This window comes from Notamacropus eugenii, chromosome 3 (assembly GCF_028372415.1).
Source record: "Notamacropus eugenii isolate mMacEug1 chromosome 3, mMacEug1.pri_v2, whole genome shotgun sequence".
Taxonomy (NCBI): Eukaryota; Metazoa; Chordata; class Mammalia; order Diprotodontia; family Macropodidae; genus Notamacropus; species Notamacropus eugenii.
The window spans coordinates 275,987,443-276,059,531 of record NC_092874.1 but is presented as its reverse complement, the minus strand read 5'-3'; the positions used below and the strand labels follow the sequence as shown (position 1 = coordinate 276,059,531).

Sequence of the window (72,089 nt, the reverse complement as noted above, 5' to 3'; positions counted from 1 at the left end):
TTGCTTGATATTGACAATCAAAGGATTATTGAACTAAGTTATCTCCATGAATGCATCCATCAAGAATGAATCTCAATGTATACATGGAGACACATTTTGGGGTGAATTGTATAAGGTTGTATTTTTGTCCTAACAAGTATTATGTTTAAAATCAGCAAAGTATAAACATAATGGTTGCTTATCTCCTCTTTACCTTTCAGTCAATTGTATGAACTTCACCATCAATGGGGTGTCTGCCAGTAACCAGGAAAAGGCAAGTTTGTATGCTATCAAAGAGTTCATCTGGTCCAAAGAAATTCATACCTTTTCAGGAGACATAGAGGGGAAAATGAGGTTTGGCATAAGGAACACCTTCCTAGTAATTTGGCCTGGAATAGAGTGCCTTGGCAGATGAGGAGTTCCCTTTTGCAGCAACAATAAGGATCTCCAACTTCATGATGAAGTCCATGGCTAGTCCATACAATTAAGCTTGGGCTTGACTTTTCAAAGGAATTCCCCATATTTGAAGACTGGACTAAGAAGTGAGACAGAGAGAAGAGACTTAGCTCTGCAGAGAATCCCAAGCAGCCATTAACCATGAGTTCCAAACATACCCATAGTACAGCGCAATAGCGGAATGATAGAGGACTCCTGCCCTTAGGCAACAACCTGGATTAGCTTGAAGCCAGAAGATTTGTGACAAGGAAAAGCAAACCTAGACCTTAACCATTCATGACCACCATGAATCATGTGAATTGCTGAATTCCTTGGCAACCTCTAATTCTGTCCCTTTCCTAGAGGAGCCCCTCCCAGAATCATACTGAGATTCTAGATGGCTCTGTAGGACTGTGGGAACATAGTGGCCCATATTAGTCAGAACAGGGTTTCCTTGATTCTGCATAAACTGGTGCAAGTCTTTTGAGGGTTTTTTAAAATAGATTAAATAATAACTGTTCTTCACTTGATGTTTTATTAGCCTAGATGCTTACATATATGAAATTCTAATTTTCCTAAAGGAAATCCTGAGTGGGGTCACAAATCAGAAAAATCTTCCAAGACAGAAATTTGGTAAGGGCAAAATGAGCTTTAGTGAGTAATTAGTCATTCTTGGAAGCCTCCAAGATACAAACCAGAGTCTGTGTAAGTCCAGAGTTGCTTTGGGACATAGGCTACAAAGCTATCTACGTGAAGTATTTTTGTAACCCTTAAAAGAATTACATAATGTCAGCTCTTATCATCGAAAACACCCCCTTAAAATGTATCTACTTAAAATTTTAAAATAAAATAAAAATGTATCTACTTATCAGATAGAAGGAACCTTGTTTGATCAAACTGTTAATCTGCTGACATTTTCAATTCACACTCTACTTCCAATTAATTGTGTGGTCTTGGCATAGTCCTGGAAATGCCAGGGATTTTCATTTCTTCATCTCTAATCGGCAACAAGAGAGGATTGATTATGTGTGGCATTATCTAAGGTCCCTTTTAACTCCATGAATCTCTGATGCAGTGATCTTTAAACAAAGACTTGACTTTGTGTGTGTGTGTGTGTGTGTGTGTGTGTGTGTGTGTGTGTGTGTGTGTGTGTGTGTGTGTGCGCGCGCGCGTTTGGCAGCTTTAATTTCACCATTAAGAGCAGTGAGTAAGTACAAAGCAAGGCTTTGTTAAATTAGCCTTGGACGAGACCCCGCCCTCCTGGTTTGCAGCCTCAGAGGGAAGCTATTGATGCAGACCTGCCCAAAGAACTGGGCAAACACAGGAATCAAAGCAAAGGTCTGGCATTATGGGTAGACAGCTTTCTGGGAGTACTGACTGGAGGGTAAATCCCGGGATTACATTCAGCCCAAGTACGTTAAGCCGTTCCCCCTAGAATTCTCCCCCAACCTTGCCCTTCTGAAAAGAAAAAAAGGGAGCACAGATTTGTGAGATTAACAAGCATTTATTAAGTGCCACTTGTGTGCCAGCCTCTGGGAATGCAAAGAAAAAAAGAAATGGAAAACAAGCCCCTGGCCTCAAGGAATATACATTCAAGTAGGGGAAACAACATCCAATCAGTCAGTCAAGAAGCATTTATAAAGTCTCTTCTGCATGCTAGGAACTGAGCTAGGTGCTAGGGGATACAAAGACAGAAAAAGAAACAAGTTTCTGCCCAAAAGGAGCATACATTTTATTAGGGGAAAATCAATCCACAAACATTTATTAAGCACTTACTATGTGCTAGGGATAAAAAGACCAAAAAAAAAAAAATGTAAAAAGTTCCCTGTTACATATATACATTCTACTGGAGGGAAATCAGCAATCCACAAACATTTATTAAGTACCTACTATGTGCAAGACTCTGAGGTGGTAGGTGCTAGAGATACAAAGATAAATATGAACCTGTTCCTTTACACGGATATTCACAGAGACATAAATGCTCGGTCATTTCAGAGGCAGAGCAGTGACAACTGGGGAAAATCAGGAATCACTTTTTGGAGAGAGCACTTGAACTGAAAAGATTGAAGAGGGCAGGAGGTCATTCAGTCCAACTCTCATTCTAGAGATGAGGAGCCTGAGGTCCAGAATGTGCCTATGTCACTCAGTTCAAGCTGAGATTTGAATCCAGGTTCCCTGACACCTACCTCTAGGAACTCATTCTGCTCCACTCTCCTCCCTTTGTTTTGGCAATAGTTCCCAGAGCAGAATGCAGCAGGCTTCTTAGAGGGCCCCCAAAAAGGGTTTCTAGGTTAAACTCTTAGAGAAAAAAGAAAACTTTAAAATGTTTTTTCAATGAACAAAAATCCATTTTCTCTCTCTCCTTCATCCCAAAGGAAATAACAAAAGCTAAATCTTTGTAACAAACATGCATTGCTAGGCAAAGTAAATTGCTACATATTGGCCATGTCCAAAAATAAAAATCTATTGAAGACTTCCAATCTCAGTTCTTCATCAGGCAGAAGCTTGGTGATTGTTGTGATTTATAAGGTCTTTTCCCATGGTGTCTCATGAAAGTGTGGAGGGCTTTTCATCTAAGACAGGATTGAATAATGTCAGCACTTTCCCTAACCAGATTTATCTTTGTCAACACAAAGTATGTCTGGAATTTGTGACCCTAGAGAAAAAGCTAAGCTCTTCCTCTGTCAGACTTTGTTCCCTAAAAATTCAGGCATGTGGATGAAGATTGGCACCATCTGGCTTCCACATGCCTCACCCTCTCTGAAGGTAAACCACAGTCAGGCGACTGTCACTAGAAATTTTACCATCATGGAAGGTGCTGACAAGAGATGATATGATACCTTAATGAGGGACACCAGCCCAGGAATCTTGGATAAAGACAGAGAGCATAGTTATCCAATCTGCAGGTTCCCCTTCATAGGGAGGGATAGCAAACTTACTGCAAGATAGAGTTAAGATCCAAAAAGATCTCCAGAGGTGGAAGAATTGGGCTGAATCATTCAGCAGGAAAGGATGTGGAGTCTTACACCTGGGATCAAAAAATAAACCAGAAGTATTGGGATGGAGGAGGTATGGGGAGAAATCAGTTGTGGGGAAATACCTAGATGTTTTAGTGCACTTTTGCATCAGCCCCCTTCTTTCTCCTCTCACAGCTACTACCCCGGGTTAGTTCTTCAGCAGCTGGATTGTTCCCCCTACACACCAAGCCTCTCCCCACACCAGTTTATCTTCCACAGAGGTGCTACGGTGATTTTCCTAAAGCACAGGACTCACCTGGGCAATCCCCTATTCAGTAATTGAGCAGTTGGGTGGTACAGTGGACAGAACACTGAGCCCTAGCCTCAGGAAGATCTGAATCAAATCTAAGCCTCAGACACTTTCTAGTTATGTGACCCGAGGCAAGTCATTTACCCGCTGCCTGCCTCAGTTTCCTCAACTGTAAAATGGGGATAATAATAGTATCTCTCTCCCATAGGGTTGTTCGGAGGATCAAATGAGATAATATAAAGTACTTAGCATAGTATCTGGCATTTAATAAATTCATCTTCCTTCTCTCAAAACCCCCAATGGATCATTTTTTCATACCCTGGTCTGAACCCACCATTCCTGCCTCATTCTACATTATCTCCCCTCATGTGTACTAAGGACCAGCCAAACTGGCCTTTGGTCTATTTTTCACACATGTTACTCTATCTCCCATCTCCATGTCTTAGTATTGGTTATTGTGCATGCTTATAATTCACTCCCTTCTCATCTCTTGGAATTGCTTGTTTTCTTCAACACTTACCCCAAGGTTCACCTTTACACAAAGCATTTCTTAACCTTCCCCTCACTTCCTGTTAGCTGCTGGTGCCCTCATCCTCCAAATACCTTTTTATTTATTTTACATAAGTTCAGTATCTGAAAGACAGTATGACATAAGGCATAGAAAGCTGGTCTCCAAGCCAGGAGGATCCGAGTTCAAGTTTAACCTCTGACACCTACTGGCTATGGGGCCCAAGTCACTCTGAACCTCATTTTCCTAATCTGTGAAAGGGAAATAATAATAGAATGACAGATTTGTAGCTGGAAGGTTCTTAGAGGTTACATAATTCCACCTCCTCATTTCACAGATGAGAAATTAGAGACCCATTGTGGAAATTTGTTTTCCTTGATTATGCATATTTGTTATAAGAGTTTTGTTTTTCTTTTCCTTTTTTTTTTTTTCCAATGTGAGGGGAAGAAGGAGAGTTGGGTGGGAGAAGAGAGTTTGGCATAAGGTAGTCTCTTCTCAGGCTTCCTCTCCCTTTCGTAAAAAAACGTAGAACAAAAAGATGGCTATAAGGAATCACAAACAACCAGGAGAACTTTGAAAGTCACATATTAAAATTTATTATATACTGCAAAATAAAAGCACATTCTACAAGATAGATTTATAGTTTTGTGTGCAATTCCTCCTTTTCTGCTCCACAATATACTATATATGAAAATAATCATTTGATTTGGGGTATGTTAAATTCATAATAAAAATTTAACAATCAGAGGCCAATGGAAATGGATGTATCCAAGGTCATAGTGCTCAATGAATGGCAAAGCCAAGGTTCCAATCAGATCCTTCCTCTGGGACTTGAAATTCAGAGCTCTTTCCATAGCCTCATGCTGTTGGAATCTTATGAAGATCAAAGGGGATACTAAAAAATTTAAAAGGTATTGTATTATCATCACTATTATTAACACAAGCCTCAGAGACACATAGGACTAGAGGTAGACTTCTGATTTCATTGGCATGAAGTCCTACCTTCTCAGCAATTTGATTAAACCTAGGGCTTTCAACTTCAAGGTATGCCAATTTGCCTCTCCTATAAAGCTATACTTCTATTAATGCAACCAAAGATTGCAGGTGTGTGTGTGTGTGTGTGTGTGTGTGTGTGTGTGTGTGTGTGTGTGTGAAGTCTTTTAAGTAGCCCTGTCACATGCTTGGTTCCTATTTTGCTTGTGATCAACTTAGATCCTCAGGTCTTTATCCACATGAACGCCTACCTAACCACATCTGCCCCATCCTGTACTTACACAATTGATTTGTTTGAGCTCAAGTTCAGGACCTTACTTTTCTCTCTGACATATTCACACAGTCCCAGAAGAGAGATCTAATCTCAGGCAAAGAAACAAGTACCATTTTTCTGGTAGAGAAATTCCCTGCCCTAGTGTTGCCAGTTATTCAAAGACTTGCAAAAATTTTTACTCACCCCTTTAAAAAAACTCCACTTCTATTGAAAAGAGACTACACAGTCTTCCCATAAATTGGAGGGAAGACTATTTTTTTAAATGGACCTATTTCATGAAATCATATATTTGCTGAAAAGTCACCTGGGGTGCTCCCCCAGGGCTCAGCTCTAGAATTTCCTGATGAGCTGGACCCAAATAAAAAAATTTAAAGGGAAGCTACTTGGTGTAATTGATAGAAGGCAGGAATGAAGGCAAATCTGCATTCAAGTCCCACCTTGGAGGCTTACTGCCTGATAGACCTTGGAAAAGTCACTTAAACTCCCTGAGTTTCTGTTTCCTGATCTGCAAAAGGTGAGCGAAGGACTAGATGGATGACCTGAGGTCCCCGCTGGATCCAGAGCTGGATCAAGCTCTATGAGTTCTTACCACGTTAGCTTTGTAGCCACCAATAAGAGTTCTGAGCTGCAGACAACTTCCTGAGCCTTATTTACTAAGGTAGAGATAGGTCGTAGTCTATGGGTAGCAGGGTTTCTGACTCTAATAAGCTCTTAGATCCCAGCCTGACTGATCAAGCTAAAATAGACACTTTTCTAATCTACTCCTAATGAATGAGCTAATGGCCAAATAGAAGGACTAGGATTAGGGACAATTTGAAATATAATAGAATTTGAGAGATAAAAGGAACTTTTTGTTGTTGTGTCATTTTGGTCTTTGGTCAACTCTTCATGACTCCATATTGGGGTTTTCTTGGCAGAGATACTGGAGCCCTTTGCCGTTTTCCTTTTCCAGTTCATTTTACAAGTGAAGAAACTGAGGCAGACAGGATTAAGTTGCCCATGGTTCCACAACTTCTAAATATCTGAAGCTGGATTTGAACTCAGGAAGCTGAGTCTTGCAGGTTCCAAGCCCAGTGCTCTATCTACTCAGTTCCACGCCCTTGGTCAAAACTAGAAACTAGATAGACTAGATTTCAGGGGTGGGAAACTTGTGACCTCAAGACCACAGGTCTTGGTCCTCTAGGTCCTCAAGTGCTGCCCTTTCACTGAATCCAAACTTCACAAAACAAATCCCCTTAACAAAAGAATTTGTTCTATAAAACTTGGACTCAGTCAAAAGGCTGCACCCAAGGACTTAGAATGCCACATGTAGCAAGTTCCCCACCCCTGGACTAGATAAATAGGGTCCTCAAAGGAAGGCCTCTTTACCTATGAGGAAACTCAGGTACCAGAAGTCGGAGTCAAGGAGCATTTGTTAGGAGTCTACTAAAAGTCAAGCCTTGTGCTAATGAAGGAGACAGGCAGATAACTGGGTACATAAAAGATACTAAGTGACTCGTCCTGGGTTACACAAATACTGAACTTCAAATGTGGGATCTGAACTCATGGCCCTGTAAAGATCAGAGGAACTAGAGTCAAAAGGGATCTCAGAAGTCATTTAGTCCAATACTCTCATTGTATAGAAGAGGAAATTGTTGTGACTGGGTCATATTAAGCCAAGCAGTAGATGTCAAATTTGAGCCCACATCTCTGACTCAATAGACTTGCCACTTTCTCCAAAGAAATTGAGACCCCCCCTCCAAGACTAAATACTTTACCCAACCTCTCACTGGTAGTTAAAAGAAGATCTAGGATTAGAACTTGGTTGTTAGGGCTCTTTCTACTACAGCCTGCTACCATATATAAATATAGACATCCCTTGTCTTTAAGCTAAGTAGTCAACATCAGATTACTAGCTGTGTGGCCATAGGCAATCCACCGAATCTCTCTGGAACTCAGTCACTCCTTCAGTAAAATGGAGATAAGAATGCCCCCATTCGCTATCTAAATGGGTTATTGTGAAGCCCAAATGAGATAACCAACCTGAAGCCCTTTGCCAACCTTATAAATGCCAGCTATTAGTGAGAGTATTCCATGTACTACTTCTGTGCCATGAGTGGCTATCCCTGGCTTGCCTCATGCCATATGTTCTATTTATTTCAAACATCCAACAGCTCCAGTGAAATCTGAGTAGGTGACCATCTACGTATTTTGGACTCGCCTCCCCACCCTGCCCCCTTCCACCCACCAGAACAATCTTCTTGGCATGAATTTCATGCTGGGGCTATTGTGCCCTATTCTGCATCATTTGGAGGAATGAGTAGCTAACAATAATAATAATATTTTCACAAATTATTATTTGTGAAAGAATTCACTATTAATTTCACAATGATCCATTTGTGGAAAACTAGAAGCTAGAAAGCCAGGTCCTCAGAAAGGGATCTGGGCCAAAATTCAGCAATCCAAGGGCAAGTCACAGAGCAGGAGACAGTCAAGTGGAACCTTCCATTGTTTCTGGAACTCCAGACCCACAGAAGAGGGGAGATATCTTGTTGTTTTTATTTGGGGAAAGCTCTTCCAAGGAGTTTCCCTACCCTCCTTCCCTTTATCAGGCCACAGACTCTTCTAGAAAATGGTAATAATACCGTGTCCAAGACTGATTGAATTTGTGGGATACAATGGAAAGAGCATTGAAACTGGAATCAGAAACTATGGGATCAAGTCTAGGCTCTGCCACCCACTAATTTTGAGACTACAGGTAATCAGGGCAGCTAGGTGGTACAGTGATTAGAGTGCTGGATCTGGAGTCAGGAAGTCTCATCTTCCTGAGTTCAAATCCAGCCTCAGACACCTACTAGCTGTGTGACTCTGGGTGAGTCACTTAACCCTGTTTGACTCAGTTTCCTCATCTGTATAATGAGCTGGAGAAGGCAATGGAAAACCACTCCAGTATCTCTGCCAAGGGGTTAAATACAAGGTAATTTAGTGAGGGAGGCCCTGACTTTTGAAGGGATCAGGAGAGGTTTCATGCAGAAGATGAAGCCTTAGCTGTGTCTTGAAGGAAGAGAAGAATTTTATGAGGAAGAGGTAAGGAGGAAGTGCATTTAAGACTTGGGGATCACCCAAGCAAAGACATGGAGATGGGAGATGGAGAGTCTCATATGAGGAACAAGAAAGGTGGTTTGTCTGGATTGCAGAGCTGGGGATGGGAGGAGGCAGAGGGGAGCAATAATATATAATGATGCTAGAAAAATAGCCTGGAGCCAAATTGTATAGGGATTTGAAAGCTAAACAGAGAGGTTTCAATTTTATCGTAAAGGCAGACAGCAAAGTTTATTTGAGTAGGGGAGGAACATAGATCTTTGCTTAGGGAAAATCACTTTAGCAGCTCTCTGGAGGACTGAATGGGGAGAAACTTGGGGCTAGGAGGTAAACCACTTAACCACTGTGGGTCTCAGTTTCCTCATCTGTAAAATGAGCAAGGCAGTTTCTATGATTTTTAAGATTCTTTCCCCACTCTAAATCTGTGATCCAAAGGCAGTGGTGGGCCAGGGAAGGGGGAAAGGTGGACTGGGTCAAGATGAGCTCTAGCAAATTCTGGGGGGACATCTGTACTTTAGCTAAAGGACAGAACACATAATAAATAGATAGTCATTGAAGCTTTATGAGTAAGAGAGTGCCATGGTCAGACCTTTTCTATTTCACAAGCATCCATCCCTCTCCCTTTAGATTTGCTGATTTTTTTTCATAACTGTATCAAAACTACTTCTGTGATAGCCAAAGAAAAATGTCATGCTTCTATTACATAAAAAACAAGAAGAGTCCAAACTATCTTATTAACTACTGAGCGGATATTAAGCAAGGCTGTCAAAATTTTATTTCAGTTTGTGTTGGTTTAGATCAGAAATTCTTAATCTGGGATCCCTAGTACATATACGAACATGGATGGGAAAAATTATCTTTATTTTTCCTCAAATTTAGCACTTCCTCCAATTATTAAAAAAATATTATTCTTAGAAAGGGTCTGTGGGTTTTACCAGACCACCAAAGGGGCCCAAAGGTTAAGAAAGAAAGGGTAATAAAAGGTTATGAATCCCTGGTTTAGATGAATATGTTAAAAGGATAAATCTAGGGTTGCCAGAAAGCTACAAGATAATGAAGCTTTTCTACTCTCAAACAAGGAGATGTCCTGAGAACATGAATCTGCTGGGGAAACAAGGAGAGTTGTGTATTCCAAAAGGAAAGAGAGAAGGAGCAAAAATAAAAGGAAGGTGACCTCAGTCCAAGAGATCAGAAACAGTATGAGGAAACCAGACTTGGGGAGAGGATCTTGGTGTCTGTGATCAAATGGCCTCCAGCGAAGAAGATTTAGGGTAACAGATCTGAGTTCAAATTTGACCTGAAACACTCACCAGCTGTGTGATTCTGGCAAACCATTTAACTTCTGTCTCCCTCAGTTTCCTCATCCGAAAAATGGGCATTGTAAAGATCAAATGAGATAATACTTATCAAATGCTTAATACAGGACCTGGCACATAAGTGTTGTTCTGTCATTTCAGTCATGTTTGACTATTTCTGACCCCATTTGGGGTTTTCTGGGCAGAGATACTGGACTGGTTTGTCATTTCCTTCCCCAGTTCATTTTACAGAAGAGGAAACTGAGGCAAACAGGGTTAAGTAACTTGACCAGGGGCACACAGCTGGCAAGCATCCAAGGCCAAATTTGAACTCAGGTCTGCCTAACTCCAGGGCTGGTGCTCTATCCACTTAGTAGCCCACATGAGAAGCAGGTACTTAATAAGTGCCTTTCCATCCCCCTTCCTAAGGTATCACCCTGTTCACAGGATCCATGATTCACAAGCCAACTTCAACCACATAAGCAAACTTCACTGTGAAAGGCTGACTTCAAGTACATTTGCTTCAGGCAAACCAACAAGGTCAGAGAGAACAAATCAGGGAAATCTCCAGTGAGGTGAGGGATCTCAATGCACAAGTCTTTCCAGTAAGTTAGATAAGGAAGTGTGTAGATAAGCTGCCTAACAAATGCTGGTTCAATTGGTGTTTGGTCGAATTGTCGAGTCTTTTTCTTGCGGGGGATCCAGGACTCTCTACTTCTGATGAACGCAGTCTAAGATTACATTGGCTTTTCTGGCTGCCACATTAATTACATTTTTGACTCCTGGCATTTACTCCTGCAGTCTTCTGAACCCTCCCCTGCAGGCCTTATTTACCTAAATTGCAACCTAGAGCATGTTTCTTTTAACCTGTAATTCAGCTGTTGGCTTTTGGAAATGAAGCAAAGTATTTTCTATTTGCTTCCACTAAATTTATCTGTGTTTGATATGGCTCATTGTTTCAGCCTATGGAGGTCTTGACATATTCCAATTCTGTCATCCAACAAGTTGGCTACCTCTCTTAAGCTTTGTGTCATCTACAAATTTCACCCATCCATTCCTATGCCACAGACTGGCCAATGTGCCCTCTAGTCTCGGGGCTCTCCCCTCCCGGCCTTCTCCACCATCTGCCCTATATCTGAACCATTTTACATGTGACATCTCTCCTTATTAGAGCTAATCAATTGTTATGCACTGGAAAGAATGCTGAATTTGGAGTCAGAGAAGCAGGGTTAAATTATCAGCTCTTCCTCTTACCACCAGCATAACCTTGGGCAAGAAATGTAATCCCTCTGGCCTTCAGCTCAGCTCATCACTGAAATGAGAGGGTTAAAGTCAGTGACCTCTAAGGCTCCTTCCAGCTGAGGTCTAGGATCCAATAAAATTACTGGAGCAGAGGCCAATGATGATAATTATCCTCAGGGTAGTGGATTTATGCTGAAGAGTCAGTTTCTGACTCTCTGCCAATGTCTAACCCAAAAGAATGTTGCTAGAGAAGAGGCTGCTTCTTCACATACAAAATCTGTTCTTGTCTGTCACTCAAGCATTCAATCATCAAGCATTTATTAAGTGCCTTGTGTGTACTTGACATTATACTAAGCTCTGGGGATACAGCAAAAGGCAAAGGCACAGTCCCTGCCCTTAAGAAGCTCCCATTCTAATGGGGGAGACGACATGCAAACAATTTTGTACATAACAGATGGGTGTAGGGCAACTAATATACACTGGCCGTGGAGTGATGTGGGGGATACCCAGAAAGGCCTCTTGTCAAAGCTGGGATTTAAATAGAGTCTTCAAGGAAGCAGAGGTATGAGGGTGAGCCTTCCAGGCATAGGGAACAGCCAGGGAAAATGCCCAGAGTTGGGGACGGCAAGAAATCTAGGGTACCTGCTCATAGGGGACATAGAAGGCTATAAAGTGTAGGAAGATTGGAGGGATGAAGTAGGAAGGGGCAATATTATAAAGGACTTTCAAGGATACTGCATAAAACCTTCATAGTTCTTTGGCTCCACTTGCCACCTAACTATATTTATTATACCCTTTCCCATCAGAAGATCATTTTCCATAACAGGAAAGACCAAAATAGAAATTAAGAAATTAAGATGTTCTGCTCTCTCTCTCTCTCTCTCTCTCTCTCTCTCTCTCTCCCCCCCCCCACTCCTATAAATATGACTTTGTCTACCCCCAAGCAATGAATTTGTCCTTTCCTTGTTCTTGACTTGAACATAACCTTACTTTTAAGAGATTCCTTATTATTGATCTTAATAGTTTTTGCAAACTTTGACCTTCAACCTTCCTGATATTATTCTTAGAGATTTGTCACGTGAGGTATGCCAGAGCCAACATTGACAGCTTGAGTCAATTGGTAAAATTTCAGGGCGAACGTTTACACCTCAGAAATTGGCAAATGCTACATATCAGAGCTTGGTTTATTGTTTCATTGGTTTTCTAGACTTAAGAAAGTGATGGACAAAAAGTTGATAATGCAGACTCCACTTAAAAGTGTGTCATACTGAGAGAACCAGTGGTTAAACATCTGTCAGAACACCTGTCTGTACCACTTTTACGAGCTCCTGCTTCCCTCTTTCCAGCAGTGTCTGATAAAGCCTTGCTAACTTCATCTCTCGGAAGGCAGAGGAGGCAATGGAAGGAATTGGTGCTTTAAAAATTATTGATGCCATTTTGTTCCTGTAACATTCATTTCAGAATATACACTTTGCCTTTAACAGAGTTTAAAAAATCAAGCAAAATGGAAGAACTATGATTCTGAACTGAATTCTGTTTTATAAAATTAAATTTTATTTATTTGTTTTTAGTTTTCAACATTTGCTGCTGTAAGATTTTGGGTTCTAAATTGTCTCCCGCTCCCTAAGATGACCTACAATCTGATATAGGCTATACATGTACAATCATATTAAACATTAAGCTTTTATTCATAGGAGATCCCTAACAGATATGACCCTATGATCCTAAGTAATTGCCCCATTATTACCATGTCACTCTCCAGGCAATGGGGAGAGTGTTGGATTTGGAATCAGAAAGCCCTGAGTTCAAATATGACTTCACACTAGCTGTGTGACCCTGGGCAAGTCACTTACCCTCTTCCTTAGTTTCCTTTAGTGTAAAATGTTGATAATAATAGCACTTACCTCGAAGGGTTGTTGGGGAGAAACAAATGAGATCATGTTTGTATGGTGCTTTGTAAACCTTAAAGTGCTACATAAATGCCATTACTACTACTATTACTACTACTACTACTCCTACTCCTACTCCTACTCCTACTACTACTACTACTATTACTACTACTACTACTACTACTACTACTACTACATCTTCCCCATGTCAGATTTGTGACCTGAATCCCTTGACTCATCACCCACTTCCTCCATTTGGTGGGATAGTCCACAACATGATGCCACAATGATGACATTCTGTTTCTCTTTCTTTTCTCACCCAAATGGTCTCCTTGGTCCTTCCCCCACTGGTTCTGTGTGTTTCCACCTAGGTGTAATTCTTCACTACCTCCTCCTCTTGTTCCCCGCCTCTGAGATAGTATAACAAAGATAAGGTCAAAACAGCGTGTCCCAGAACAGTCTTCCTCTCTAGATCCTGCCTGCTTTTAAAAGTAAAATCACCAAGACACAGAGTGAGTCATACATGTATGGACACAGTCAACTTGGGGATTTGTTTTGCTTGGCTACGCTTATTTGTTACAAGGGTTTCCTTTTTCTTTTTCTTCTTTCCCAGTCAAAGGAGAGGAGGAAATAAATGCTTATTGATTAAAAAATAAAAAGGAAAGCTTTCAAAGAAAAAAAAGTCATTCCAAGAACCATTCCCCAATGGTCCAAGGACAAGAACAGTTTTCAAAAGAACTGTAACTCGAAAGACTGTTCCCAATCATCAAAGATGAGAGAAATGCAAATGAAAACAATTCTGAGGCATCACTTTACCTCCAGCAAATGGCTAACAATGAAAAAAAGTTAGAAATAATCAATGAGTTTTGAGAAGTCAGATGCACTAATGTGAGGCTGGGAGGAAGGGGAGCTTTGAATTAATCTAATCTTTCTTGAAAATAATTTATCCATAGACATCTTAAAGTTAACATGTTCAAAACTCAACTCATCATCTTTTCCCCAAGATCTTACTGTCTTTCTAATTTCCCTATTTTTGTTGAGGACACCACCATCCTCCCAGTCACCCAAGCTCACAGCTTTGACTCCTCACTCTGCTCCCCCTCTCCTATTAACAATCAATTATCAAATCCTATGGATGTCTCTTGAATACAGCCTCTTCTCTCTTCTGACACTGCCACCATCTTGGGACTTGAATTATAGTTAAAACATTTTTGGTTGGTCTCCCTGCCTCAAGCCTCTTTCTACTCCAGTCCATCCTCCACTCAGCTGTCAAATTGATCTTCCAAAAAACACAAGTCTGACTATAACACACCCCCCCATTCGAAAAACTCCAGTGGCTCTTTATTACCTTTCAGGATAAAACAGAAAGTCCTGTCTTTGATTTTTAAAGCATTTCATAGCCTGTCCTCTTCCTATTTTTCCAGTTTTCTTACATCTTACTCTCCTACAGGGGCAGCTAGGTAGCTCAGTGCATAGAGCCCCGACCTTGGAATCAGGAAGACATGAGTTCAAATGCAGCCTCAGATACTAGCTAGCTGTGTGACTCTGGGCAAGTCACTTAACTTTGCCTCAGTTTCCTCATCTGGAAAATGAGCTGGAGAAGGAAGTGGCAAACCATTCCAGTATCTTTGCCAAGAAAACTCTAAATGAGGTCACACAGAGTCAGACAGGACTGAAAAAAACTGAGTAACAACTCTCCTGCACGTACTCTGTAATCCAGTGACAGCGGTGGCCTCCTTGCTGTTCCTCATACATGACACACCCCCTCCCAGCTCTGAGTGTTTTCACTGGCTGTCTCCCAGGTCTGGAATGCTTTCTCCCTTCTCCTTTCCACCTCTTGGTTTCCATAGCTTCCTTTAAGTTTCACCTTTCCCGGTCCTCCTTAATCTTACTTCCACCCCTCTGTGAATACCCCCCAATGTATACTGTCTATCTTGTTATACATAATTATTTTCCTCTTGTTTCTCCCATCAGACTGTGATCTCCTTGAGAATAAGGACTGTTTTTGACTTTCTTTATATCCTCAGTATAGTGTGGACACTTAACAAACACTAGGGGAAGGTGTCTGACAAGGAGTATGGAATGAAATTAGAAAAGAGGAAACTGAGGCCGAGAGAGTCTGTCTGTCCCCTGTGTTGGAATGCTGTCCCTCCTCTCCTCTAGTCTAGTTCCACTGACCTCCTTCAAGATTCAGCTCCACTTCTACCTTCTTCAGATGTCTTTCTTAGGGCCTCCCTGATTGTCTCTGCTCTCTCTATATTCCATACATACTTCTTTATAGGTTGCCTCATTAGAACGTGAGCTCCTCAGTTTGAAACTACACCCAAAGGGCTAGAAAATTGTGCTTACTCTTTGATTCAGCAAGACCACTACTAGGTCTGTATCCCAAAGAGATCATAGAAATAGGAAAAGGACCCACATGTACAAAAATATTTATAAGCAGCTCTTTTTGTGGTGGCCAAGAATTGGAAACTGAGGGGATGCCCATCAACTGGGAAATGGCTGAGCAAGTTTTGGTATAGGAATGTAATGCAATACTATTATGCTATAAGAAATGATGAGCAGGTGAACTTCAGAAAAACCTGGAAAGACTTGTGTGAACTGATGCTGAGTGAAGTGAGCAGAACCAGGAGAACATACACAGTAACAGCAACTTGTTCGATGACTGGCTTTGATAGACTTAGCTCTTCTCAGCAATGCAATGATCTAAGACAATTCCAAAAGACTCATGATGAAAAATGCTGTCACATCAAGAGAAAGAACCGTGAAGTCTGAATGCAGATCGAAGCAGACCATTTTCTTTTTGTTTGTTTGTTTGTTTTCTCTTTCTCTTGATTTTTCCTTTTTGTTCTGATTCTTCTTTCACGACATGACTAATGTGGAAATATGTTTAATATTATTGTACATGCAAAAGCTATGTCAGATTGCTTGCTGTCTTGGGGAAAGGAGGGAGGTAGGGAGAAAAAATTGGAACTCAAAATCTTATAGAAATGAATGCTGAAAACTAAAAATAAATTTTAAATATATATATTTAAAAAAGAATGTGAGCACCTGGAGGGCAGGGGTCACATTTTTCTCTTTCTTTGTATCCCGAGTGCTGGAAGTAAGTTCTGAATAAATGTTTATGGACTGACTTGTTAATCAATACAACAGTAAGTAGCAAAGCCCATATTTTAACCCAAGTCCTCCATTTCCAAATCTAGCACTGATAAAATTTTATATCGATGCTAAGCTCTTCTGCAAGCTGTCAGTTAACTCAGACAGGAGTTGGTGGCCTCAGGTCTTGGGTTACTCTGGGAAACTAGTAGGTAATATGGCAGCAGTTGTGTGTTGGACTTAAAATTGGGAGACCTGAGATTGAAATTTGGCTATCACTATACTATTACAATGATCTTGGATAAGTTCTTTTGTGGTTGTTGTCCAGTCATTTTAGTCCAGTCCTACTCTTTGTGACCCCATTTGGGGTTTTCTCTGCAGAGATACTGAAGTGGTTTGCCATGTCCTTCTCCAGCTCATTTTACAGATGAGGAAACTGAAGCAAAAAGGTTAAGTGACTTGCCCAGGGTCACACAGCTTTCATGTGTCTGAGGCCAGATTTAAACTCACATCTTCCTGATTCCAGGCCCAGCACTCCATCCACTGAACCACCTAGCTGCCCCAGGTAACTTGATCCCCTTTTATTCCTCCAATTTCTCATTTATATAATAAAAGATCTAGATTAGAAGACTTCTAATGTCTATCTTAGCTCTGAATCTATGATCTTATGAAAACAGAAAATGATGAGAACAGCACAGCTTACGAAACTGGTGACTGATTCAGAAAGATAAAGAGACTGGATAAGAGGAGTTGGCATCAGGTACCTCCAGAGACAGTCACTTACAAATAACCTGCCCAGTTACCTGTGGGGCTCAATCCAGGAAAGAAAGCTATCCATATTATAAATACCGGTGCCCCAGATGGTGCCAACAAAGACTGGTCAACCCTTGGTATACTCTGTTTGGTTGAAGGCCAACATGGCTCAAACATTTGAGTTTCCAGAAAGGTTGGTCCAGTTATTTTTGCCAGCAACGAACTGCCTAAAAATAGGAAGTAATGTTTACTCCTGCTGCCTTAGGGAATGGCTCTGACTTGGGACTCAACCAACAAAAGGCTGCTTGATCAACAGCATCTAAGTCCCCTCATTTCTAGATACTGTTTTGATCCTATCCCAGCCATGGAAAGGGTTGAATAATCTCTGTGAAGCAGGATTAGGAAATCTTCTTGATCCCCAGCCATATGGCAGAGTTTCATCAAATTAAAGACTCATAAATTTCGAACTGAAGTGAATCCAGAAGTTAGCTAGGCCAATTCCCTCATTTTGTGGATGAAGTCTCAGCGGTAGTGACATGCCCAAGGACATACAGAGTAGTACGGTATAGCAATGATTTGAATCCAAGTCTTTGGACTCTCTGGATTTTCTGACTCCAAATGTAGGACTCTTTTTTTGCTATGTTGTCTTCCAAGGATGGCAAGCAAGAGCGTGTTGGAGCCCACTCCTAGGGCCTTGAAAGAATCAATTGTTAAATTTTCAGTGCCAGCATTTACACCTTGGAAACTGGCAAATGCTACAAATTAGGGTTTGATTTATTGTTGTGTTGATGTCTAGACTTAAGAAAGTGATGGGGAAAATGGCAATAATATAGATGAATTTTAGAAGTGGAAGGGATCGAGTTGTTAAATGTTTACCAGCACATCATAGAGTGGGTGTCTTTTTCCAACCCATTTTGCCACAGAAAGGCAGCCCTGGGAAGCATGCCTAGCCAGTTAGATTCACACAGAAGCCTTCCAGTTCAGAAAGGCTGGGGCTGGGCACTGCAGTTGTGTTTTGAGGTAGGGATCATGACCCACAGGGAAGCATGCAGTTGGGTCATTGTGACCCAGCAGAGTTTTCCAGTCAGGAACAGGACTGTGACCTAAAACCATGTACTATGGCAGGAAATAGTGATTACTGGCAAGCCTGCAATTCTGCTGGACTCTACAGAATCTGCCAAGGTGCCAACAGGGTCTAGGACCAGCAGCAATCTACTGAAGCTCTGACCAAGACTGAGCCTCTAACGATGTTGTTCAAACCTCAGACCAGGAACCTGAAAAGCTCAGACCAAGAAGACAGAAATCAAACTCTGTCTTAGATCAGATCCCTATTGGTCACTTAAAGTTTGTAGCCTACTGATCTGAGCCAATCCGACGTTCCTTGAAGAACAAAGTGCTTCATACCTAGATTAAGTACTGATTGCACCCCCAGATAAAACAAACCAATACCAGAGTCCCAGTGTTTCCTTTTTACCCTGTTTCTTCATCTTTATTTTTTAATTTTCTAATAAAAAATTTGTTTAGTATTTTATTTTCCCCAAATTACATGTAAAAACAATTTTTAACATTTGTTTTTAAAACTTTCAGTTCCAAATTTGCTCCCTTCCTCCCTCCTCACCTCCCTTATTGAGAAGGCAAGCTATTCAATGAAGGTTATACATGTGTAGTCATGCAAAACATATTTCCATATTAGTCATGTTGTGAAAGAAAACATTAAAAAAACTCAAGAAAAATAAATAAAGCTAAAAAAAAGTATGCTTCAAACTGTATTCAGACACCATCAGTTCTTTGCCTGGGGATAGATAGCTTTTTCTTCATTAGTCCTTCAAAGTTGTCTTGGATCATTGTTGTGCTGAGAACAGTTAAGTCATTCACAGATGTATCTTACAATATTGCTGTTACTTTGTACATGGTACATTTCACTTTGCATCAGTTCATGTAAATCTTTCCAGGTTTTTCTGAGAGCATCCTGGTCATCATTTCTTACAAGTACAAGAGTATTCCATCATAATCACATACCATAACTTATTCAGCCAATCCTCAGTTGATGGGCATCCCCTCAATTTCTAATTATTCACCCCAAAAAAGGGCTGCTATAAATATTTTTGTACATAATTGGTCCTTTACTTTTTGGTTTTTTATCTCTTTTGGGATGCAGATCTAGTAGTAGTATTGCTAGGTCAAAAGGTATACATGATTTTATAGCCCTTTGGACATAGTTCCAAATTGTTCTACAGAATGGTTGAATCAGTTCACAACTCCACCAACAGTGCATTAATGTCTCATTTTTCTCACATCCCCTCCAATATTGGTCATTTTCCTTTTCTGTCCTATTAGGCAATCCAATAGGTATGCAGTGGTACCTCAGAATTGTTTTAATTTGCACTTCTCCAATCAGTAGTGCGTTAGAATATTTTTTCATGTGACTACAGATAGCTTTGATTACTTCATCTGAAAACTGATCATCTCTTTTGATAATTTATCATTTGGGGAATGGCTCTCATTTATATAAATTTGACTCAGTTCTGTATACATTTGAGAAATGAGACCTTTATCAGTGAAACTTGTTTCAAAATTTTTTCCACAGTTACAATTACTAAATATATTTCCCTCCATTCTATCCTCCTCTCCTGTTAATTCTGTTCTCTCTTTCTTTTCACCCTTCTTCAAAAGCATTTTCCTTCTGATTACCACCTCCCCCAATCTGCCTTCCCTTCTATCACCACCACCCCCTTTGTCTTATCCCCTTCCACCCTTACTTTCCTGTGGGGTAAGACAGTGTTCTACACCCAACTGAGTGTTTATATTGTTCCCTCTTTGAGACAATTCTGATGAGAATAAGGTTCACTCACTCCCCACCCCATCTCTCTCATCTTCATCTTCACTACAAAAACTTTTTCTTGCCTCTTACAGATGAGATAATTTACCCCACTTTACCTCTCCCTTTCCCTTTCTCCCAAGATATTCCTCTCTCACTCTTTAATTTTATCTTTTTAGATATCATCCCTTCAAAAGCCACATCTGTGCCCTCTGTCTATATATACTCCTAACTTCCCTAATAATGAGAAAGTTCTTAGGAGTTACAAGTGTCATCATCCTATGTAGGAATGTAAACAGTTTAAACTTATTAAGTCCCTTCTGATTTCCCTTTAATATTTCCCCTTTTATTCTTTTCTTGAATCTTATATTTGAAGGTCAAATTTTTTATTCAGCTCTGGTCTTTTCATCAAGAATGCTTAAAAGTTCTTTACGTCATTGAATGTCCATTCTTACCCCTGATGGATTATACTTAGTTTTGATGAGTTGGTGATTCTTGGTTGTAATCCTAATTTCTTTTCCCTTCAGAATATCATATTCAAAACCATCCAGTTCTTTAATGTAGAAACTGCTAAATCTTGTGTTATCCTGACTGTGGCTCCACAATACTTGAATTGTTTCTTTCTAGTTGCTTGTAATATTCTCTCCTTGACCTAGGAACTCTGGAATCTGACTATAATATTCCTGGGAGTTGTCATTTTAGGATCTCTTTCAAGAAATGATGAGTGGATTCTTTTAATTTCTATTTTACCCTCTGGTTCTAGAATATCAGAACAATTTTCCTTAATAATTTCTTGAAAGATGATGTCTAGGCCCTTTTTTTTGATCATGGCTTTCAGGTAGTCCAATAATTTTTTAATTATCTCTCCTGGATCTATTTTCCAGGTCAGTTGTTTTTCCAGTGAGATACTTCATGCTGTCTTCTATTTTTTATCCTTCTGGTTTTGTTTTATTGTTTCTTGATTTCTTATAAAGTCATTAGCTTCCATTTGCTCAATTTTAATTTTTAAGGAATTATTTTCTTCAGTGAGCTTTTGTACCTCTCTTTTCATTTCATCAATTCTTCTTTTCAAGGTATTCTTATCCTTATTGACTTTTTGTACCTCTTTAATTGTTTGGCCTTTGTCTGTTTTTTAAGGTGTCATTTTCTTCCAGATTTTTTGGTGTCTCCTTTACCAAGCTGTTGATTCATTTTTCATGATTTTCTTGTATCACTCTCATTTCTTTCCTCAATTTTTCCTCTACTTCTTTTATTTGATTTTCAAAATCTTTCTTGATCTCTTCCATGACCTGAGACCAATTCATATTTTTCTTGGAGGCTTTGGATGGAGGAGCTTTGACCTTGTTGTCTTCTGAGTGTGAGTTTTGATCTTCCTTATCACTAAAGTAGCTTTCCAGGGTAAGGATTTTTTTCTGTTGTTGCTCATTTTTCCAGTCTATTTATTAACTTTTAACTCTTTGTTAAAGTGGGGCTCTTCTTCCAAGGTGGAGGGAGAACTGTCCCAAGCTTCAGAAGTTTTGTGCAGCTGTTTTTAGAGATTCTTCTAGGCATCTATAAGTTTTTAGTTCTTCCAAGGTGGTATGAGCTAACAAGAGGTATATTTGCTACTCTCCTACCCTGTGCTGTGGTCTTTGAGTGACCATAAGCATTCTTTCCTGCCCAGGAACTGTGATGAGGGTTCCTGCTCCACTGTGGCTATAAGCTCTGGTGTGCTAGTGCTCCTCCTCAACCTGTGAGGTTGTGACACCCTGTGACAACCTGTGACACCCAGGACTGCAACCCAGGTCTGACTATGGGCAAAGTAATAGAGTTTTGCTCCCTGTGCCAGAAAAAAGACCCCTTTAATCTCCTTCTGATCAGTTGTTCAGCCCCTTTACCATCTGTGGGCTGAGAGCTCTGGAAGCAGCTGTTGCCATGACTGATTCATTGGCTCCCAAGGCCTGCCCTTGATTTGCTGGGTCTGGGGCTGTGCTAGTGTGGCACTGCACTGGACTGTGCTCCTCTCTCACTCAGGCATGATAAACCTTTTGCTGACCTTCTAAGTTGTCTTTGGCTGGAAAATTATTTCACTATATCCTTTTATGGGTTCTGCCTCTTCAGGAATTGTTTTATGGCCTTATTTAAAAGTGTTTGGAGGGATTGTGGAGAAAGCTCAGGCAAGTCACTACCTTTTCTCCACCATCTAAGCTCTTCCTCTAGTCCTAATATTTCCTTCAGAATTATGAAGGGCCTAGTCCTGACACAAAATCCCAGTTCAACAAATAAAGGTGGAAAAAATAGCAAACAAAAAAGACACCACTGATAAAGTAATATTATGAATATAGGAATGGAATATAGGAATTAGGAATATAGGAATGCCCAAGACACAAAGCCATAAGAAGTATCCACAATCCATAAGCATCTACAAGCAAAGCCTCAAACAAAAACATAGCCTGGATGCAAGGTCAATTAGAATTCTTAGAAGAAATTAAACAAGAGCTTAAAAGTAAAATGAGAGCTCCAGAAGAAGGACTTGGAAGGGAAATAAAGAGTCTGGTAAAGAAGCTGCAGAACCTTACCCAAGTAATAGACTCTGTGGAAATTAAAATGTACCAAACAGTAATCAGTGACTCCATGAGATAGCAAAAAATACTGGAACAAAATCAAGAGACCAAAAAAACACAAAAACCTGGAATTAAAATGTTAGGTATTTTCTATCAAAATTAATTGACCTGGAAAACTAACCAAGGAGGGGGGAAAGGAATCTAAGAATCATCAGGCTATTGGAAAGTTACAGTCACAAAATAAATTTTAAAAATCCTGGATATCATATTTCAAGAAATTATGAATGAGAAGCTACATTACAAGCTTTCCTAATAAATACAAGAATAAAGGAAGGATACCCACTCTCCCTACTACCTTTTTATATAGGTCTAGAAATTTTGGCAATAGCAGCAAGACAAGAGAAAGAAATTAAAGGTGTAGAAGAAGGCAAAGAGGAGATAAATCTATCCCTATTTGATGATGGTACGATTTCTTACTTAGAAAATTCTAGGGAATCAGCAAAGAAAATAATTAAAATATTATCTTCAGCAAAGTTGGAGGTCACAAAAATTAATAGCATTTCCATAAAATAACAGCAAAAACCAAGAGACAATAAACAGAAAGGGAAAGTTCTATTCAGACATAATTATAAAATACAAAAAATATTTGGAGATCAGTCTATCAAAGCACACAAAGTACTTGTATAGATTCAACTATAAAGTGTTCCTTTTTTTAAAAAAAAAGTACAATTTAAATAGCTAGAGGAATAGTCAATGCTCATAACTGGGTCATGCCAATATAATAAATGTGACAATACTACCAAAATTAATTTACAGTTTTAATGACCTACAAAAAGGATACTTTGCAGAGGTAAATAACGATAAAAAAAAAATTCATTTGGAAGAACAAAGGATCTAGAATATCAAGGGAAATAATGGGAAAAGGTAGGAATGAAAGGGAAATAGCACTTCCATACCTCAAACCATATTATTAAGTAGCAGTCATTAAAAAAATGGAATTGGTCAAAAAATAGCAAACTAGGTCAATGGAACAGACTAGACAAAAGACAATCAGAAATTAGGGAACTCAAAAACCAGTGTTCAATAAAACCCTCTATTAGGAAAGAATACTATTTGATAAGAACTGCCAGGAAAACTGGAAAACAGTCTGGTGGAAATTAGGCTTAGACAAACAACAGCACATAATAAATACAAAATGAATTCAAGATCTGAATATTAAAGATAATGCTGTAAAAATTATAAAACAAGATCATATACACTTCATAGATACGTGTAGGAGAATAATTCTTTTAACCAAAGGATAGAAGCAATTAAAGCAGATAAAATAATTTTGATTGCATGAAATTGAACATCTTTTGCACAAACAAAATTAATTCATCTAGATTAAGAAGGGAAGCATTTGACTAGGAACACATATTTGCATCAAAAGAACTTGATATCCAAGAAACACAGACATTTAACAGAAATGTATATAAGACCAAATGCCATCCTTAACAGATCTGTGATCAAAGGAGATGAATAGTTTTCAAAAGAAAAATTGTAACTATTAATAACCTTAGGAAATAATGCTCCAAGTCACAGACAGTAAGAGAAATGACCATCAAAACAACCTAATACTAGAGACGAGGAAACATCTAGGTGGTTAGAAACATCTAGGTAACTAGATGACTCAGTGGATAGAGCACTGGACCTGGAGTCAGGAAGATCTGAATTCAAATCCAGCCTCAGACATTCACTAACTGTGTGACCCCGAGCAAGTCACTTAACCCTGTTTGGCTCAATTTCCTTACCTGTAAAATGAGCTGGAGAAGGAAATGGCAAACTACTCCAGCATCTTTGGATGGGGATTAGAGTGATTTCATGAGTATAGAAAACTCTACTAATACAGATCCACAGAGCTGCCTGGAGCATTGAGAAATTAAGTGACTTGCTCAGGGTCACACATCTAGTAATAGTCAGATGCAGGATTTGAACTCAGATCTTTCTGGCTCCTAGTAGAACTCTTCATCTACCATGCCACTCTGCCTAGTGCAATAGAATGAAGACTAGCCTTGGAGCCAGAGTTTGAGTTGTGGCCATTCTCCTTGACTAGCTGGGTGACATTAAATAAGTCACCATCTCTCTGCTCCTGTTTTTCATCTGTGAAATGGGGCTATAGATACTTCCCTACCTCCAGATGTTTTTGCAAAGATACAAGAGGGTGCAAAAGGACTCTGACGCCACCAAGTATTATGTTAAATGTGAGCTATTATTATTATCATTCAACTCAGTCACATAAAAGAAACAGAAACTACATTCCTAAACCCTCATATTGTCACTGTGACTCTTCTTTCAAGAGATCATCTCTGAGTCCCTTGTAGGATGTCTTCTGTTTGTCTTATTAAAAAAAACTAAAAGCTCTTAGGGAATGCTTTCAGAGGCCACAAGTCAGAGGAGTCTACTGGGATCACAGCAGGGAACAGTGGAAAAAGAGTTAGATATGGAACCCGAGTGCTGAGTTCAAATCTCACATCCTCTTCCACTTACTACCTGTAAATGGTAAAACCTGAAGCAGGACAATTTTACCTCTTGGGACCTCAGTTTCCTTATATGTAAAGTAAAAGGATTCGGCTACATGGCCCCTAATGTTCTTTCTACCTCTGAATCCTTGCCTCAATATCTCCAGTGCATACCTAAACACAGAGATACAGAAGGAACACCCACTTCTGGCAGAATATAACCCCTGCTGAGTCTGTCTCCTAGGGACCAGGACTTAATATTGAGAAAGCAACTTGGGTTAAGCCACTGAGTCACAAGAGAAAACACTCTTCCGTTTGAGATGACATGCCCCCAAAGAGAACAGTACTTGCAAGGAGATGATCCATATCTACTTTCCAAACCATCAGGAAGCTTTACCATTATTTTCTTTTTCATAATTGCCAGGTAATCTTTCCAATCAACCTGGTTAACAAACACTCTAGCAAAAATCTTATGTGCTTGTGTAGATGCACAGTGGGAAAATGACTGGACCTAGAGTTAGACACCTGAGTCAAATTCCACTTTATGATCCTAGGACAGTCACTTAATCTCTGTGTCCCAGAGAACCCCTTATAATTTGCAAAGATGGTTGTTGAACTGCATTTATAAAGGTAGTTTCCTCACCAGGAATTCCCTACAATAATGAAATCATAGGTCTGGAACTAAAAACTCTGAGTATCAATCAATCAGTATCAGTCATTAGACATTTATTAAGAATCTACTACATGCCAGATGAGCAGCTAGGTAGCACACTAGATAGAGAGCCAGGTGTGGGTGTCAGGAAGACTCATTTTTCTGAGTTAAAAACTGGTCCCACACTCTGTGTGACCCTGGGCAAGTCACTTAATCTGTTTACCTCAGTTTCTTCATCTGTAAAATGAGCTGGAGAAGGAAATGGCAAATCACTTCAGCATCTTTGCCAAGAAAACCCCAAATGGTGTTGTGGAGAGTCAAACATGACTGAAATAGCTCAACGACAAATATATCAGGCACTGTGCTAAGTGATGGGGGATTCAGGGGAAATGAGGGAAACTCCCTTCTTCAACTGGTTGATAGTCCTGGGGACAGAGTAAGAAGTTTTCAAGGCTCAGTTTTCAAGACTTTTTGATCCCTGAAATCCTGGGCCAACTGGACATGAGGATTTTTTTCAGATTACTGGACCTCATTTTCTTCATCTGTAAAATAAGAATTATAATAATTCATAGACCCCCAGGACCGTAGGTTTGGATTTGGAAGGGACCTTAAGTCAACTCTGATTCCAAAGCCACCATCAAGAGAGGGTGGGCAGTATCAAGTGATCTAAGCTGACTCCAAAACCCAAAGCCAGAGATGTCCACATCACTCATTCCCAAAGTCCACTGAAATGTCCACAGACATTTTCAATGGCTGGATTGGCAGGCCAGTACCACGGAAGGACCACTGCCTTTGATCTCGGAATCTTACTAGCTTCATGACGTTGGGTAAATCACAGAAACCCCTTAGGCTTCAGCTTCCTCACTTGTAAAAGGAGGAAGTTGGATTAGTCTCTAGATAACAATGATAATTATAGCTAGTGTCAACATAGCATTCTACCATTTGCAAAATGCTTTGCATGTATTATCTCATTTGATGCCCACCTCAGTCTTGAGAAGGAGGTACTATTATTACTGTCATTGTACAGACAGGGAAACTGAGGCCAAGGGAGATTGTGACTTGCCCATACTTGCCATAATATCAAGCTCCTTGAGGGTTAGAATAGTTTCCTTCTTTTGTCTTTTTTACTCCCACTGCCTGAAAGAGTGTCTTGTACATAGTAGGTACTTCATCTGTTTGACTTGAATTAACTCTTATCCAGATTCTTCAATCAATTATTTGCCTGTATCATCAAGCATGGTTTTTAGAAGTTTCTTGGACTCAACAATTATCAAGAAACACAGACATTTCAACATGAGGAGGAGGTGAAGGAGGAGGAAGAGGAGAAAAAGAATTAGGCAGAATATTTTTCAAAGGAAGTTTGTGAGTTCAGCTCCCCTACATTGGAGCTAAAGGGAAAATGTCATGTGGTAAGTTCTGCCTGTCAGGTGGTCATTATCAGCCTCATACATACAAATTTGGTACAGTATCATCCTACAGAATAGCAGGTCTTTGCTTATTCTGGTAGATTTCATCAGTGTTCAAAAGTGACCAGTCAGGAAAAAAACAGTCTATTTATTTTACTTGCTAAGCAGAAATTTGAAAGTGGCTCTCTGTAGAGAGGTGGTATGTATAATGGTTAGAACACTGGCTTCAAAGTGAGTCAGATCTCAGTTCGAGTCTGACATTGACTGCCTGTGTAACCATGGACAAGTCACCTCTTGGGGCTCTAAGTTTATGAGCTGAAGAGAAGATGCTGACTGGCATTGGTTTGAGGGAGTTGCCTCCCCTGGGAATATAAGGTCTTTGAGAGCAGAGACTGATTTTTTGGCTTGTATTCGTATCCTTGGCACTTAGTGTCCTTGGCACAGTGCCTACAAAATATTAACTATTTCATAAATATTCTCTCTCTCTCTCTCTCTCTCTCTCTCTCTCTCTCTCTCTCTCTCTCTCTCGCTCTCTCTCTCTCTCCCTCCCTCCCTCCCTCCCTCCTCTCCTCTATCTATCTATCTATCTATCTATCTATCTATCTATCTATCTATCTATCTATCTATCTATCTATCTAATCTATCCATCCATCTATCCATCCATCTCTCTATCTACCTATCTGTGTCTCTGTCTCGCTCTGGGAGTTTCTTATGCCTATGACATCACAAATCCAGTTCCCATTCCTCTCCTGGAGGGAGGTCTAGTCTTTAGAATTCTTTTCTTTTACCAAAGTGGTGTTGTTGTTTAGTCTTTGTTCTTGAAGAGAATGAATGACATCCTGAGGGTGGATTTAAGTGAGACAGAGCTGCTCAAAGTCATCAGCTTCACTCTCTTCCTGAGTCCTTGTCCAGTGACAAAAGTCAAAACTACTGACAAAAGCACAGGATGCAGTGGGTGACCTTGGCCTTTCTTAATTAAGGTTTCTCCTAGGTCTCAGTTTTTCCAAGGTAACGCCCATTCAATAACTTAGGGCTACGTAAGAGTGGAGATAAATACACCAGTGGTGATGGGGGGGATAGACTCATCGACTACGGTCCTTAAAATTCTGGCTCCCAAAGAAGCCAGGCATACTCTATGATCAGTATTTCTGATTATAAGGATTTTTTAATGTGAAATAGATACCAATGGGATCCCAGATTTGCTACTATGGAGACAGATTTTGAATCATTGAAGGTTATATGCGCTTAATTTTTAAATTTACATTTACTATTTAATTTCCTAACCCCTAAGTGGTAGAATGATATCAGGAAGAACCAAGTTCAAATCTCCCCTCTGACATTTTGCTGGCCATGTGACCATGGGCAAGTCATAATCATTTAATTTCTCTGGGCCTTATTTTCTTCATCTGTAAATAAGGATTATAATAATTATAGCTCATATAATGTATATTAAGTGAGGTTTGCAAACTTGAAAACACTATAAAAATGTCAGCAATTTCTGTAAGACGTGAATTTCAGGTAAAATGTGTAAGAGAAAGCAATAAGTTATAAAAGTATGATTTATTATAAGTATAATTTGAGAAACCAGGATGTTGCTAGCATGCTCAGGAGCATCAGAGTAACTCACTGGTATATTGGGAAATTTTTCATAAACAGGAAGATTTGGAAAAGATTATTTTATAGGGTCTTGAGGAAGATAAAAAGCTAAAAGAAAAACTTCCAAGGGTACAGAGGCTCTCATTTCTAGGAAATATTTTTGTTTTGCTTTGACACATTTTAAGAGAATTTTTTTAATTCTAAGAAGGATAAGACTATAATCTGTGAAATTTTAATCATATTTAGACTGATCAAGGAAAAGAAATTGAATAATTTTTGCTATAAATCAAAATATGAATAAATCGTGTCACTGTTCATAAAAATGTCTGTAATATGTGAAAAAGTAGAAAGGATTTGGATTTTGGAAACAAACATATTTTCTTTCCCTCTCCCCCCAGCTTTTCCCTCTTCTTCAAAATTCTTTTATTTCAAATTGCATAAAATTAAATAAGGCTCCCAGGTGCTTCCTGAGACATTTCCAAAGCATTCCAGTCTAGAGACAAGGTAGAATAAGCTACATTTCCCATCCTTTTCCCTTGCTGCTCCCAACTCTCATGGGGAACACTAGTTTGAACTCAAGAAGGTCAGTTTAGTATGTCTGGACTCTCCTGTTAATTTCCTTTCTTAAGGCATAAACCTCCATGTGGTCGTGATGTTCCCCAGAGAATCATCCTGCAGATGGAAAACAAAACAGTCAGGGTAAATGAATTTGAAAACTTGGCACTCAGATACTTTTTTGATGCTGCTGTCTCTTTTCCTTTCTTCGAAATAAAAATGTTGAAAGGTGGTAGATTTGACTCCTTTACCACTGGCAAGGGAAGGTGGATGGGAAGGGAGGCTGTATAAACTGATACATCACCTCTCTCAAACAGCAGTTTTTTTGTAACATGAAGTATCTGTTTCATCCATACCACTCTTAACAGCTTTCTGAAATTGCTCCAAAAAAGAAGCTCAAGATTTTTTTATGTTAAATCAACAGGAAATTTAAAAATTTCAGCAGGTATTGATGCCTTAAAGCTGCTACTGCTATTTAAAGTCTTGAGTTGATCAGATATCTCCTCTTGGGGCAGATTCAGGATAAATCTTAGCTATTTTATCCTTTTCCCACTTTCCTCCTTCGTTATGCTCCCAAATCTTATCCAAGGTTGTAGGAAGGAGACGTAGATGATCATTCTTGCCAATAACCCACTGTGGTGGGGGAGTGGTTGAGAGGTGTAATTAATAATCATTATAACCAGAATTTATATGTGTGTGTGTATGTGTGTGTGTATTAAAGTTTGCAAAGTACTCTACACCCATTGTCTTGAGATTCCCAACAAACGTGTGAGGTTATCACTACTGTTATTATTAATCTCTTTTTTACAAGTCATCAATAAACATTCGTTAAGTGCCTACTATTGGCCAGGCACCATACTAAGTGCTGGGGATAGAAAGTAAGTCTAATGTGGGAGATGATAGGGAAACCACTATGAACAAACAAGATATAGACAGGATAAGTTAGAGATCATCCATACAGAAAAGGCTCTAACACAAGGGGAGAATCAGGAAAGGTTTCCTCCAGAAGGTAGGATTTTAGCTGGAACTTGAAGGAAGCCAGGACTTACCCAGGGACACATAGGTAAGAAGTGGTAGAAGCAGGATTTGAACCCAGGTCCTGTAGGCTCAGAAGCAAAACTCTAACCCAGGTTTACCAGACTCCAAGTCTAACATTCTATCCATTCTGCCATGCTTCTGTTCCAAGAACAGTAGCCGCATGTCTAACCTCATTTTCTTTATCTGTAAAATGAGGGTCTGACCAGATGTTAAGGGCCAACATTTACCCAAGACTTCAAGGTCTACAAAACACTTCACGCTCATGAAACAATTTGGAGTTGGAAGGTCATCCAACTTTAAAGGTCATCTAGTTCCACCCTTTTTGCATTGAGACCCAAGGAAATAAATGACCTGCCCAGGGTCACAAAGGTAGTAAACATCAGAGGTGGGATTTGAACCCAATGCCTCTGACAACAGTCAGTGCTTTTCATCTTTGCACAGTCGAAGCATCTATAGATTAGAGGTCAGGTAAGGTCAGCTGTTATGGCTACAAATTAGAACTGGTGGGTGACTTACTATGGAATCCTTTGAACCCAGGTCCTTGGATACCACTGCCTTCCCTCGGTTACTTGAATAACTAAGTGCCTTGTTCAAGGCATCATGTTGAGTAACCAACAAGGATCAGATCTAGAGGTGGAAGGAACTTCAAAGGCTATGATGTTCAACACTCCCCCATTTTACAGATGAGGAAGCTGAGGCCCAGAGAGGGTGTAATGACTTTCCCAAAGTCAGACAGGACTGTAAGTTTAAAGCCCTTAGGGCAGCTTGGTGGTGCAGTGAATAGGGCACTGGGCCTTGAGTCAGGAAGACCTGAGTTCAAATATGGCCTGAAACACTAGCTGCGTGACCCTGGGCAAATTTCTGTAAAATGAACTGGAAAAGGAAATCACAAAACCATTTCAGTATCTTTGCCAAGAAAAACCCAAACAGCATCAGTCAGACCAACTGAAACGACCAAAAGCAACATTCAAAGCCCCTTTCACTGTATCAATCTATCTTTTTCTACGGTCTCTTCTGCTTTACATCCTGTGATTATACATTGTAACTGTCTGTGGTTGGGAGGGGATGAGGGTGGGAAATTTTTGGCTCAGGAACCTCCTTATTTTGCCCGAGGGGTCGTAAGGCAGAACTTCTTAACAAAAAAACAATGCCACAGCTGTCATTCCACATGCCCCACGCATCCTGGCTGGCACTTCTGGGGGCCCCCTCCCCACCTGCAGTGGAATTCTAGACTGCTTCTAAAGGATTCAACTTGAGTTTCTACTCTATTATTGTCCCACTTCTTAGATCTCAGTGACAACGATGCAATTTTATAGGATGAGGTTTTTCTGAGAGAAAAAAGTCACATTTGACACATAGCTCCCTGGAGCTCTTTTTGGCAGGTATCTTTTGATGCCACCAAAGGGAAATAGCATCCAGGTCCCACAGGTCCCAAGAATAGCAGGCGGGCTCTTCTGAGGCACCACGTGGAAACCATATGGCCGTGTCCTTTTTTCCTTTACACCGAGACAAATAATGTGACGTAAACAGCAGCTAGCATGTTAGACATTTTACTAAATGTAAAACACAGCTGTTTATTATAAATACCAAACCCATCTGATGTGTTTCCAAGATTAAACATTTTGGCATCCATTCGTTTAACTTTTTAACATTCTCTTTTCAGCATATGCTACATTACATAATGTCAGGAGAACAGGCAGCTGGGCAGATTCTAGAAAACATTTGGGTGGGGTTCTCTAGGAGCTATCAATCCTGGTAGAAATCTCTTCCTAGGGTGCCTTCCAATCTAAAATTCAGTTACATTTTTTTAGTTTAGTTTTTTTCCCTGCATCACCAAGTTTTCCAAGACTGGATGGTATTTAAATGACATGATTTTAAACTACATGGTGTCTGTATAGATAATTAGATCTTAATGCTGAGGAAACTCCATTTTCAAGCAGTAAGTAGAACTGACATTAACCAGATGTTCACATGCCTGCCTCCCTAGACCCTAATGGTTTTCTACAACCTGAGTTTTTCCCTTAATTAGTCTCTAGAAATATTCATAAAGTTATTTTATGTCAGGCCCAGAATGAGTGAATGATGGTTCTTCTTTCTTTCAGTCTCCTCAAATTCATTTTTTTTTTTAATTTACTTTATTTATGAAGGAGAGGGCATATGAGAGCTGGCCTCAGAACCAGGAACATGTAGGTTTATAGACCTGCCTCTGACCCTGGTTGTGTGACTCTGAGTAAGTCTTTTCTAGGCCATTGGCTCTCAAACTATGGTCTAATGTCTCTCAGACCCTTTCTAAGGATCAAAACTATTTTCATAATGATTGCTGTTTTTGTGCCCAAATCTTTGTGACCCCATTTGGGGTTTTCTTAACAAAGATACTAAAGTAGTTTGCCATTTCCTTCTCCAGTTCATTTTACAGATGAGGAAATTGTGGTAAACAGGGTTAAGTGACTTGCCCAGGATCACACATCTTGTAAGAGTTTGAGGCTGGATTTGAACTTAGGAAGAGGTGTCTTCCCAACTCCAGGCTCAGCACTCTATCCTCTGTACCACCTAGCTGCCCCCTTCATAATGATACTAATGCATTCACTTCTAACATGATAAATATCAGTAGATATAATCCACATAAACAAAAGCTCTTGGCGGGGGGAAGTTTCTCAAAAGTTTTTAAGAGTATAAACGGATCTCTGGGAGGGAAAGGAATACATGGTATGACTATGGTTATATAAGAAACAGAAAATATCAGAAAAACTTTTTTTTTTTAAAGAATGAAACCAAAAAATTAAGGAATCGCTGCTCTAGGTAACTTTGTAAGAATAAAGAATACCGAAAGCATCTCCCTCTATTGGTAAAGAAAATTTCCTCATTTGGGAATTCCCAATCTAAATTAAATCACAGGTCCAGTGCCTATTTATAGAAAAGATTCATTGTTTGTAAGTTTAAGTCAATCAAGATGCTAATTTAAAGTGATATCTTGTAGATATGTTAGGGAGGCAACTTCCCATGGACCTGGATGTGAGCTCTGACTCAGTGAGAAGTACACTGGCTTCTTGAAATGTGCATGTGCATCCATAGAAAGCCAGAATGAATGTCCACCTCCAAGGGACACAAAAATGATTCTGTTAGAGTGTAAAGTTTCTTTTTCTAATTTCTCCCTCCTTCCCTTTCTTTGTGTTCCCAGTGCTTAGCACAATAAGTTCCTGTACATAGTAGTGCTTAATAAATACCTGTTGAAATCATAGAAATATTAATTGCTCATGGATAGGCTGAGCCAATATAATAAACATGAAAATTTTACTTAAAGTAATTTACTTACTCAGTGCCTTGCCAACCAGGCTACTAAAAATGGTATAGAGCTAAAAAAAAATAATAACAAAATTCATCTGGAAAAACCAAAGGTCAAGGATATCCGGGGAATCAATGGAAAAAAAAAGTGAAGGTGGCTTTGCAGTACCAGATTTCAAACTATATTACAAAGTGGTAATCATCAAAACAATCTGGTACTGGCTAAGAAATAAAGCAGTAGATCAGATTAAGTACGCAATACACAGTAGTAAATGACCATGGTAATCTAGGGTTTGACAAACCCAAAGATCCAAATTTTGGGACAAAAAATCAGTGTTTGACAAAAATTGCTGGAAAACAGTTTGACAGAAATTAGGTATAGATTAACACCTCACATGGTATATATACACCAAGATAAAGCCAAAATGTGTAATGATTTAAACATAAAGAGTAGTATCATAAGCAAATTAGGGGATCATGGAATATTTTACCTTTCAGATAACTGGATAAAAGAAGAATATAAGACCAAACAAGAGAAGGAAAGCAATATGGTATACAAAAATGGATAATTTTGATCACATCAAAGTAAAAAGGTTTTGCACAAATAAAACCAGTGCAGACAAGATTAGAAGGAAAGCAGGAAACCAGGAGAAAATTTACAGCAAATTTCTCTGATAAAGGCCTCATCTCTCATATATATAGAGAACTGAGTCAAATTTATAAGAATATGAGTCATTCCCCAATTGATAGATGATCAAAGGATATGAACAGGCAATCTTCAGGTGAAGAAATCAAATCTCTCTATAGTTACATGAAAAAAATGCTTTATATCACTGTTGATTAGAGAAAGTTAAATTAAAACAACTCTGAGGTACCACCTCATACCTGTCAGATTGGCTATATGACAGAAAAGGAAAATGGTAGATGCTGGAGGGGATATGGAAAAATTGGGACACAAATGCACTGTTGGTGGAGTTGTGAACTGATTCCACCATTCTGGAGAGCAATTTGGAGCTATGCCCAAAGAGCTATAAAACTGTGTATACCCTTTGACTCAGCAATACCACCACTATGTCTGTACCCCAAGGAGGTCAAAGAAAAAATATGTGTATAAAAATATTTATAGCAGCTCTTTTGGGGTAGCCAAGAATTGGAAATTGAGGGGATGCCCATCAATTGGGGAATGGCTGAACAAGTTGTGGTATATGATTCTGATGGTATACTGTTGTGCTATAAGAAATGATGAGAAAGATGCTCTCAGAAAAACCTGGGAAGACTTTTTATGAACTGATGCAAAGTGAAGTGAACAGAACCAGGAGAACATTGTACGCAGTAATAGCAATATTGTACAATAATCAGCTGTGCATGACTTGGGTATTCTCAGCAATACAATGATCTAAGATAATGCTCTCCAACTCCAGAGAAAGAACTGATGGAATATGAATGCTGATTGAAGCATACTATTTTAATTTTCATTATTATTCTTGGGTTCAATTCCTTCATTTTATAGATAAGGAAACTGAAGGTTGGGGAGTTGCCCAAGGTTATGCCCAAGTAGTCATCATCAGAGGTGATGTCAGGTCCTCTGACTCCCTGGACACATTATTTCCTTAGAGGACATGGAGTCATAGTTTTACAAAGAGAAAATGGGATCACAGATCTAGACCCAGAAGGGACCTCTAATTTAACTGTCCCATTTTAAAAATGTGGAAACAGTCTCAGATAACTGAAGTGGCTTGCTTGAAGACATACAGGTAGTAAAAAGTGGAAAAGGGATTTTACATGATAGTCCTCTGCCTACAAAATCAGCATTTTTTAATACTTAACTGTTACCTAAATGGAATCCTCCAGTTTTATAAATGGAGCAACTGAGAGCCGTGGTGAAGTAGCTTGTTCAAGGTCACACACAGGGAACAAGCTGCAGAGCTGGAGTCCAATCCCCCTACCCCATATCCAGTGCAGTTTCTATTTTTCTATAATTTTTACTTTTTAGAATCAATTTCAGAGGATAATCAGTATGTTAGTAAATATTTTCTGTCAACGGGTATTTATTTTTTCACTTAATTTTTATTTTATTTTTTCTCATTTATCTGTAAACAAACAATTTTAAAATCTGTGGTTTTTTAATGTTGAGTTCCATAATCTCTGCCTCTCTTCTTCCTTCCCCTCCTTAAGAAGGCAAGGAGTTTTATATAGATTATAGATGTGCAGTGCTGTAAAACATTCCTTTATTAGCCATGTTGCAAAAGAAAATGCACACCAAAAAAAAAAAAAAAACCAACCCAAGAATAATATATATGCTCCGGTAGTCGCAATCTTATTTCCTTTGATTCCCCATAACTTAGAGGTGAATTAAATGACTAAAATGTTTATTTCAGTCAAGTCGGTCAATAAACATTTAAGTGACTAATATATTTCAGCCACTGTGCTAAGCCATGAGGATACAAAAAAAAGCAAAAAATAGCCCCTGCCCTCATGGGCACTTCAGGGTGTGATAGAGAAGTCCAGAGGAGAACATATGTGTACATACACATACATACATACATGTATGTACATGTGCATATATACACAATCCATGTATACATATACACATATAAATAAAATTCTATATAAATGTATATTATATAAAATAAATTTTATATAATATTTTTATTTAAATATATGAATTATATTTATATAAATATATAAATTTTAACACATGAATGTGTTTTATATCAATATACAAATTTTAGTGCATAAATGGTTTATAGATTTTGATACATAAATTATCTGTCTACATTTAACATTATATATTTGATATATTAATATGACATGTACCTATATATGTGTGTATGAATATGTACGTATACATATATGCATCACCAGTATTTGTGAAAAGGTCTCTATCAGAGAGCTAATCTGTCCCTCTCCACCCTCCCTCTTTCCCTCACAAAAAAAAAACTAAAAGAAAACCAACCAGGAATAGTAAGCCACTAGTCCTGTAGTAACATCAGGGCTAACCCCAGGGTAAGCTCTAGTAAGCAAATGGCTGATTTTTCCTGAGAGAATATCTGAAATATCAGTTCAAATGACAATTTGCTTTCTGTTCACTACTTCACAGAGTGTCTAATTTATAACTAAATTAGAAGTCTTGCTCTTCTCTGAGTTAAGGTGCTTTCTCATCTTCAGTTTTAGAATTCACGAATGTCATAGTTCAAGTTAACCCCAATTGAATGCTTTTTTTCCCTTTAAAATTTCTTTTCTGCCCACTTATGAGAAAAAAAAGCTTCAGCCCTCAGCTTAGACAAGCATGACACCGAGTTCCTACAAACCAATCTAGAGACATCAAAAGAAGTTTTTTTCCTCGAAAGTGTGCCAAGGTAAGCCAGCCACCTGTTTGTGCTGGCAGTCATTGCAGCAGACCTGACCTCAGCGTACAGCACATCCTTAAATCTCCCAAAGATCATCTGGGCTCAGTGTATGTAACTATGGTTCCAGAGTCAGAAGAACTAGATTCGAATCCCATTCTGGCATTTATTATGTGTATGACCAAGGGCAAGTCACACTCCCTGAGCCTCAGTTTCCCCCTCTGTTAAATGAGAGGGTTGAACTACATCAAATGGATTCTGAATGTTCTTTTAACCCTAGTTCTATGATTCTTAATTTTAATTACCCTTAATAATCCTTAAATAAAAATCCTAACATTTATTCATATGTGTGTGTATATATAAAATTTTGCCTTCACAATAACCCTGGAAAGTAGATATCATTATTATCTCCCTTTTATTGATGAGGAAACTGAGGGAGATGGAAATTAAGTGCCATACTCAAGGTTATAAAGATAGACAATATCTGAAGCTGGATTTGAACTTGGGTCTTCCTGACTTTAATTGACTCTATTCACTCAGTGCATCTAAATATTGGCAGCCCTGAGAGAGATGTTCCCATTTTTCAGAGTCTTCTCTGTGCAGGGGTGTGCTAGTAATTGTTTAACCCATTCACACGCACACAAAAAAGTATGTAAGACACACTTTTAAAGTCTAGATAATCAACAAAAAAAGAAATCGAAACCTGATTTTGCCAGTTTATAAGGTCTAAGTGCTCTTGCGAAAATTTAACCATTGGCTCTTGCAAATAGGTGTGAGCTCAATCCCATATATGCTTGTCTCCATGGACAAGTAACACGGCAACGACTTTCAAATTCAACCCACCACCACAACAGATTATGTTGGGGGGATGGGAAGAGATGGGGAGATGAAATACAGCAACTTGCAGGAGATATCTGAAGGTTGGCTGCAGAATCCGGTCACTCCCATAATATCTTCTTTATCCGAAGAATGATGTGATACTGGGATAATTGATAAGTTATAATATGCCCCTACAGTATAGCTCTTCAGAATATCCACCTTGAATCACCAGCTACCTTGGTGGTTGTTTAATGACTGGGCCTCAAGAATAGATAATAATAATAACAGAAGTAGTAATTTAATTTAATTTAAATTAATTTAATTTTAAAAATTATATATAGCATCTATTATGTGCCAGAGTTCAATGACTGGTCCCAAAAAATTGATAGTAGTATTAATTATTATTATTATTGAAAATAATAATAATAGTGCCTATTATGGGCCAGGCCCTGTGCTAAGTGATTTACAAATATGACCTCATGTGATTCTCACAACAACCCTGGAAGGTAGGCGCTATTATCATCTCCATTTTCTAAATAAGGAGTTAGGGGCAAATGGAAGTTAAGTGACTTGTCCAGTGTCACACAGCTAGTAAGTACCTGAAGCTCTATTTGTACTCAGATCTGCTTTATTGACTACACTACCTACCTGCCTATTAATACTAATATGTCATCAATAAGTTGTTCATTTTTAATGCCATTAATAAGTTGATGTCCTTCTGGTGGGAAGTTTCCAGTTGGAGTGCCCCAGGGACCTATCCATGGACCAATATTCCTCCATATTTTTCATCAGTGACCAAGATGATGTCACAGATAGCACTCTTATCAATGCTGCAAATGACACGAAGTATAGCGTGAAAGGGAAACATGTCAGACATCAGTCAGGATCCAAAGAGGTCTCAACAGGCTAGAGCATCCAAATGGGGACAAAAAAAAATCTAATGCTTTCTTGGGCTGTATAAAAAGTCCAGAGTGGGTTAAACAAAGGAGGGGATCTTTCTGCTGTCTCCATTTAGGGCTCGTGCCCAGTTCCTGGTGTTGCATTTTGGGAAGGACTTGGAGTAGGTTCAGAGAATGATGACCAGGAATGGTGATGATGTCACATGACAATTGATCATAGAAACCAGGGGTATCAAGCCTGTAGGAGGAAAAGACTTGTAGGAAAGTGCCCGGATCTGAATGGTTATCATATAAAGGAGAATCAGATTTGGTTCAAGAGAGAGAGAAAAAAATTAGGTGCAATGGGTGGGAAGGACAGGGAGAGAGATCCCTTTTGGGTCGGAGGCAAGTTAAATGAACTGCAAAATGGGTTATTGCCAGAGGTGGTGGGTTTCCAATCATTGAGGGTTTCAAGGTCACCTTCAATGAATACTTTTTGAAAGACATTGTAAAAGGCCTTCCTGCCCATGGCCCTTTCAGCTCTGAGATTCTGCGATTCTGTAATTTCCTACCAAATACAGAATTGAATCACAATGTGAAAATGAAAAATTTGGAGCCATTAAGTCACGTGAGAAACCTAAGGAATCATTTCAATCAGACAATAAGGGAGAGGCTGGTAAAGGGGGAAGCATGTCTTGGCTCCTGTGTAGATACTACCAGGATGATGCTTGTTCTGGCTTAAATATTACAGCATTCAGGGCTGAGGATGAAAAAAATCATGAGAAAGGGAAAGGGAAATTTGGGAAGACTTCTACACAGTCTTCGGCCACAGGATCTTAGAGTTCAGAACTGGAAGGGACCTCAGAGGTTTTCCGATCTAATTCTCTCTCTTTCTCTCTACAAATGAGGGATTTAAGACTCAGAGACATTAACTTTCCCCAAGTCACACATCAAGTGATTGGATCTTGAACCCAGGTACTCTATCTCTAATCCACAGCTCTTTCCATTGTACAATGCAATGGCAATGCCAGAAACTTGGGGACCACAGATAAAATGCCTAATAAAAAATGTCTATAAAGAAATGTTCCCTGGACCCAAGCAGATTTATTAAGGAGTCAGGAAAGACTCAGAGAGAAGAGGAGCCTGGGATTCTCCTTGTGCATACTGGCCCCTTTCCTTCCTGAGCCTTTCTTTAAAAAGATTTTTTTAAGTGATTAAATCATTAATTGTAAGAATAATTAATAATTAAATAATGATTTAAAAACCGTGGATAACCAGTTCCCCTGTAGCCAAGAGGCTGCTTGGGTGGTATTTCTGATGTCTCTTTGGAGCAGGACATGCCAGGCTTCCTTCTCCTGTTCTGACTTGTTCCCACTTCAGCACATTTGCACAATCTCCATGTGTCCCATCCCCAAAATATGCTCCCTCCTTACCTTTACTTCTCTGAGCTTTCATTTTTCTTCAAAGTTCATCTTAAGTGCTACCTTTTCCAGGAGACCTTTCCTGATTCTTCCAGATGCTAGTACTTTCTGTCCCACCCCACCCACCAATTATGTTATATTCATTTATTTGGCTTAAGCTTGAGTTTAAGGTAGACAAGACATATCTATATAAATATACTTAAAATATAGACATGTTAAATATATACACACAAGATAACTGGGGGGCTAGGTAGGAGAGTGAAGATACTACCTGGTATGTAACAAATATCTAGTAAGTGTTTAATGAATGATGTTGATTGATTGACCAATTATTGATTAACTCATTTTATAGATGAAGAAACTGAGGCACTGAGAGGACAAGTGACTTAATGATGGTCTTTTGACTAGTAAGTATCAGATGAGAGGGTTAGTTTAAACCCAGGTCTCTCCTGATTCCAAGTCTAGTCTTTCTATAATATTATGTTCCCTCTCATGTAGCTTTAGTAAGCAAATTCCTTCTTGGAAGACAGCTTCCAAAGGCCAGCATGTAAACGTGGTAACCCACAGACCTCTGTCTGTGAGAGCTGTACCCCTTAGGGAATCTGCTGAGCCTGAGAGAAATCAATTAGCTTTATTTCCAAGACTCCTCGACTCCTGGAGGTCCTCCTACCCTGGGACATCTGTCTGCGCCCTTTTCTAGGCTGCTTTGACAATGACCAAACCTGACAATTTGACAGTGAATAATGGGGCTAAGAGTTTGGATTAAGAAAGAAAAAGAAAGCAGAAAACTAAAGAGATAAAGAAGACTAGAATCCAAGGTAGAAATACATACAATTGTTGGAACATACCTTCCAAAGTGCCTCCTTAAAGCCATCTGAGGATCACGCTTCTAATTAAAATATCAGTTGTGAAAGGAATTAGGATTTTTACAACAATCAATGTGCTATATGTAATGAATATACTAATAGATTAGATTTTCAGAATTGCCTCTCATGAGTCTGACTCATAATTTGGGAAAGATGGGCAGGGAGAGTAAAGAGTTGGCCTTCCAAAGATTATAATAGAAAGATCAAATCTGGAGTCAAAAGAACTGGGACCCCAGTCACATGACCTTTCAGGGCCTCAATTTCTCTCTCTCAATAGACTATAAGCTCCCTGAGAGCAGGGACTGTTTCTATTTTGTCTCTGACCCCTCCTCAGTCTATTAACATTTATCAAACTCCTACCATATTCCAAGCATTGTCCCCCAGTGCCTCCAACTTTGCAGGGCACACAGTAAGTGCTATATAAATGTTAGCTATAATTATCATTACTATTAGGGGGAGAAAGAGAAGGATTTTAATTAATGCTTGTTGATTGGCTGAGCTACAAAATGCTGGAGGCAGCCTAATGACTCCGTCTCTTTGATTCTAAGTAAGGTACAATTTAATAGTAAATCACCCGAAACTGGGTCAAACGAAGGAATATTCTTGCTTTTTTCTAGCCTTACTTCCTTGTTTTTCCACTTTGTTTTTCATGACATCCTCAGCTCCTGTGCCCAACATAACTGTGATAATAACTCACATTTGGATCTGGCTCATTAAAATTTAATTGAATCTGAAATTTCATCTATGCGGGTACTTCCTCCAAAAAGGCAGATAGCAGCCCACCCACCCATCCTTTGCAACTTTTATCCATGCCATCCAATAACTCTTTCATAGAGTTCCACCCAATTCTCTTTGAGCCTTCCTCTGGTCTAACTCTCCTTAACATTTTTTACAGTATAGGCATCTCTGGCAGTCTGGTAAAGCCTATGGACCCCTACTCAGGATCACCTTTGTTGCCTACAGTCATAGTGGAGGGAAATGATAAATTTTAGTTGAAGATTAGTGAAAATAAAGATGTAATGTTTTTCCCATCCAAGTTCGTAGACCCCTTGAAATCTATCTGAGGAACCAAAGTTAAGAACCCCTATTCTAAATTTGTTAACATTACTAACGGAATAGTCACGCTGTGCCTCAGTCATCCCTTGACCTACAATTGTATACCAATATATCAAAAAGCATTTATCAAGTACTTACTATGTTCTGGGTACCAATGCTAAGTACTTGAGGTCTATAAAGAAAGAATAAAAACAGCCCCTAACCTAAAGAAGCTTATATTCTAATGGAAGAGACAACATAAACATAAATTAGTAATAGAAGGCAGCCTTGGAGGAGAAGGCACTAACATCTGGGGGGACCAGGAAAGATTTCTTGAGGAAGATGATGCTTGCGAGGTCCTTTATTTTTTCTTTTTAAGGGAAGCAATTGGGGTTAAGTGACTTGCCCAGGTTCACACAGTGAGTATCTGATGCCAGATTTGAACTCAGGTCTTCCCAACTATCCACTATACCATCTAGCTGCCCCCTTGGTATCAGTCTTAAAAGAAGTCAGTATTCTAGGCATGGAGAACAGCTAGGGCACAGAAACAGATGTGTTTGAGCCATCTTATGTCTCTATGTCTTTTATATCTCCTCTGGCATGGGATTCTTCAATGGTAATAGACCATAACCTATTTACATCCATCATGTGTCTTTTCATTCCCTTATGGGTGAAGCATTTTTAATTCTTAGGAGACTGTGCTCTTCCGTGATTGGCCAATTGTTCAATCTAGGATTTGCTAAGGGATAGATGGCCCAGAGAGCTATTACAAGAATGCATGTCTTGGGTCAAGATTGCAAATGGATAATGAAATGAAGGAAGAGAATACACTAGGTATGTGGAAATGGAAAGTGACTTGGTGCTCCTAGCAGCCCCAAGCATTGACTTGAAATAGAAGCTCATCTTTATAAGACCAATATCCTGACAGTGAAGCTACATGGCTATATAGCATGGAACCATGGAACTGTCATGGGTACAGTAAGAACTGACATTTACAAAGAACTTGAAGGTCTTTAAATCATGTTTTCTTACATTATCTAATCCGAATCCCAATCTAAATAGTGCTTTCCCCAATTTACAGATGAAGAAACTAAGCCCCAGAAAGATTAAGTGATTTACTCTTGGTGATAGTTAGTCAGAAACTCGATTTGAATTCAACTCTTTCCAGATTCCAGGTAGTAGTGGTTAACTCTCCTAAAGAACTTTAAGCTTCATAAAATATTTTTAATATTTTATTTTTTCCCAATTGCATGTAAAAGCAATTTTTAAACATTTGTTCTTTAAAATGTTTGTGTTCCAAATTTGCAAAATATTTTAAAATGTTTAAATTAATTTGAAAATTTTAATAAAATATTAGATTTAAAAATAAATAACAATTTAAAAAATATTTCATTTTATCCTCACAAGCAAGCTAGAAGGTAGGTGCTATTATTATTAACTGCATTTTACAGGTGAAGAAACTGAGGCTGAAAGATGAACTGGCTTAGCCAGAGTCACACAGCCTCAGTAAAACAAGCAAGATGCCCCTGACTTCCATTCTGGCTTTATATTTATGACCTTATGAGACTCTGGTGACATTTATTACCTTTTGCTGCTAAATCCAAATGAGAAAATACCTCCTCCCCTTCTACCAGAGACGTGCAACTCTCAACAGAAAACTCTCCACAGAAAATGACCCAGCAGGTTCCAGGGGAGTCAGAGAGAAAAAATAAAGAGTCCCTGCTCCAAAAGAACTCACATTCTAATGGAGAAGATAATATAAACACAAAATTAGTACACACAAAAAGAAAGAAGCAGAAGAGGCTAGGCTTGTTCCTGCTTGTATGTTACCTCCTCAGCCCCTAGGACACAGAAGGTCACACTGAACCAACAGATTGCAGTATTTTCTCCCAAAGCAACATAACTTTCTTTTAAAGCAGGGGTTCTTAATTGCAATCGATGTTCTAGGACCATGGACAGATTTCAGGGAGTCTGTGCACTTGAATGGGAAAAAAATGACATCTTCATTTTCCCTAACCTTGGATTTCCTATGTATTTTATTTTATTGTATTTGTAACATTATTTCATATTTATGCATTTTGTTGCATTATCTTATGTATTTATAACATTATTCTGAGAAGGGGTCCATGACACAAAATGGTGAAGAATCCCTACTTATAGGATAGCACCTTCTCATTCTGCTACTGATTATAGGACACTGTCATGGACCTTTATCTTATCTATGATTTATTCTTCACCCTCCCCCTTTAACCTCTCTCAGATAATAATGTTCATCCTTCGTTATTGAAGAAGACCATGCCATCAGAGGAATGAGGACATGACTGTCACTTGACTTTGTTTTGAGTGAGGGAGGGCTGTGCAGGTCACCAGTCTCACTTCTCCTCCAGAGCCATCTGAATCCAGTGACCTGATATTCATCAGGATGACTGGAGATAACCCAGGATGAGGCAATTAGGGTTAAGTGACTTGTCCAAGGTCACACAGCTAGTGAGTGTCAAGTGTCTGAGGTGAGATTTGAACTCAGGTCCTCCTGACCCCTGCACTGATGCTCTATCCACTGCACCACCTAGCTGCCCTTAATAATAATGGAGTATGCTCCTCAAAGGCTCACAGCCTGTCTCTGCAGGACCACTTTAACTGGTGTCGAGTTCATTCCCACAAGGCACTAGGGCACATTATGCAAATTTAGTATGCTCATGAGAGACAAAGAACCTCACCCCCAAATTACTAAGGGTCACATCAAGAAACAAATATAAAAATACAAATGCTACATTAGACATTATTTTGCAGGCTTCAAAGCCTGGAGTGAGTCAAAGGAAAAAAAATGTAGCTTGAACCTTAGGTGTTCTAAATCACCCAATTACTTACTCAAAGAAAAACGTAATTAGCTCTGCTCTCAGCTGGAGCACAGCCTTGACAGTTAGGCAATATCAGAGACTCCAAAATGTCAACTTTGTGATTCAGGGAGGAGAAAATATAAACAGAAGGAAACTATGCTATTAGCAACTTTGAACTGGCGACAAGGAGGATATAAGTCGGAGGAGGAGCCAGTTATGATGGACACCCAGGGAGGATGGGTGTCACTGTCTGTCTCCTCTTTACATCTAGCAGAGTCCAGAATGAGACCACAAGGCTGTTCAGGATAGGTCTGAGAGCTTGAGAGAGCAAATTTGGACAGATTAAGGTCTCTGATGAGTCATAAGTAAAGTCAGCCCAAGAGATCATGGAATCCGGCCAAAGATTTTGCTGGAAGGGAGAGTCCAAAATCATCTCTTGCATTCCCCCTCCCCCAAAGTCCTGATTTCTCAATTGACAGTTAAAACATTGTCTACTGTATTTAAATAGCTGTCACCTACAAGTGATAGAAACGGTAGATACAGGTAGTGCCAAATTTTCTAATTTTTTTTTTAAAGAGGGAAAGGATATGGATTTCATAAATTTATTTTATCAAATTTTGTTGTATAGTTTTCAGTCATGTCCGACTTTTTGTGACCCCATCTGGAGAATTCTTGGCAAAGATACTGGAGTGGTTTGCCACTTCCTTATCCAGCTCACTTTACAGAGGAGGAAACTGAGGCAAAGAGGATTAAGTGACTTGCCCAGAGTCACACAGCTACTACATGTCTGAGGCCACATTTGAACCCAGGTCTTCCTAAGGCCAGGCCTGGTGCTCTATCCATCAGCCACCACATTTTATTAAATAAATCCAATCAAATTAAAAACAGCAAACATTAAGTGCCTACACAACACACAAGAAACAAAAAACACTGAGAATACGGATTCAAATCCTGACTTTGCCACTTACTATGTGGATGACCTCTTCACCCCTCTGGGTCTCAGTTTATTTATCTGTAAAATAAGAGAGTCAAATTCCATATTCTCTGAGGTTTCTTCCAGCTCAAACTCTATGATCCTATGGCTTACTGACCTCTGAGGTCTCTTTCAATTCTGAATCTATTAAGTTCACTATGTCCCAGATGTTCTGCTGAGTGTTGGAATAAGAAAACACAGAAAAACCAAAATAAGTCTCCCCTATCCTCAAGAGGGATCCAAATTCTAGTTCTGGTTCTGCCATGAGCTAGCTATGTGACCTTGAGCATTTGGGTTCTTGGGGTAGAGTCCTTTCCTCTTTCCAGATGTCAGTTCCTCCATCTGTGAAATGGGATGGTTGGACCAAATGATCCCTAGGGATACTTTCCTCAAACCCTAACATTTCTACAGGGGTAAAAGCAGATGGAGCAAAAAGCAGGTCAGTTCTGTAATTAAATGAGAGGTCTGGGACTAAGGAGAGTTTTGTCTCTATCCAGAGGTCTGGCTCCTATACCAAAGACCATTAAGGGTTTGTTAAAAAATGTCCGCATGGTTACTCCTCCCTGACCTGAGTGTGCTAGATCCGTACCAGCCATCTAGAAGGAAAAGTTCTTGGTGTCAGGACATCCCATCCCTAGAATTTTTTTATAATGCCTTCTATCTCTGTGTGATTTTTGTACCAGGCACAATTTTCTAATACTTCTAGAGACTCCAAATCAAATTGACTCTCCAGCCAAAATAATTTTACTTTAGCCCGGATCTGTGTACCATTTTCATGGACTTGGGCATGTCAACTGTAAGATAGGGAGAATGGATGATGAGATAGCCTCTAAGGTCTTTTCCGGCTCTAGATCTAGGATTCTTTCAGCCTTAGCTTCCTCATTTATCAAATGGGGGAAGGGGGTTTGGACTAGATGGTTTCTGAAGTTCTTTCCAGTCCTAAGCCTACAATCCTATGATTCTCAGTCTCAGTTTCCTCATCTGTAAAATAAAGGGGTTGGACCAAATGGCCTTGGAAGTTTTTTCCAGCTAATCCTGTGAACTCAAGATCTTCTCCATAACATACCCAGCAAGAAAGGTTGTCATTAATTGAACTTGTTTATTGACATTTTAAAGTGCTCCAAAATTCCCACATCACCAAAGCAAACAAAACAAAAACAAAACAGGTTCTAGGTTTTGTTTTAGCCTAGTTTTAAAACTAGACCTGAGACTAGCCTCAGGAAGAACCTCGGTCAGCAGAAATGCAAGACAGATATATTTCAGTCTTAAAGGAAATCTGTGTTTTCTATAGTGTACTATTCAATAAATACCATGGGTTTGACATAGCTACATTGTAAACTCGAAGTTTTGAGAGCTGGACTCTGGCACTAGTTAATTGTAGGACCTTGGAAAAAGAATTTTTACTTCTCCGGCCTAAGTTTCATCTGTCAAATGAGGTCACTGGTCTATGCCATAGCTGAGGTCTGATATGATTGGACATTGTATGAGCATGGTATAGTCAAGGAAAAAATGTTGGATATTTTCTATAGTTCTTAAACTTTCTCTATGAACTGACCAATCCTTAACCCTTCTTGCCTCCATCTACCAAACAAGAGGCCTCAATGCTTTGTTACTAAGGTAGCATTAGTAACTTCAGTTCCAATAACTAATGGGGGCAGCCAGGTGGCGCCATAGTGGATAGAGTGCTGGGCCTGGTCTCAGGAAGACTCATCTTCATGAGTTCAAATCTGGTTTCAGACACTTATTAGCTATGTGAACCTGGGCAAGTCACTTAACCCTGTTCAACTCAGTTTTCTCATCATAAAATGAACTGGAGAAGGCAATGGAACACCACTCCAGTATCTTTACCAATAAAATCCCAAATGGGGAACTCATCTTCTTGAGTTCAAATGTGGCCTCACTTACTAGTGGTGTGATCCTGGACAAATCACTTTACCCTATTTGCTTAGTTTCCTTATCTACAAAATGAGCTGAAGAAGGAAATGGCAAACCACTCTAGTATCTGCCAAGAAAACCTCAGATGGGGTCACAAAGAATGGGACATGACTGAAAACAAGTGAACAACTGCAAAAAAGGTTTCTAGCCCAAATCAACAGAATATAAGAAGAATTCACAACAAATCAGTTAGTTAATTGTGCTATCCTGGACAAGTGGCTGTGGTAAAATGGCTTTTCTAGCCTGCTCCAACTTGTTCACCTAGACCTATTTAAAAATACCCAGCAGATCATTCTGGAGAGGACTTTTCCAGGAACCTCAGGGCTAGCTCATGATTGGAATGCCTCTTAGATCTCAAATCCAAAAGGCTTCTCCCCTGCCAGGGGAGGGGAGTTTGAAATAAGAGAACAACCAATTTCCAAACACATGGCAGAGATAGGCCGGGTATCAGGAACCCTACCCTATCCCCCACTCCGCTTGACTCTGACGTGCTCATCATGCACTTGTCAGCATGACACAAAACTCTGTTCATCCCTTCCATTGGGTACTTCTGCCCAGGAAACTATGAAAGGCTGTATTGGAGCAGCAAGCGGTAAGGCAGGCCTGGTGTCCAGTCACCCATATACCCTCCTACCCCTCAAAAGAAAAAAAGAGGGGAAGAGCTACAAAAGAATACGAGAAAATAAAACTACCTGGCACAAAATTGCCTGACTACCGTTACAAACATCCCATGTCGGACAATTCAAGGATCCAAGGGTGGAGATACAATAAACTAAACGTGAGTCCTACATTCTAACAGTGGAGATGTTCCCTCTACAGAAAGGAAGAGGGTTAGTTTAGAACACAAAAGACCTGGGTTCAAATCCTGAATCCAAAACTTACTACCTTATGTGGCATATCATAAAGCCTTAGTTTCTTCATCAGTAAAATGAGCTTGTCTAGATGGTCTCTTCCAGTTATAAATCTATGATTCTAGGACCTGGATTCAAATCAGAGAGTACTGTATTTGGAGTCAGAGGGCCTAGGTTTGAATTCTGATCCAGTTAGTTATTTATTATCTGTGTGACCCTGAGAAAGGCAACTAATTTTTTTGAGTTTCAGTTCATCTGTAAAATGGGAGGACTGTGTGTGGAGGGGGAGGAGTGGGGGTACAAGATGGTTTCTAAGGTCCCTTTCAGCTCTGAATCTATGATTCTCTACATATTCTCAAGATCATATCAAACTGTCTCATTTTAATTATCAGACACAACTTAAACTCCACATAAATCCTTAAGAGCAAACCCTTTTGTTGAAGAATGCTATCTGCAAATGCAGAGGTGAATTTCCCCCCTAACCCCACAGCCCTTTATAAAAAAACATTACTATGAGGAGCCAAGGAGGATTGCAAAGGGAAGGTGTCATTCAATCCATTTCAAAGTTGGAAATACAAGGAAAGTAACAAGAGATGTTCTTCTCTAAAGAATTTAAGCTCGTTGAGGGTAGTGGGCATTGTGTTTATCTTTGAATCCTGACCCTAGCACTGTGCCTGGCACATAGTATGAACCTAATAAATAGCTGGTGACTGACTGATAAACCTACCCTCAGCACCATAGTGCCTAACAGCTGAGTTTTCTAGTATAGGTACATCATGATCCACTTACCATACAAAATAATAAATTAGGAAGAGGAAAAGGGGAATTGTTAAGCACCTCAACTACAAAGGGGTCCTGGGGTGTACAACAGTCAAAGTGAGACCATCTAGAGAAAAAGTGAGTGGCAACTTTGAAATTTTATTTTACTATCAGAACATCTATTTCTATTAAGTTATTCTATGAATTACTGCATTCTATTATTTTCATAAATATTTTATTATTATTTTAACATCCTAGCTATCTAAAAAAAAAATGACATTTCTCTTGTTCACAGTTAACAACCACAGAATATCAGGCCTGGATCGAGGAGAACACTCGGGTTTAAATCCTGCCTCAGATACTTACTAGCTATGTCAGCCTTAGGCTTGCAAAGTCTGTCTCCTTATCTGCAAAATGGGAACAACCTTAGCACCTATTTCATGGGACAGATGAGAGGCTAAAATGAGAAAATTAGGTAAAGCAATTTGTAAACCTTAAAGTCCTTTATAAACATAAGCTGCTATTATTATTATTTTGAAAAGCCCCATCCACACGGAGCTTTCCAGAAAGCCCGAGTCCCTTTTCTCTCTTATTTCTCAAAGCCTGTTTTGCCGTGTGACCAGGAGGGAGATTTGTACAGCCAGAATTTATTTCTGTGTTGGTGTGATGTTCTCTACAATCTCTACAACTCAGAAGGAAGGAGGGCAGTTTGTAAAAGGCGTTTGTTTTATTTAGTACATTCTAATCAAAGTTGGATACTCAGTAACAGCCGTGGGTAAACACTTTGGAAAAAAGAAAACAGGCCCGTTTCCCCCTGCATCTGGAAGAAAATGAAGTCCAAAGTACTCTACATGGTAGAAGGCAGACAACTGCCGATTCTCTGTGGTTAGACAAGGTTAGACAATTCAAGAATGACCGGGGCACTGATTTTACAGCCATTTCCAACCAAGTGAAAATGGCCACAGGTCGGAACCTGGCTACTTCAGCAGAGATAAAACACTGTTTTCATCACCAGGGTCTCAGTTGCACCTGTTGAGTGTGACATTCTTGTATTTAGCCTTTTTTTTTTTTTAAACAGAAAAGAAAACAAGGAAAATCAAGGTCCATTTGCACCAGTTTGAAATGTTTCTGAAGTAAGGCTCCTTTTTGAAATAAAGGGCTACAGTACTCTCCTACTCACACAAGATCGTCGGCTGTATGGAGTCAGAAGACAAACACGAGATTTCACGGTCACTCTTTTGGGTTTGGTGAATGGTATGAAACAAAAGATAAATACTGACAAGCATGTTCTGTTTAACAAGAACAACACAAACTCTAAACAAGAACACCAGAATGTAAAATAAAGTCACCCTACGACACCTCTTGACCACCAGGCCAGTTAAGTGGTGAGCAGCCCCATCTCGGCTGGACACCTGGCAGCATGTACCCTTGACCTCCCAACAGCTAAGAACTCACACACAAAAATGACCCGTTAAAAAAAAAATAGGTTTAGCAAATGTACCACGGAACACTCAATCGTAAAAAAGGAGAGGGAGACTTGGCGTCGGGGCAAAGTCCCTCAGATGAGAATACTGATGGGGATTTTAACGTAGTTAACTTGTTCCCATCCCTCCCCCTCCCGCCACTCCCCTCCCCCTCAGCCTTCCTTGGACACTTAAATTAGTTTGACTGAAGTTGTTCCTACGGGAAAATCCTATTTCTGAGCTGGACTCGAGGCTCACCAGAGCTATGATGACTGGGCTGCACTCAGAGAAGGTTCTATATGAGGCGTGTTTAGAAAAAAGAGAGAAACTTATACCTGGTACTGATATTCTTTCAAGTAATCTTTTAGTCTTGTTGGTAAAGGCAATTCCCAGATCTTAGTTGTACATTTGTTTATAGAGAGTCTACAGAGGTGCTGAAGGCTCGGAGTAGCAGTATAGAGGGGTTTTGTCAAGTACAGATGCACAGTCCCATTCCGAGGGGTTTCGGCACCTGCCCTCTTGTCCCTGCAAGTTCGCACGTAGTATTCAATTAGATGGACGACGCTGTCAAATTGTTTCAGCCTGGATTTGACGCAGATGATGGAGTCCAATCTAAATTTCCCATCCTGGTATTCAATTCGAAGATTGGTCGGTCCTGCTGAGGTCTTGACAGATATAGTGAGCAAGTAGTCCGCATGAGAACTGTCTCTGATCAGGAACGTTCCTTCGGGGGCATCTCTTAATTTTTCTTTGGCTTCATTAACAGTCATGCTTCCCCAGTACCACCCTGAGGTTGGTGTTTAAAAAGAGAAAAGGAGAAGAGAGGTGAGTGGAGAATTCTAACCAGCTATCATGGGAGAGAAATCACTGCTAGGAAAAAATCTTCCTCCCTTCTGAAGAAAGTTTGCAAGGGGAGAATGTTTCCTTCAGAGGCTGCCAGAATTTCAATTTGGGAGAACTTTAAGGAAGTTTTGAATCTGTTTGATTTTTAAGGATGCCGAAAGGAGATTGTATTCCTCCAAATAAAAGCCTTTGTCTTACAGACTTTTTCAAAGTTAAAAACTTAAAAAAAAACCCACAAAACTTCAGCACAAGTTACTTTTCTTCCTGAGGAGCTACAACAGTCCCAATGCTTTTACTGCTCGCTTTTGTCAAGTTAGTAAGATCAAAATTCAATAACACATAGGCACAAGGATTCCAATTTCCAACACGGGTAATTCTGTTGAAGACCCCCTGCCCTACTGTATGATCAAGGAAACATTTTACATTACCTGTGCTTTTATCTCTGGGGAGAATTCTAACTTGTTCTATTTTTCTCCCTGAGAATATTTTAGTTCATTCCTGTCTTTATTCGAGGGCTGAAGCTCATTTCTTTAAGCATATCTCCCCCCGCCAAGATTGACACATAATATACATTGCACATAATTATTATATGTTATCATACAGTCGATATATCATGTACATGTACATTACACATACTGGAGTCAAAGTGTAGAAAACCACTCATCATTACTTTAATTACGGCCACTTGGTAAAACAGCCTTATCACTCAGTAAGAAGAAAGCCGGTGCATAGCCTCACAGAAATCTCAGTACTTCCTAGGAATACTTTCATTCCTTTGGACTTTGCTCGGCTTCACCTCTCGTAAAACCTTACAGTAAGCTAGGGCGGTCTCTTCTTTTTATCTGCCTGTACCCAGTCCTGCTTCTATAACAGAGGTAAGTCAGAGTCCCTCTGTGGTATGGGAAGTTTGGCCTCTGTCCCTGCTCCCCTCCTTGGCAGCCTTTCTTCCCCTGCTGGAGGCTGAAAACCCTGCATGATTTGCAATGGAGTGGCTGCAGCGGCAGCTGGGTCGGCTGCAAGATCATCTACCTCTCTCCCGGGTGCTGCAAAAGTCTCCCTAGACCTTGGAAAGGCAGCCTGCAGTCAGGCCTCCTATCCCCACAGTCAAACTAAATACTTGGGCTCAGCCGGGGCAGAAAGAGTAGGCTAAGGCTGGGGGTATACTGCAAAATAACCAGCTCTATACATATAGATCTTTTTGCTTTCTCTTTGATGCCAAGGGGTGATGGAGAGCAGCACTTTACAAAGGGGGTAAAGGGGCAGCAGCTGGTGCTAAGAAGCACATCTCGCCCTACTCTCCCCACCCTTACAACTTCACCCTGGTCCACCACGGCCTGACCAGACTGCCCCTCGACATGGGCTGGCTCCAGCTCCAGCCCAGGAATTCGGCAGCAGCCTGGAAGCTGAAACTCCAGGGAGAGCCAGCACTTCCCAGTCAGCTCCCAGGCTAGGCACCCGCCAAAGGGGCGGCCAGTCACCAGAGAGACAAGCTAGGCAGACGACTCCTTCCTGCCCAAGTTTCAGATTTATTTCCGTCCCCTCCTGGACACAAGATTCCTTGGGGAATGAGGCTATTCGAGGTCGAAGCGAGGGCACAAGGCTGCTCTGTTTCTAAGAGTTCTTCCCCAGGACCTAATCGTTCTCTAACTGTCCCTTTCCAGATACATCCCCAAGAATCATGCATGTGTACTTGAAAGGAACCTTAGAAACAGCCCATCATTTTGCAGAAACTAAGGGCCGGGGAGTTTAATCAGAGGTGGGACTTGAACCCAAGGTCTTATCCTTAAAGTGCTTTTTCCGCATGTACCTTGGATGAAGCTGGGAAGAAGAGGACATCTTTTTGCATTGCCAAAAGATGGTTAAGTGGGCCGTCTCTGCCCTCCCCCACCTTCTCCAGCCTCCCTCGGTGCGGAGGGTGGGGTGTCGCTGCAAGGTGAAGTGGTGACTGTCTGCCCTCTTCCTCCTTCACACCTGGATCCCGTTTCTCTGGCCGACTCCGCCTCAGTTTCCCGAGATGCTGATGTCTCTGCCCTAAGACTGTCGGACCCGGAGCTGGGCAGACTGGGAGCCCATCCCCTCACCTACCTGCCTGGCTCAATTCCCGCATGGCTGTAGTCAAACGCACCACCTCGGGGGGCTGCTCCTCTGCGGTACCTGCCGCCCCCCACTGGCTTCGAGTTCCTTCCGCACCATTCACGGTGGACTCGGGGGACCTGAAGGTCATGGGGAAAAGGTCACCAAGACGAAGTAGCTGCCCCCCAAACCGGGGCTCGGAGGAAGACGATGTAGGGTCCGAGCGGGCCGTCGAGGGGATCCTCCAAACACCTCCCAGGGAGGGGGAGGGCAAGGGGGTTCCAGCAGCCTTTCCTCCCTGGCGCCCCGTCACCCTCTATGCGCCTGCAAACAGAAAAGAGGAGAGGGGACAAAGGGAGAGAACGAGGGTGAGCCCGCCTCCTTGGGGGGTCAGACCCGCTCCCAGCGCCGCAGCACCTCCAGCCCGGGAGCACCCGGATCCCCCTGGCCGAGGGGGCTGGGGGGAGGATGGGGTGCAGAGGTGGACACCCGCCGGCCACCGCTCTCCAGCCAGTCACCTGCAACCTCGGTGGGATTTCCAGGGCGGTCAGTGGAGAGAGGAGGCCCCCTCTGGCAGCGGGGCGGAGGTGGGGGCACCCGAGGAAGCCCGCTACGAACCTGGTCCCCGGCCCCAAGCCCTCCGCGCCCCAGCCCTCGGCGCTCCGCCGGACACGCTAGGGCGCCAAGCCTCCCCAGGGAGGGGGACAGGGAGCCCATGACATTGAGGAGAGCGGGCGGTCCCAGCCCTGCCGAGGCTCCTTCGGCTCTCCCCCTCTCCTCCTCCTCCTCCTCGCCGCCGCTGTCGAGGAATCGACCCTCCCCGAGCACATGGGGCTGGGGGAGCGGGAGGCGCCCGCGCCGAGCGTGTGCCCTGGACACCACAGCGGACGCTGTGCCCTTACCTCGGCCGCGCCTTCCTCCTCCTCCTCCTCCTCCAGCCCGGCGGACACGGGGCGGAGGGAGAGGAGGGGTGTCCGCCCGAGTCCCCCCTCCCCTCCCCGGAGATGCCCTGGGAGGTGGCAGACCCGGAGCGTGGCAGGGGCGCTGACGGCGGCTGGAACTCCCTCAGTGAGCGCCGGCCCAGAGCCCAAGGGACCGAGTCCTGCCCCCCCCCCGCCCCCCTTCTTTCCCTCCCCCTCCCTCCAGCCGCTTCCCGGGTTTCCCTCCGGCGGGTGGGGGGAGGGAGGGGCGGGAGGTCCGGGGATTAGCGGACTATTCATTTGAATGGGGGAGAGGAGGAAGATGGTCCAGCGGCCGGGGAGCCCGCGCCCCCTCCCCGGGCGGGGCCCTCGGGAGCCCCCCCGTACCTGGCAGCAGCCCCCTCCACAACGCCCCCCCCCCGCCGGAGCGCGGGGCCCGGGCGCGGGGGCGGGGGGGGGGGGGTGCATGCTGGGCCCAGAGCCGGGCTCGAGGCCTCGGAGGCGCGCGCCCGAGCCCCCCGCCCCGGCCCCGCCCCTCCCCTCCCGGCTCCTCGGAGGAAGGGGCCGCTTTCCAGGAACTTTCCAGGAATCCGTGTCACGTGGCCGCGGCCCGGCCGCCGCTTTAAAGAGGCTCGGGAGCGGCCGCCGCCCGGCGCGGGGAGCGGGAGCGCGGAGCCCAGAGCCCGGAGCCCTCCCGCCCGCCGGCCCAGGGCCCGAGGGCCCGGCTCCCTGCCCCTGGCTCACGCACGGTCCCAGGTGCGGAGGGAGGCCCGCCGAGCCGCCCCCCGCACGGCCCCCAGCCTCGCCAGGAGGACAGCCGTCCTCCCTGGAGCTCCCAAGGCCCCGGCTCCGGGCTGGGAGAGGGCAGAGCCCGGGGCGCCGCTCGTGCGGGGGGCACTCGGACGCGGGTCCGGGGCAGCCCCGCCGCTGGCCGAGCCGGGAGCCCCCCAGACGCGCGCCTCCTTAACCCGCCCCAGACGGCCCCCCCCCCCCACGCCGGCCACGCCCCCGGTTCCGGCCACGCCCACCCACTTCTCACCTGCGCGCGGGGGGGGGGGGCAGGGCCACGCCCACCCCTCTCTGGGCTCCGGGCAGGCCCCGACGGGACCGGCCTGGGGCCCGGGGAGGGTGCCCATCGCGCCCCCGCCGGCACGCGGCTGGGTGCCCAGGGCCTCCCGTCACCCCCTCCCTCCTGGATCGGACGCCCCGGGGCTCCAGCTCCCCCCCCCCCGCCCCCAAGGGTGACCTACTTTAACAGTGACCTACTTTTAGAGCCCGGCAGTCTCACGGGAAAGCCGGGCCCAGAATTCAGATCAGCCTGTTTTCTCTGAGATATCCTCCCCTTGCAGCACTTTACTCGGGCTGGGAAGGTCCACAGCCACTTTGGGAGATGCTGCGGGGAAGGAGAAAGCGTCCCGGGTCCGACCGAAGCCGTGCTTGGCGCCCCCTCTGCCGGCAGTCCGAGGGCATGCAGGTGAGGGATGGGCTGCGGACCGCGAAATGCGGCCGGGGAGTCCAGGGTGCCAAGCGTCCGGCCCTCCCGTCTAGGGAACGGAGACACTGAGGCAGGCGGGGAAGGCGTCCTCCCGGAGGTGGGCTGGATCCGGACTCCAGGCCATGCTCCTGGATCTCTGCGGGGCTCAAGCTTTTCATCTGTAAAATGCGAAGACGGCATTAGACTGAAAGACCCCAGGATCGCAGATTTAGAGCCAGAAGTCGCGCAGCGGGCCGCCTCCTTTCAAGAACGAGAAACCGAAGCCCAGAGGTGTTAAGTGACTTGCCAAAAATCCTAGGCTGGAGTGGGACTTGAACCCAGATCTCCTTGCTCTAAGCCCCTTCCCAGGCACCTATCCTCCGTCTCACCACTGCCAGCTGTCCCAGCCAGGGCCCAACTGTTCCAGGAATAAACATGTTCTCTCTTCCCGTATCTTTGATGTGTACCCCTCAAATCCAGAAGACATTATTTGGGATTGCCTGGGAGCAACACATTACATCACACACGCACACACACACACCAAGCCCAGGGAGAACACAGAAAATATTAGGAGAGGCAAAGTATGAAAGCAGACAGAAAGCTGTCCTCAAAGCTAAAAAGACACGATTTCAGGTGTTACCTTTGACACAGAATGGCTGTAGAATCTTGAGCAAGTCACAACTCCTCCTCAGTTTCCTTATCTTGAAATTGGGAATCAGAACTCTTGCATTAACTATTCACAGTGGAAAAATAAGGTGGATGAAAAGTGCCTATTGCTTAAATTGTGGCATGTGTGAACAGGCAGCCCATCAATAGGTCAGATCATAATTAGAATTAGAACATTTTCTTAGACAAGAGTTGCCAATGCATAACACCCTGGGCCCAGAATAGGAGACCAAGCTGATAGCTACTTCATGATACAAGAACATCTTTTAAATATTAATCTTTCTTCCATAATGCTACAGATCATAGAACAGTAGGATCAAATATAAAATCCTGTTTCACATCTTTGCTGACTATACATACCTTTCCTGTCTTCTTATACCTTATTACCACTACCATGTACTCTCCAACAGAGTGATATGGACCTCTTTGCTGTTCCTGAGACAAAGCACTCCATCTCTCATCTCTGCGCATTCTCATTGGTTTATCTCCCATGCTTGGAATGTTCTTTCTCCTCATTTCCTTCCTCTGGTTACTTTCAAATCTCAGTTAAAAGCCCACTTTCTACAGGAAGCCCTTCCAAATCCTTCTTAACTCTAGGGCCTTTCCACTATTGATTATTCCCTGTTTATCCTCTACATAGCTTGTTTGTACATTCTGTTGTTTTTCAGTGGTGTCCAACTCTTCATGATCCCATTTGCAGTTTTCTTGGTAAAGACACTAGAGTAGTTTGCCATTTCCTTCAATTGTACATAGTTGTTTACATGTTATCTCCCCCCCCCCCCCCCCACTGCATCATAAGATTCTCAAGGGCAGGGTAAGTGTTTTGACTTTCTTTGTACCCCTAGCACTTCACATATTACCAGGAGCATTTTAGGCACTTAATAAATGCTTACTATCTGACCAACAGTGAATGAATAATAATCTTTGAAGAATTAGATACTGCAGTATGGCAGATATCCATATTTTTTTGGTCCATATTTGTCCATATTCCCCATGACTTCCACTTTGGAGTGGTGTAAAAGGACACGTGACCAAAAGGATATGGCTGGTCATGTAGCATGAGCCAGGGATGGCCAGCCCATGAGTTGGACTGGTGTCCTCAGAGTGTCAACAGATCCAGAGTGAGGGCTACCAAGCATCAGGTAAATAAATCTAAAGTCTTGGTTTCATAGTGTGATTTCAACATGTAGAGATGGAGACTGGGAAGGAGGATGGATGTAAGCAATGTATTCACTACACTCCTTGGGGTCACACTGAAATGTCACTTTTCATGGGGAAAGCCTCTATGGTTTTCTCCGCCTATGATGAAGATAGAACAATCTTTATCCTTCATCGAGGCATTTATTAAGCCCTAATAATTCTTTTATCTGAAGCTCTTTAAGTTTTTCAAAGAGCTTCCCTCACAATGATCCTGTGAATGCAAAATTCTTCCAAAGGTTCTGTCTAGCATAGTCTTGCACACAGTAGGCACTTAATAAATGTGTGCTGAATTGATTGAATCTCACTGGTGTGGGTACTCCCTGTATCAATGCAAAGCTTAACTATTCCACACCTTTTTATCCAGTGTGACTTTCATTGTCTTCCCATATTTTCCATAAACAATCTATTAACTTGATTATATTGCAGGATGGTGCAAAGTGAAGTAGGTACATTATAATGGTATACTGAAGAATTCAGAAGAATTTCTTTCCCATGGGGAAATTTTGCTCTAGCCCAACCTGCTGTTATTCTGTTACTTGTTTTTCCCAAATGTCTTTCAACTCTGTATAATCTCTGCTTGCTTTTTGTCTTCCCAATTCAGTTCAAAAGACTATAAAAATGTTGAGGTTTTGTCCAGTTTTAGAAGGAGCTTGGCTGCAATACCCACTGAAATGCCTGTAGTCTCACTCTTCCCTTACAGCTTAATAAAGAAAGAAGTTCTTAGCCAAACAAGAAAACACTGAGTATTGAATCAACTCTTCAATAGTCTCTATCCTTGATGGCTCAGTTCAAATGCCACCTTCTGCATGAAGCCTTTCCTTGACCTACAATACTCCCAAATGTGGCCAGAACCAGATTAAAATGTAAGTGGGAAATATTTTAACAAAATAAATGCCAGGATGGATCTGTTTCTATTTGAGTTTCACACCACTGTTGGGGGAGAACTAAAGAACCAGTGAAAAGACAAAGGTGTAGAGGATGGCAATTAACAAATGCTTCTTGATTGATTAATAAAGGTCACTGACTGTGTGTAAGCAGATCTTCCTGTCCTTGTTTGAAATATTGCTTATGTCCCTTCATAGTTGGATTAGAGTCAACGAGCATTTATTAAACAAGACTCGTATGCAGAGTAATATAAGTAGGAAGAGCCAGAAGAACAATTTATACAGTGACAGCAACACTGCAAAAGCAAACAATTTGGAAAGACCTTAGAATTCTGATCATCTCAGTAACTGACCATGATTCAAGAAAACTGATGGTGATGATGATGAATGCTAGCTCCCATCCACCTCCTCACAGAGAGGATGTGGATTCGATATGCAGACTATGAGATGATATATTTTTGCACATGGGCAATATAGGAATTTGTTTTGCACAACTATGCTTGTTTCTTATGTTTTGATTTTCTCTCTTCCTCTCACCTCCCCGAGTGGGGGACAGAGGAGGAGGAGGAGGAGGACAGTAGGAGGAAGAGAAAATAAGAGTTTAATTAAATTAATCAATAGATCAATAAGCAGTTAGATGAGTGGATTGATATGAGTAGATGTAAATGAGTGGATAGATACAGGTGAATGGATAGATAAATACACATGAATGGATATAGATTTTAAAAAAAGCATTCATTAAACATTTGCTGTGTGCTAAATACTGAATATACAAAAGCCAAAACTTAAATATCTCTGCCCTCAAGGAGATCACATTCTATTTGAAGAGAGATCACCTAGTCCAGCTCCTTCATTAACAAATAAGGAAACTGAGGCCCAGAGAAGTTAATTAACTTTTCCTAAGCAGCAGACATGGTATTTGAAACTACATCACCTGTCTTCAAATCCATTCTTTTCATTATAGCCCTCCATATTCCCACCTGCAGTAGCTTTTCTCCCACTAATAATTGAAGAAATGTCACAGATTTTCCCGTGGTGTTGTCCACCAAAGTGTATTACAGCAGCCACTGGTTTGTCCTCACTTTCTAGTTTAGATAAGTTCCTGAAATGCTGTGGGTAGAGGGACTCATTTTCCTTTGGGCATGCTAGAATTTCAAGCCTGAGGGGGAGCTGTCAGGAGGGAAGAGGTGTACTGCAAGAATATATCACCCAACTGTATGAGTAGGAGGAAAAAATGACAAATTATCTTCAATGTAGGCAAGAGAAAATCCATTTAGGGGAAAAAAGAGCACAAATGTGTTCTTGTGATAACTAACATCTGTATTGTGCTTCAGGCTTGCAGAGTGCCAAAATTCCCTCAAATTCATTGGCTCTTCATAACCCTATGGGATAGGTCCCATTGATGCTATTATCATTTTAACAGATGAGGAAACTGAGGCATTATGGAAAGAAGTAACTTTCAAGAAGCAATGTGAAGTGGAAAATGGGCTGGATTTGGAGTCAGACCACCTTGGTTCAAACTCTGGCTTTTGTCACATGTATGAACTTGGACAAATTATTTTAGTTCTCTGAGCCTCAGTTTCCTCATCTGTAAAATGAGTAGGTGGGAAGAGATGATCTATAAAGCCTAGAATCCATACTTTCTAGGATATATTTGAGGCAGGATTTGAACCCAGGTTTTCCTTACTCCAAGTCAGGAAGCCTTTCCACTAGGCAACTAGGTGGCCAAGTGGATCAAGTACTGGACTTGCAACTGGGAGGATCTGAGCTTGAATCCTGCCTCAGAAACCATGTGACCCTGGGTAAGTCACTTAACCTTAGTTTACCTGTTTCCTTATCTGTAAAATGGGGGTAGTAATATAATAGCACCTACCTCCCAGGATTATTGTGAGGATCAAATGAGGTAGTATTTGTAAAGTACTCTGTAAACCTTAAAGTGCTAAATAAATGCTAGCTATTATTATGCCAAAACTCTCTCTCCTGAGATGAAAAAGATTTAATAGTTATTATAGCCATGAACATATATGTGCTTGTTGCATATCTAACATTGTTTGGACCCACACAGCATGGAGAATTTACTCCCCCACCCTGGGTCTGGTATCAAGACCTAGTTTGGATTATGTTCTGTCGTGGGGGAGCCTGCCTCTCACTGCTAGAGTTAAACTATCTATCTTCACATTCAGCTCATTAACTCCCCCATCCCTGTGCTCCAATGATGGTTTTACTTCTAGTATTACACCTCGGAACTCCCCAGAAAAGGGGGAATAAACAAGAAATTTAGTGAATAATGTAAATCAGGTATGGGACAGGTAATTTATTCCTACACACTAAAGAAATGCTAAAGATAAAAGATGAGCATTCATTAACAAGATTCAGACACCTAACTTATAAATACTGTTACAGTCATCTGGAAGACTACTTGAATTACATTAGAACATAAAGCAATTTGCCAATGAGTGAGGACTTCTTCAGGTTCTCCCAGCTCTACCTCAGTGCCCTTTTGATAATTAGAAGGTATCAGAAGAACCTAGATGTGGGTTAGAGAGAGGAAGGACTATTAATGAAATCATTTAAGAATGTACAGACAGTCCAGTTGATGAGTAATGACAGCCTGAGCGAGGGTAGTAGCAATGTGAGTAGAAAAGGGGACTGAGATGTTGTAGAGATAAAATGAACAGAACTCACCTATTGGTTGATTGTATTTTCCAGGGTGGATGGTGAGAAGAGGAGTGGGGAGGACCATAGGAGAGAGAAGTGAGAATCGAAGGTGACTGGAGGAGATGAAAACATAATTAATATAATCAGGGAAATCTGGGGAATGGGTTGATTAAGAAGGAGAAAGGGAAGATAATAAATGCCATTTTGGACATCCATCCAATTGGAGCTGTCCAGCATACTGTTGGAGAGATGTAAGACTGGATCTCTGGGGAGATAATGGCTATAGATTTAGAGAGAGCTGTCAGTGTACAACAGACAACTATTAGTTCAATATAGGAATATAGGTAAAATTACTGAAGGAGAGAATGGAAAAAGAGAAAAAAGTCAAGGGAGACTCCCATGCTTAGAGAAGAGGAAAGGGATGATAAGCTAGTAAGGAAAACTAGAGTGGTCAGACAGGTACAGGGAGATCTAGGAGAGAGTGGTGCCACCCAAACCAAGAGAGGAGAGGATATCCAAACAGAAGGAATGGTCAACAGGGTTGAAAGCTTCTCAGTCATTAAGTGGGACAAGGACTGATTGATCTCCAAAGGGCAATGACCTATATTAGATTTAGTTATATTTATTTATTTTTATATTATATTTATTTAGTTATATTTATTTATAGACACCTATATTAGATTTAGTTTTTCTCTCCCTCAGCCTCTTTGTTAATTAGTTAATGATCTACAAAGCACTTCAGTACCCCAAGGGAAGCTGTGATATGTAATTACTACTGCTAGGAGTCCTCCTCTCTTTCAAGTAAGTTCACATTTTAATATTCTCACATGGGGCATCAATTCATTCAAAAGCAATGATTGAGTATCTACTATGTGCCAGACACTGTGGAAGGTACTTGGGGGGGGAATAAAACCAAACCCTGAGCACTGCTTCCCCTTAGGCAGCTTATATTGTATTAGGAGAAAACATGTACACAGATAAGTAAATACAAACTACATACCAAGTAAATTCAAAATAATTGGAGGGGGAGGGCAGTTGAGGACATTGGGGTAGGCTTTGGGGATGAGGTGGCATTTGGTCAAAGCCTTGGAGGAAGCTAGGAAATCTAGGAGGCAGAGCATTCCAGGCATGGGGGACAGTCTTTGCAAAGACCCAGAGAAGAGATTGCTACTTAGGAATAGAAACTACACTATTTTGGCTGACACGTGACAGGGAGTAATGCATAATAAGCATGGAAAGGTGGGCTGGAGCCAGCCTGTGAAATGCCAAAGCAAGGAAATTTGCATTTTATCTTAGAGATCATAGGGAGCTATAAGAGCTTCTGGAGCAGAGTTACACTGGCAAATTCTCCCCAGGATCGACAATTAGTCACCGCACCCCACTAGAATTCTGGAAGTGAACAGCAGACAGAAAAGTTTCCATCTTTATTGTAACTGCCAGATTCTGACGTTTACATCATAGTAGATATAGAAGTACACTGGGCATCACCCCAACCTCTACAATGTACTCACTGACCTCCCAGGTGACAGTTGATACCATTAACAGACCTGTGCTTGGGGCAGTTTTGAGTCATGGTTAGATTTCAAGGGAAGTTCAGGGAGATCAAAGGTTGTTATTGCTAGTGCAGTAAACAAAACAGGCATAGTTAAACCTGTCAGTACATAGTGAAGTTCAACTTCTGGCTGAGTTGATAAATTCTGACAAAGGTCTGAAGCAGTTGAACCACCTGGCTTTCAGCAGTCAACAGGGATGACTCACTTTAACCAAAAGAGCACAGAACATCCAGAAAAGCGGAATGTCAGAGCTGCCCCAGAAGATTCTGGCTCTGGAAGCAGGCATTCACACCCCAAACCACAGGCCAATTTTTACATCTCTCCAAGGTGGGAAACGTGGCAGATCACACATTTGGGCAGTGAGTATATTCTAACATAAAAGAACCCAGTGGCATGGCTTCTTTTTTCACTCCTACTTTTACCTGACACACAGAATGCACTTCTCACCTCACCTGATAAACCCCTGAGCTTCCTGCAAAGCCTAGCTGAGTGTGACTTTCCACACCAGACCTGGTCTAAGCCTCCCAGTTGTTAGCACTCACACCTGTCTGGGTTATCATTGTCTGCATCTCATGCAATGAATCACTCAGAGTCAGAAGGTCCAAACAAAGCAATCCACTGAATAAAAATATATTCAAAAATTCCCTCCCCCAAAATAGCAGTTCCCAGGACACATTGAAATACTAGAAGATAAAAACCACCTAATCTAGTCCTTAATAATTCTCTTACAGTCTTCCTAGCTTGGCTAGGTCATTCCACCTGTGAGGGAAGGGGAAGAGGTGTGTATATAGATATAACCCCACCTATCCCAGGTCCACACCACTGCTTCTTGGCTCCCAGCAGTCAGGGCTGGGAGACTCTCCTGAGTTCCCTTAGAAGAATGCAAGTTCCATGCTCATCATTCTGTCTCCAGCACCCAGTGCAACGTCTAGCATTTTGTACAGGATCTGTCTAATAAGATTTCAGTGACTTACCTCAGGGAGATAAGTTACAGAAGGCATAATTATCCCCATTTTATACAATGTTTGTTGAATAAGATCTCAGTGAATGAACTCACTAAGATAAGTTACAGAAGGCATTATTATCCCCATTTTCCACATGAAGAAACTCAAGGCAAAGAAGGTTATCATGGATCTTAGTATTTTCATTATTCTCAGAGTAACAACACATGTTTAAAGAGCTCTTTAACATTTTCAACTAGCTTGTGGAGTACATAGGATGAGTTTTATTATCTCCTTTTTACACGTGAGGAAACAGGTCCAGGAGATACTCCCATCTCTTGGATCCAGGAATTTTCTCCAGTTGTTCATAAACCAGACACTTCCATCTCTTGGATCTAGGCATTTTCTCTGGCTGTCCCCATGCCTGGAACACTCTCCCTCCTGCATTCCATCTACTGGCCTCTTTGGCTTCCTTTTAGTCCGAACTAAAATCTCACCTTCTACAGGAAGCCTTCTGCAGCTCCTCTTAATTCTGGTGACTTCTCTCTGTTAATCATTTCTTATGTATCCTGTATATAGCTTGCTTTATGTATGTTTGTTTGCTTATTGTCTCCTCCATTCAATCATAAGCCCCTTGAGGCCACAGACAGCTTTTTGCCTCTTTTTGTAGCCCCAGCACTTAGCCTAGTGTCTGGCACATAGGAGGCACTTAATAAATGTGTACTGAATTGAATCAAATTGGTCCAGTTGTGGCTTCTCCAAAGCCACACAGCTATGAACTTGAACACACCTCTTCTTGTCCTAAAGCCAGTGCCCCCTCCTCTCCATACCACACTGTCATTCATCTCTAAAACAACATTGCAGGTTACAATGCAGAGTCTATCAATAGATATAAGCAAGGGTTCAATGAAGGCAACTTTTACTGGCTCCCAAGAAATGGTTAAATTACCAGGGTGCCTATTTGCCCCTCTGAGCGCTGGAAAATGCTGCAAATCAGGCCTTAATTCATTGTTTTATTGTCTTGACTTGAGAAAGTGTTAACACAGATTTAACTTAAAAGTGTGTCCTACATACATACTCCACCCTCCAAAAGCCTGGTGTTAAACTGGTTAGAGCATTATAATGGCCTCTCTTCCCCAATATGGCTGCGCTTAGAGCCCTGAGAGGATGGAGGACCTGACTCCTCAGTGTCAAATAGAGTTAGGATGGGGACTCCCAGAGACTATGTGGACTATAGGAAAGGCTTCCTCTGAGACACACACACACACACACACACACACACACACACGCGCGCGCGCGCACGCGCACACACACATGCACACGTACACACACACACACACACACACACATCCCTTTGCATTTGCAAATATTACCCACCTGAGAATTTGTTATTGGATACCATAAGATTTTAATTGCTCATGGACTGATGTCTGCTATGTTTCTGTAACCAGTATGAGTATTGCAGTTAATATGAGAAGTATGGATTCACATCCCTAAAATGCTGATGACTACTTGATAAATGTATGTGTATTTCTTTTGATCTTAAAATGTCCTAGAGTTAGTAAACAATATCTATACTAACTGACCTGTCTATCTATACCAAGGTATGTATATGGGGGTATATATGTACATACATGTATTATACATACGGATTTTATTTATCTATATGTTACATGTAATATAAAAGCCTCAAGCACAATCCCAGTGACAGACTGTCTGTTGCTCAGCCAAAGAATAAAGAAGCTGTAGTGGGAATTTGTGGTTCTTGATTTCTTTTTATTAAATTTTATCATTTGGGTTCATTCCTTCTGCAACTTCTGGCTAACTGCAAACCTGTCTTCTATTAATATTAACTTCAAATGACAGAACCTGTCCCAATGGATATGAGAGTTTACTTAAGGCCTTAAACAACCTCTCAACTGTCCCTGACTTTTTGGCAGACATTTTACATCTACCCCTTGAATCAGCCTATTTGTGAACCCTCTAAATGTAGTTTAATTTATAGCATGACTGAGTTTACCTATAGACTCTGTTTAACTAGGTTTGCTTATATATGAGATTATGACTCTGTTTAAATATGTTTTAACTTTTATGACATTGAAGGAAGCATGGGATTATGAATCTGTCTCTTCTTTAACTTTTTTGGCCTAAGAAAAATAAACAAGATTGCAATATGTAATACATATATATATATATGTATGTATGTATGTATGTATGTATCCATCACTCTGAGGTCTCATTAGAATATAAATTGGGGTTCAGAATTTATTTTTTTGTCTGAGTTCTGAACCTATGCTTAAGCATAAGAAAACCTATCTTTTTCTTACCTCCATAATTTTTGTTTTGTGGTAGATTTATTTCAGCAGCAGCAGCAGCAGTTTCATACCACTGGAACATACAAAAGGAGATATTTCTACTTTGACAAGGCTTATCTCAGGGTTGGCCTGAAGATGATGAGTTGTTTGGCCACAGCCACACTCAAATAAGACTGCTTAACCATTCATAAAGGACTGGCCATCTACACTGATCAAGGGTTCACTGGCATAAAGTGGTGAAGTCTAGAGAATGAACATCAATGCCAAGTGGGCAGAGTAGAGGAGAGAGTGAGTCATGGGGACATACAATCCAGTCATCAGGAAGTTATAAAAGCCCTCTAGTTGTTTGGAGAGCAGGAGAGCAACACTGGAGCAGAGACTGTAAGAAGTTGAGTAAAACAGGGGATGAGTAATTTGACATAGTCTTGGATTCTGTGTCTGATGGCTTTTGGTGAGTTTAGAAAACCTAGCAGCCTCTGGTCTCTTTCACAGAGGTACCTACAGAGCCCAGTGCCAACTGGATGTCCCAGTGGATGGAACCCTGGATCTGCATCAGGAAGACCTGACTTTAAATTCAGCTTGAGACACTTATAAGCTGAGCACCTTAAGCAAGTCACTTAACCCCTGACAGCCTCAGTTTCCTCATTTGTAAATCCCTCCCAGGATTATTGTGAGGATCCAATGAAATATCTTTAAAGTACTTAGCACAGCACCTGGCACAGAGTAGGTGCTTAGTAAATGTTTGTTTAAAATTTTTTAAAAGATAAAAGGCTCCTAATCTGGGATAAGTAAACTGTTAAAAAATATTTGATAACTATTTCAATATTGCTGGTTTCCTTTATATTTCAATGGATTTTCTTTTATACATTTAAAAATACGATTTTGAGAAGGGATCCATAGGCTTTGCCAGATGGCTACATGACCCAAACAAGGTTAAGAATCTTGCAATACAGTTCTCTTTGTGGTGGCCAAGAACTGGAAATTGAGGGGATGCCCATCAATTGGGGAATGGCTGAACAAGTTGTAGTATATGAATATAATTGTATACTATTGTTCCATAAGAAATGATGACCGGGCAGACTTTAGAAAAACCTGGAAAGACTTGAATGAACTGATGCCGAGTGAAAGGAGCAGAAGCAGGAGAACACTGTACACAGTAACAACCACACTGTGCAGTGACAGACTTTCATAGCCTTATCTAGTCTCAGCAACTTAAGGATCCATGATAACTCCAAAAGACTCATGATGGAAAATGCAATCCACATCCACAGAAAGAACTTTGAAGTCTGAATGCAGATGGAAGCATAGAATTTATTATCTTTTTTTTGTTTCTTCTTTCTCGTAGTTCCTCCCATTAGTTCTAATTCTTCTTTACATCATGATTCACGTGAAAAATATGTTTAATATGAATGTATTAGTAGAGCCTATATCAGAATGCACACCATCTTGGGGGTGGGGGAGGAGATGGAAGGGAAGAAAATTTAAAACTCAAAATCTTATGGAAGTAAATGTTGAAAACTAAAATTAAATTAATTATTAAGAAAAAAACTACTTGTAGGAAAAAAAGGATCCTGCTATAGATCAGAGAATACTAGATCTAAAGCTAAAGGGCACCTCAGGATCCTTCTATCCCACCTCTTCCTTTTACAGATGAAGAAATTGAGACCCATGGAGATTAGGTGACTTGCTCAAGGTCACACATGTAATAAGTAGCAGAGGGTTTTTTTTAATTAATAAATTTATTTTCCTCTCCCTCCTACTTTTTTCCCAATTAAAAAAAAATGGCCAACATTTATCTAGTGCTTACTATGTGTCAGGTACTTACACATAGTAAAAAAAGAAAAAAGAAAAAAAAGGACACTTGCTTCAGTGTTTTCATCTGTAAAATGGGAGTGATAATAGCAACTAACTCCAAGAGTTATTGTGAGGATCAAATGTGATAACTATAAAGTACTTTGCAAACCTTAAAGCAGTCAATCAACTCACATTTATTAAGCACCTACTATGTGCCAGGCATTGTGCTTAGTGTTAGGGATACAAGGAAAGACAGAAACACGACATGAATCCTAGATTATTATTACAACAATGATAATTATTGTTATTAGTCTTTCTGACCCTTGCCAGTTTATCCTCTAAAAATCTATTCAACAAATACTTGCAAATGTTTGTTGTACAAGATGAAAGGCAGCCTAGCACAAGGAATTAAGAGCCTGTCTTGAAGCCAGGAAGACCCAGGTTCGAATCTTATGTCTGACACAAATGATGCAATGTGAAACTTAACTATTTCTTTTAAGGGCAACCCCAAGTCATGATCAAAGATTTAAAAGGTATTAACAGTCATTTTCTATCCTCTAGTCAGATAGTTGTCTGGGATTAAGGACCTCAAGCTCTAAGCAGGACTTTTTGCGGCTATAAAGAATTGTAGACAAAGTTGATGCCTATGGTTTGGGGAGCAGCTCAATGGTTTGGGATACAACAAAAGGATATTATTCCAATGTAAAAAAAATGACAAATACAGAGAAGTATGAGAAGACTAACACAAACTGTTGCAAAGTGAAGAAAGCAGGATTAGGAAAACAGCATACAACAAAGATTACATGAGTATGTCAAGGGAATGTTTTGAAATGAACAAAGAATATGCATGGCCCCAAAGAAGAGATAGAAGACACCTCCCTCTGCAGAGGTGAGTGCAACATTACATGTAATAGGTTTCTATATGTACATATACATGCATGCATATATTCATATATGTGCTGATTTTTTTAACTTTTTTAAAAAAATTGTTACAAGACATGACTCTCTGGGAGAGGGAAAGGAAGAGATACAAAGGAGAAACTAGACAAACAAGAATAAAATACACATATCTAACAATCCAAGAAAGGCTTGGAGTTCCTGCCTTGCAAGGGGGCCCAGGTCACTAAAGAGTAAAAGTGAAAAGGAAAAATCTATTTTTTTCCTTTCAAAAGTATCCCAAATGAAAGAGAAACTGACCTGCTTCTCTCCCCTTGGTTCCCCCTCAAACCTGGCATTAATTGGGTACCCCTTCTATACAAAGGAGAAGGAGACTTTTGAGAGACAAGAATTAGGCTCCAATTTAAAAACAAAACAAAACAAAACAAAACAAAAAACAGAACAAATAAAAAACACCTGGAGGTTCCTGGAGACCCTGCCTCATCTGCCTGCTGCCAGCAAAGGGCAATGTGATGGTGGGTGCTTAGAGTGATGTGATTCTCTCCAGGTCCTCTGTGAGGATCAAGTTAAACAGTCCCCAAGTGTAAACAAATGTGGCAAAGAGAAAACAAATATATTTTCTCCCCAATGGGATTGGCTCTTCCCTAGAAGTGGAGTTGGGTGAGGAGCCCTTGAAGGTTTTCATTAAATTAGCCCCCTGACATAAAACAAATTGCTTATCAACCCCTGGTATTTGCTTGTCTTTCTCTGCCCCCAGTGTGAATTCTCAGTAATGTGGGGAGGGCTGCTTCTGGTGGAAGCAAGGTTCCTTCACCTCATGTTCTTGCCCTTTTAATCAAAGTGTAAAAAATAGTGGCATCAGAAGATGGCGAAGTAGAAAGACGCACATACACATAGCTCCGAACACACAAACCACAGAACGGCTAGAGGGGACCAAGCCAGGGTGAATTCTGCACCCAGAGACCACGGAGTATTGGAGCGAGGGAGATTTCTGCTCCGGAGAGACCTGCGGACCTCTCGCGGGGGGTCCTTCACGCCGCGGACTGGGCGCTGGGACGGGGAGCAGAGTGCGGCCCTGCCGCAGCCACGACACTGAGGGGAGGAGATCCGAGAGGGCTACGGGGACGGGATCTCCAGTGGCCACGCGGGTCCCCCCACCCACAGAGGGACCTGCAAACCTCTCGCAAAAGGTCCGTCGCGCTGCAGACGCGGAGCCCAGCCCGGACCTGCGGCGGCCACGGCTTCGAGAGGCACAGATCTGAGAGGGCTCCGGAGGCGGGATCTTCAGCAGCGGCACGGCCCCCCCACCAACAGGTGACTGACGGGGGAGGGTGAGAGAGTCTCTTTGGCGGGTTGAGAGGGGAGTGGGGTGCCCCCATGGCTCGGGCCCCCCCCCGGGAGATAGAAGCTGAGAGGTGGCTGCAGACAGGGGCTCCCCAAGCGGGCTGGAGCCTGGATCCATTGTGGCAGGTCTGTGCATAAACCCCCTGAGGGAACTGAGCCTGAAAGGCGGCCCTGCCCCACCTGACCACCTGAACTTAATTCTCACACTGAATAGCAGCCCTGCCCCCGCCAAGAATCCTAAGGTGGGAAGCAGCATTTGAATCTCAGTCCCCAAACGCTGGCTGGGAGGACCAGGAGGCAAGGTGGGTGTGAGGAGAACATTCAGAGGTCAGGCCACTGGTTGGAGAAAATGCCAAGAAAAGGGAAAAGAAATAAAACTATTGAAGGGTACTTAATCGGAGAAAAGACACCTCCTCCCTTCCTTTCTGATGGGGAGGAACAATGCTTGCCATCAGGCAAAGACACAGAAATCGAGGATTCTGTGTCCCAGCCCACCCAATGGGCTCGGGCCATGGAAGAGCTCAAGAGGAATTTTGAAAATCAAGTTAGAGAGGTGGAGGAAAGACTGGGAAGGGAAATGAGAGGGATGAGGGAGAAGCATGAAAAGCAGATCAGCTCCCTGCTAAAGGAGAACCAAAAAAATCTTGAAGAAATTGGCACCTTGAGAACTAGCCTAACTCAGCTGGCAAGGGAGGTGCAAGGGGCCAATGAGGAGAAGAATGCTTTCAAAAGCAGAATTAACCAAATGGAAAAGGAGATTTAAAAGCTCACTGAAGAAAATAGATCTTTCAAAACTGGAATGGTACGGATGGACGCTAAGGACTTTTCGAGAAAGACAGATATCTCAGAACATACCGCGCAGATTCAAAAAATGGAAGATAATGTGAAATATCTTATTGGAAAAACAACTGACCTGGAAAATAGAATCAGGAGAGACAATGTAAAAATGCTGGGACTACCTGAAAACCATGATCAAAAGAAGAGCCTAGACATCATCTTCCATGAAATTATCAAGGAAAACTGCCCTGAGATTCTAGAACCAGAAGGCAAAATAAATATTCAAGGAATCCGCAGAACACCGCATGAAAGAGATCCAAAAAGAGAAACTCCTAGGAGCATTGTGGCCAAACTCCAGAATTCCCAGGTGAAAGAGAAAATATTGCAAGCAGCTAGAAAGAAACAATTCAAGTATTGTGGAAATACAATCAGGATAGCACAAGATCTGGCACCCTCTACTTTGAGGGATAGAAGGGAATGGAATAGGATATTCCAGAAGTCAAAGGAACTAGGACTGAAGCCAAGAATCACCTACCCAGCAAAACTGAGTATAATACTTCAGGAGAAAAAATGGTCTTTCAATGAAATAGAAGACTTTCAAATTTTCCTGATGAAAAGACCAGAGCTGGAAAGAAAATTTGACTTTCTAACACAAGAATGAGGAGAACCATGAAAAGGCGAACAGCAAAGAGAAATCATAAGGGACTTACTAAAGTTGAACTGTTTACATTCCTACATGGAAAGACAATATTTATAACTCTTGAAACATTTCAGTATCTGGGCACTGGGTGGGAGTACATACACACACACACGCACACACGCACACATACATAGAGACAGAGTGCACAGAGTGAATTGAAGAGAATGGGATCATATATTAAAAAAAAAATGAAATCAAGCAGTGAGAGAGAAATATTGGGAGGAGAAAGGGAGAAGTTATATGGGGCAAATTATCTCTCATAAAAGAGGCAAGCAAAAGACTTATTAGTGGTGGGATAAAGAGGGGAGGCAAGAGAAAAACATGAGGTCTACTCTCATCACATTCCACTAAAGGAAAGAATATAATGCACACTCATTTTGATAGGAAAACCTATCTCATAATACAGGAGAGTGGGGGACAGGGGCACAAGCAGGGTGGGGGGGAGGATGGAGGGGAGGGCATGGGGAGGAGAATGCAATACGAGGTCGACACTCGTGGGGAGGGAAAGGACCATAAGAAAATAGAAGTAAAGGGGGACAGGATAGGATGGAGGGAAATATAGTTAGTCCTATACAACACAACTAGTATGGAAATCATTTGCAAAACTAAACAGATATGGCCTATATTGAATTGCCTGTCTTTCAAGGGGAAGGGGTGGAGAGGGAG

The 72,089-nt window shown here is 41.3% G+C and overlaps 1 protein-coding gene across 4 annotated transcripts; it reads right to left on the bottom strand.

Annotated features, from left to right (window-relative positions):
* Positions 1-28,270: 28,270 nt before the first annotated feature.
* On the bottom strand, positions 28,271-53,707 carry SOCS2 (suppressor of cytokine signaling 2). Of its 4 annotated transcripts, none has more exons than XM_072655582.1 (3): positions 53,313-53,707; positions 50,720-51,171; positions 28,271-28,997 (listed from the first exon to the last, which is right to left on the bottom strand). In XM_072655582.1, exons 1-3 carry the CDS (start codon positions 53,449-53,451, stop codon positions 28,950-28,952), a joined length of 639 nt encoding a protein of 212 aa, XP_072511683.1. In that variant the 5' UTR covers positions 53,452-53,707; the 3' UTR covers positions 28,271-28,949. The 4 variants fall into 4 exon arrangements, with proteins under 4 accessions (XP_072511683.1, XP_072511686.1, XP_072511685.1 ...); XM_072655585.1 differs by having other exon boundaries at positions 28,641-28,997; positions 53,035-53,485; XM_072655584.1 differs by having other exon boundaries at positions 28,641-28,997; positions 53,116-53,485.
* Between the last annotated feature and the right edge of the window lie 18,382 nt (positions 53,708-72,089).

What these genes read in the sequence shown, in the direction of transcription:
- SOCS2 (XM_072655582.1), bottom strand. Translation starts at nt 53,451, where the DNA reads ATGACCTTCAGGTCCCCCGAGTCCACCGTGAATGGTGCGGAAGGAACT. An exon ending in GCGGGAATTGAGCCAGGCAG is followed by an intron (nt 51,172 to 53,312) that starts GTAGGTGAGGGG and finishes CACCAACCTCAG; the next exon opens with GGTGGTACTGGGGAAGCATG. An exon ending in TGAAAGAATATCAGTACCAG is followed by an intron (nt 28,998 to 50,719) that starts GTATAAGTTTCT and finishes TTCCATCTGCAG; the next exon opens with GATGATTCTCTGGGGAACAT.